Source organism: Juglans microcarpa x Juglans regia, chromosome 4D (genome assembly GCF_004785595.1).
Source record: "Juglans microcarpa x Juglans regia isolate MS1-56 chromosome 4D, Jm3101_v1.0, whole genome shotgun sequence".
NCBI lineage: Eukaryota > Viridiplantae > Streptophyta > Magnoliopsida > Fagales > Juglandaceae > Juglans > Juglans microcarpa x Juglans regia.
The window spans coordinates 20726072-20777700 of NC_054600.1; the positions used below are offsets into that span (position 1 = coordinate 20726072).

Sequence of the window (51629 nt, forward strand, 5' to 3'; positions counted from 1 at the left end):
ACTACATTGCATGGAGTCGATCTATTTCCATTCCTTCACTGTGAAAAACAAGATGGCTTTCATTGATGGAAGCTTGACTCAACCTAATCTTGATGATCCTAGGTTTCAAGTTGCTTGGCTGAGAGCAAATAATTTGGTGTTATCCTGCTTGATCAATTCTATTGCCAAAGAAATTCGTGGCAATCTCCTCTATTTTATAAGTGCATTTGACATCTGGGAAGAGCTTAAAACCCGATATCTTGGAAGTGGTGGTCCAAGGGCTTTTACTTTGGAAAAGTTTCTTAGTTCAATTTCTCAAGGAACAAAATCTGTCACTGAATATTTCAATGAATTCAAGACTTTGTAGGATGAATACATTAGTTATCGTCCTATTCCAAGCTACAGATGTGGAAATCTTGATAGATGTTCTTGTGACATTCTAAATAACCTCATTGATCGTCAACAATCTGACTATGTAATGAAGTTCTTATTCGGCTTGCATGATTCTTATTTAGTCATGAGAAATCAATTATTGCTTCGGTCCCCATTACCCTCCATGAGCAAAGTTTTCTCTTTGCTACAGCAGGAAGAAAGCCAAAGATCTTTGACTAATGCAGTTGGAATTCCTCTTGATTCACATGCTATGATTGCTACACAATCATCAAGAATAGCACCAACAAATGGGGTTTGATTCACAAAGCCAAAAGGAAAAACAGATGTGATATGCTCTCATTATGGATATTCTGGTCATCTTGCAGACAAGTGTTTTTAACTCATTGGCTATCCACCTGGATGGAAGGGTCCACGAGGCAAAAATATCCCTTTCTACATCATCTAGAGGTGCAAATGCTCCAAGATTGCCCATTGCAAACAATGCTTCTTCTTTGGAGCAGAATTCAAGTATTCCCAACATGATTTTCTCTCAAGAGTAAATTCAAAATCTTCTTACACTTGCTAATAGCCTATCCAATTCAAATATTAATCCTAGTGCTACAGCTAATGTTGCCTCTACCTCAGGTAATTTCTCCTCTTGCAACACAGTTTCATTATCAAAGAATCATTTCACTTGGATTCTTGATATTGGGGTAACAGATCATATGATCTGTTCTCCTCAATTTTTTGATTCCATCAATTTACCTAGTACACCTTCTAAAGTTTATCTACCAAATGGCCAATATGTCCCATTGTCTTTGCTAGAAATGTTAAATTTTCACCAGATATAACTCTCATAATTCTCTTTATGTTCCTTCCTTTAATATTAATCTTATTTCTGCTTGAAGATTGACTAAAGATAATTCAATTGGATTGTTCTTTCTCCAATCCAAATGCATTCGGCAGGATCTTAGCAAATGGAAGATGATTGGGCTTACTGAAATGAAATCTAGTCTATACCATCTACAAAATTCTTTACTAAAGCAAACAATGAAATGACTTATTCAATCATTTCGTCTTCTACTTCTTTAGCTGAAACTTGTAATATCAATTTTGATATATGGAATTTTCGATTAGGACATCTTCCACCTGCAAGAATACAAATTAGCAGTACATTTGATTATTCTGTAAAAGCTACTCACAATCATGTCTATGAGATTTGCCCTTTAGCTAGACAAAAGAAACTATATTTTCATGTATCAAACAGTTATTCAAATAAAGCCTTTCAATTGGTTCATTGTGATATTTGGGGTTCATTTTCTACTCAATCATATTCTGGTTATAAATACTTCCTAACAATTGTAGATGATTACACAAGGTTCGCTTGGTTATTTCTTATGAAAGCAAAATCAGACACTTAATTTCTACTCACTAATTTCCTTGTTTATGTTCATACTCAATTCAACACAAATATTCAAACTCTTAGAACAAATAATGGTCAAGAGTTTAATGTGTCTTTTTTTTATCAAGAGCATGGCATTATTCATTAATTATCATGTGTTGAAATATCTCAACAAAATGGTAGGGTTGAAAGAAAACATCAACACCTATTGAATGTAGTTAGAGCTCTTTTATTTCAGTCAAAGCTACCCTGTCTTGCTGGACTAATTGTGTATTAACTGCCACACATCTCATCAATTGTACTCCTTCATCCATACTTAATAACCAGACATCATATTACATTCTATTTCAAAAATCACCAAATTATAATTATCTCAAAGTCTTTGGCTGCTTGTGTTTTGCAAGTACAATCACGAGTAATCGAGGCAAGTTCCAACCTAGAGCTTCAAAGTGTCTATTTATTGGCTATCCACCCAACATAAAAGGATACAAAGTCCTTGATCTACTCACTCTCAAAACCTTTGTATCCAGAAATGTGGTCTTCCATGAATCAGTTTTTCCTTCTATTCCAAACACCATCCATACCCCCTTTGTTTTTCCTGATTTTCCTCAAGTCTATGACTCAACAGTTCCAAACGATTCTTCTCCATCATTTTCTGCAAATCCTAAGACTAAGAATCTTAGAAGGTCTGAAAGAAGTAAGCATTTACCTACATATTTGTAGAATTATTATTGTGGTAATATGACTAAGATAGCTTTAGAATCTCAAGCATATCTCAGTTGCTCTTCTTCTGGTAAGCTTCATTCTATTCTCTCTTTCCTTTCTAATTCCAAATTATCTCCTAAACGCAAAGCTTTTGTTTCTACCATTTCATCTACTTTTGAACCCAAAACTTTCAAACAAGCCATTTCACACCCTCAATGGCAGACTGCTATGGCAGATGAGATAAAAGCTCTTAAACTCAATAAAACTTGGGATCTTTCTATTTTGCCTCCAAATAAAATTGCAATAAGTTGCAAATGGGTTTATCGTTTTAAATTCAAAGCTAATGGTACAGTTGAGAGGTATAAAGCTAGATTGGTAGCAAAGGAGTATACTCAACAAGAAGGCATTATTTTTTTTGACACTCTTTTGTTGCAAAAATGACAACTGTAAGTGTCTTACTTGTTGTTGCTGCTATAAAACAATGGCATTTACATCAACTGATGTAAATAATGCTTTTTTGCATGGAGACTTGAATGAAGAAGTGAACATGCAATTACTACCAGGATTTTCAATTCCTAATGATCCTCAAGTTTGTAAACTCAAAAAGAGTTTATATGGTCTGAAACAGGCCTTAAGACAGTGGTTGTCAAAACTGTCTTCATCCTTACTTCAGGTTGGTTTTATTCAAGGCAAGTCAAATTCAAGCATTTTCATAAAACAAACTTCAACTAGTTTTATGGATTTACTAATATATGTTGATGATGTTATAATTGCTTCTGATAGTATTGAGCACATAGCAACTATAAAGAAATTTCTACATGATTCCTTTACCATCAAAGACCTAGTGAGTTGAAATATTTCTTGGGTATTGAATTGGCTAGATCAGCCAAGGGCATTACTTTATGTCAAAGAAAGTATGCTCTCGACATTCTACAAGATAGTGGCTTCTCTCTGGTTGCAAACCAGTGGCTTTTCCTATGGAGTCAACTCTAAAGCTCACTGCAAATGATTCTTCTCCACCTTTATCTGACCATGCTGTTGGCAGACTACTCTACCTCACAATCACAAGACTTGATCTGGCTTATTCAGTACAAGCACTCAGTCAGTTTATGTCTAATCCTAGCACCATGCATCTTCAAGCTATTGAAAGAGTTCTTCGATACATAAAGGCTACACCAGGTCAAGGAATTTTTCTAGCTGTAGCATCTTCCTTGCACCTAAAGGCTTACTTAGACAGTGATTGGGGGGGGGGGGGGGGGCTGTCTTGACACTAGAAGAAGTGTCACTGGATTTACAATTTTCATAGGAGACTCTCTTATATCTTGGAAGTTAAAGAAGCAACCTACTATTAGTAGATCATCTGTAGAATCCGAATATAGAGCCCTAGCTTCTACAACTTTTGAACTTCAATGGCTGGTTTATCTCTTGGTTGACTTAAATATAATTCATTCTCAAGCTGCACTGCTTTATACTGACAACAAACCTACATATGAAATTGCCTCAAATTGTTTCAAACCTTGTTCATCATGAAAGAACAAAACATATCCAACTAGATTGTCATCTTGTTCGAGAAAAATTGTAAGAAGGCCTCATCAAGATCATTCATATTCCTTCCAAGTACCAGTTGGCAGACATCTTAACCAAACCTCTCGGATTTCTCAACTTTCATCATCTTATTCACAAGATGAAAATGATCAATATCCATTCTCTTCTTTAGGGGGTGTTGGTATATACAAAATCATATAGAAGAATTGGAACTAAAATCTCGAGAAGCCAAACAAAGGGCTTCATCTACTAGTGATTTGTTAGTTGACAGTTAAGTTAGTTAAAGTGCAAATAAGTTAAGTTGGCCAAATGTCAAGCATTGTATGGTCATGTTAATCAATCACAAGTGTATAAATAGATTCATTTGTAATAGCTATGAGCTTCACAAAGTTAATGAGAAGTAATTTAGATTTCTTTTCTCAAGCTCTCTGTTTTCTTATGTTTTTAACAATTTTATAAATTATCTCAACTCATCTCATTTCATTTCTGAATTCAAACGGACTGTATCTACTACAAAAACCAGAACTAGGCTTCAACTCTAATTCTGTTTTTGTTCTTACTATTTCACGACACGCTCGACATTCTAACCAAGAGCTGAATGGGCTTAAATGAGAGTATTCAATGCAATAGGACAAATACAGAGCATCCAATGCGATGAGACATAATATAACAATTAATGCCACAATATCCGATTAGATCAATCAACATGCATTTCGATTAAGCCTGATAGTTCTTTCCAGTAATATCCTTGGATTTTTATATTTGTACCTATCATTACATTACGAAAATCCAATAATACAAATATAAATAGGGAAATTTTATTTTTTTGCTAAAAATAAAATGATTTTTATAATTCTGGTGTTGGTTAGATTAAGGCCTGGTCTGGTTTTACAAACATTTCAAATCATATTATATCATCTTAACATCAAAATATCATTCAACTACAAATATTTTTCAATTTCAAGTTTTTAAATTTTCAACTTTTTCATCTAATTATTACTTAATCATTACAATTTTTCGAAACTTCCAAACAAAACATAAAAATCCCTCTTTTAATTTTATAATTTTTTATTCAATTTTTTCTCTCCCATTTTCCAAAACTCCATAAAATATCTCAACTCAAACTATTTCACTACTATTCACAAATTATCTCACTACTATTCAAAGATTTTTTATTTCATCTCATCTCATCTATATAACCAAATGATGCATAATTCAATAAAACTTTTCACAGAGCAATTATAATTCTAATTAGGGGTGTAAAAAATAAAATCTAAAAACCGGTTAAGCCAACCGAACCTTGATTGGGTCGGTTCGGTAACGCTTTGCATATTTTGAAAACCGATTTGAACCAAACCAGACATGTATATATATATATATGTATTTTTTAATTTTTTAGATTATATATAAAATATTTTTTATATTATATTATATATTATATGCTAAACTGCAAATTAATATAATATGAAATTTTAATATGATTATTCATATCTATTAATCTTATAACATAAATTAATATAACATTTAATATAACATAAAATTAATCTTATAATTTTTAACATAATATTTTATTTAACATATAATTTTTAATCTTATAACATAAAATTAATATAACATAAAATTTTAATCTTAAAGATGAATATTAATATTAAATTATTAATATAAACTTACTTTTGAGGAGAACAAATATTAGAAGAACCGGTTCTCAAGTCTCAACTTATGTAATGCTACACGCGTAAACTGTAAATAGGAAAAATCAGACTGGACTGGACTAAAACTGGAAAAATCAAAAGTTTTGGTTTCGGTGATGAATCGGTCTGTATAGGTTCTTAAATTTTCAACATTGTGTATATTGGTTTGGTTATAAAATTTATCCAAAACTAGACCAAACGGACCGGTTACACCCCTCAATAAAAATTTTTGCAGTTTATTCAGAATGTACAAGTCTTTCTTAAACCCAAATTTGAGGAGCAACTATTTCAGTTTATGTTACAAGAATGTAGGGTGCTATGACTATTTCAGTTTATCTAAATTCTATTTTAGATAATCGCACATTCTTTGTATACTCAGCACATGCATGATTATAATACTCAGCACATGTTCTCTTCATTCCTTCTTAACTTTTTATACAATCGCACATTCTTAAGGTAGTTTTTCTGGTTTCATTCCCAGATTTACAATTTCATTAAGAAATGAGGAATAACTTCAAATGAGAGAAGAAGAGATTGGGAAGAGAGAGTTGGCACTCCACAACGATCAAGCCTAGCGTTTTAGTTAATAAGCCAACATGCGGCATGCATGCACACTTCTTCGTGCCTATTTTCTAATTTCCATAGTTATTAACTTGTATTTGATACGCTCGAAGTGAAGACGACTTTGTTTTTGTATCTGATAGGAACTTAGCGTTTGTAAGTCAAGACTTTGTTGTTATGTACTGGAAACTTTATTTGCAATTAGTGATCTTCAATCTTGAGACTTTAATGTGCCACCATCTTTTTAACAAAGTATGTACCTGCGTGAAATGAACTTGCCAATAAATTACAGGTTTGTGGATTGCCAATAAATTACAGGTTTATGGAACCAGATTCTAAACTTCCCAGCATTGTGTGGTAGGCAGACATGTTGCATGCCTGCCTGCCATTTTTATGACAGAGAAAGAAATACTTCCATTTTAGCCATTTTGGCCATCCAGATGTATATATATATAATTTATACTCAATACATTAATGCAGTGATAAAAATAAATAAAACAAATATCATTCCCATAAATTAAGCACTTGGATACAAAATGCAGGCTCAAATACTATGATACAAAATGTGAGCTTAATTTTTATATCTATATGCACAAGGGAATCGTCTTGTGCTCCAGTAAAATGCCGTCGTGACACCGAAAACAATATTCTTTTGTTGTACCTGATACGATAAATAAAACTAGAGTTAGATGTTTGCATAACAATTTGGACATATTAATTAATGAGTAAATTATAGAAAACAAGAAAAATCATCCCCAACACAAATTTCAACAAACCATCAACAATACAGGTTTACTCAAATAAACTACCAACACATAACATACTCCAACAAACCACCAACAATACATGATTGTATACTCCAACAAATAGCCAACACACAATATACTCCAACAAACCACAACCAACACACAGCATACTCCAATAATGGATCGGAAATTCTTGCTAAGAGAATATATTTGGCTACGTTCCATCTGCCATCTCTAGTTGTGTTCCATCTGTTCTTAGTTGCATCTGTGACTGTAATAGTAGATAAAGTAAGACCCACATAAAAAAACATACAAATACAATGAACTCTTCAAAGTGATAATTGTACACTTTCTTGTGTCTTCATCACTGAAGTTTGTACACTTTCTTGTGTCTCCATCACTTGTTGTTGTACACTTTCTTGAGTCAATAATTCGGTGTCCAATCCACGCCTTTGAAAACATAAAAAAAAAATTATAATTTTTAAATACTTCTTGAGCCAATGGTACGTTATTATCAAATATTTTTTTTAAGGATAAAAAGGTACGTTATTGTCAAATACTCAAAGAAAAACATCAGGTCAAGTAATAACAACAATAACTTAAAAATTAATAAGCACTCACAAGTCTACTTTTTCCCATATGTTTTTTCTTTTTAGCCGCTTTAGTTTTTATCTTTTTCACGTGTTCCTCCATCATCGACATTCTCATCTTACACAGGGGTCTTCCCTTGCCTCTAACAACATGGGGACTTAGCACTTTTTTAGAACTTCCTTCGGTGGCTGCATTCACATTACTAACTCCAACATTGGAATCCATATGGTGGGTCTTCGAGGTGAAGTATACCTTATTCATCGCATACAACTTCGATACCATGTCCTTTGTATGCCCATTGCATGACGCTTCATTGCGCAATCGTGATCTGTAATAATAGTATTCGACGCTTTTCCACCCATGCAATCAAACCAATTTTTAAATAACCATATAAATGATTTTGTATCTTCACTTGAAATAAGGCCTGCACCCAAAATGATTGATTGTCTATGGTGATTTACACCCACGAAATGTGCAAATGGCATTCCATACCTATTTGTCAGGTATGTGATTTCGAATGTTACAATATCTCCAAAGTAGATATATGCCTCTCTACTACTAGCGTCTGCCCAAAATACATTTATCATCCTATCATCATCATCCAAATCCTTGAGGCCAAAAAAACTATCATTCTTCAATTGCATCCTTCCAAAATACTCAAATAGTGCTTGAGCACCACCTTTACCAAGGTGTAGGTGTCGTGCCTTATCAATATAGTTACGACAATCTTTTTCTCCAAACGGTAGGTTCTCAAACCCACCGGCTTCAGTCACAAAGCATAGAAACTCTTATTCAACCGTATATCAGCTTGATCATTTGTATCCAGCATCCTTATAATAAACTCATTAACTTCTCTACTACATCTAAATAACCTAGATTTTTTTGGACTGAGTACATGATTGTGTTAAAACCTGATGTGACATACAGCTTCCCATCCTTCAACAACACATTCATCATTGCCTTACAATCTGTCTTGCTTGTGGGTCGAGGCTTGGAGATGTTTGACGTCCTATTTCGTGCCTTGCCACCAGGAGCACATCCCAGAGTGACATATTTGATAGTCTCATCATTCTCATTTCTACTCCTTTGTGTCATTACTCCAAAACCACTTCGTTTTCCGTAATGTTTATAGTAAGTCATCAACTCATTCTCTGATTCAAAGCACATTCCTACATTTGGCTTCTCAGTGATATCGCTCCCATCAGTAGGATCCACATGAAGTGATCCAGAGCTCTGCTAGCTTCTTTGGTATCAATAATATTACTCAAAGAGGCAGTACACTGTGCTTCAACTTCTATAGAGTCTAGTGTGGTCTCACTAGTTTCTTCAACAGAATTATTTTGTTATACTTTTTTTCCTGCAAATTAGAAGAAAAATTATTGTATGACAATATATCTTCTGATAATTTAAAAGACACAGCATGTGAAACTGCCATCACATCACCTTGCCAACACATGGATCCGATTTGGCATTCTTCAGAGGAACAACTGCTACACTAGAATTGGCAGCTACACTACAACTGGCAGCTACACTAGAACTAACAACTACACTAGAGTTCACGCTATTTGTCGAACTACGCATGGGGGCAGAAGTAGACATGACAGCAAAAGTATCCATTGCAGCAAAAGTAGAGTATGGGTGTTGCTGCAGTTTTTCAAAAACAAAAATTTTAAAATAAATAATTAGACCAAATATTCAAGTTCATAAAATTAAAATACATGAACTACTTTACCATCCAACGATTACCTTGTTGCTCTATGGATATGGGTATGCAATTGGAGCAGGTCTCATAATTGGTATAGCGGAACTATACAAGGTAGTAGAACTACTCAAAGGAGCAGTACTTGAAGTGATAGCAGAAGTAGAGTTCCATGGATGAGGGTTGGCACTTGGAGGAGGCACAAAAGGTGGTAACCACGCATGAGGCATTGGATTGTAGTAACTTAGCATGTAATTTGAAAAGTCTGGATAAAGTGGTCTTGATCCGTCTTAACACATAGGAGCATAATGTTAATCAACCCAAATGGACAATGATTACATATATAATAAACACATGCCAATTGTGTGTATTGTGTATAATAGCTGGGCTGATGGATTAGTGAGAGCAGGTGTTATGGGGGATGCATCTTCTTTCTTTTTCTCCATCTTCACAGTTCCAAATAGAAGCTGAAATATTTATTGAAATGTGTGAAATGTCTATTGTCGTGTCTCTTAAGAAAAAGATCATTTTAATTACATTTGAAATAGATAGGCGATCTAAAATATATGAAAAAAAAAAGTTTAACAGTATTTCAAGCTATATAAGAGAGAAAATGTCATATACAACATAAAAGTTGAATGTGTTAATATTATGAACTTCCAAAGGTTAGAGTCAAAAACATTCAACAACTTTTTGATTGTTTTCTCCACCCACCCTCATGTTTTGCTCCCCACTCTCCAAAGCGGGCCCTAGCTTATTACTTTTTTAATATTTTGGAATTAGATCTTTGACTTAAAGTCCCCCACACTCACACACATACGAATATATTTAATTACAATAATATTTAATTTATAATAATTTTAATTTTAGTAGAGGCCCGATGTTCTCTAAAAACTGCGCCATAAAGCTATTCAGTGGCGCACAAATTTAAAAAATATTGCTAGCCTTTCGAAACCATCACCATTGACTCAAGAAAGTATTGAGTTGTACATAGTTGTCCCCATCAAATTTTTAAATACTTTCTGGAAACCAATCACCATAGGATACAGAAAATTCAGAATTTTACGGGTGAAATAACAAGCTCAAACAGCCAAAAAAATAAATTAAGCCTCACCTTAGAAGAGACTATCTAGTCGAAGAGTGAGATTGCGAGCCCTTTCGTTCTTTGAAATTTCGGAACAACCCTATACGGTCGGTCACCATTTTTTCTCTTTAACTGTCTTTTACGTTTTTTTATTTTATTTTTTATTTTAATATAAAATAATAAAATGGCCATGTCAGCAAGGTGCACAGGGCTACGCGTCCGTACGCCTGTACGTAGCAGTATTAAAGATGAATAGAGCATGCCCACCTGTACGTATAAGATGACATAACTGCCCCTTTCTCCCCCTCGAAAATCCACTCCTACGACCGTACCGCTTCAGTTGGTTATCGAAAGTAGGAAACAGATATACTTGTGTTAGGGTAGTGACATTATTCTATTACTTTCTATTTATTACTTACATATATTTAAAATTTTTTTATATTTTTATTTTTTAAAAAAATATTTTTTTAATATTTTTAATAATTAAAAAAAATTTTAAAAATATATAATTTTATTAATAATCACTTCTCAAACTATTAAGTAAAATAAAAATATTTTTAAAAAATTAAATATAAAAAGAATAATAAATAAGTAATAGAAAAGTTATAACCTACCTTGTGTTATATTGTACTTACATTTTTATATTAATTTTATTAATTTTTTTAAAATTTAAAATTTCATGATTTTTTTTTTTTAAATTTTATTTAGCATTTTCCATGTATAAATACTCTGCTTCGTGCGGGTTTATCTCGGAGACGGAGAGAAAGGAGAATGGGTAGGAAACCCAAAGCTGCAAAGAATCAAGAAAAGGAACCCATGGTATGAAACCACTTTCTGTTCTTTATAATCATATTTGATATTTCTGTGTTGCTTATAAACGATCTTTAGAAAAAAAAGGTAGGTGTTCACGATTGCGTTGGTGATATGCATGACAGCGGGCATGTTTTGGCAAAACCAAACTAGTTTTTTTTTTTTTTTTTTTGTTCATTGTTTTTTATATTTCATCTTATGTATGGATTGTAGTTTTGGGGTATAATTTTTGTTTGGTTCCCTCCCAACAACAAAAGCTGTGTTGTTTGGTGGGTTTTTTTCTTTTTTTAACAATGTAAGCTCAGGTTTGATCTTTTATCTTTCTGGAAAGCATGGTAACATTTTAAACATGTCTTTGACCATCCAAGGAGAAGTACCTCTCAAAGGATTATTCTTTTTGCTGAAAAAGGATGCATCCTCGCTCATCTCACTACTATTCACAAATTTTAACTCACAAATCTTAATATTATTCATAAACCATCTCCTCACTACTATTCACTATTATTCACAAATTTTAACTCACAAATTTTACTACTATTCACAAACTATCTCATCTCATCTCTCAATCCAAACGGAGCCCAGACTAACAAGGCTTTTTCTATGTTTGGGTTTGCAGAAGAATACTTCCACACCTTATTTATATACCCAGAAAAGATTTCTGTTCTACTTGCCAATTCCTTGGTTTTTTTTTTTTTTTTTTGAATAAGAAGATTTTATTAAGACAAGTAACAAGGCAAATCCAAGTACACAGGAAGTCTACAAATACTGAACCTAGTTACAAGTCAGGAACTAGAAAAAGAAACAAGAAACTCATGGATGCTAGTTCCTTTAAAAACAATGGCCGAAACCCACAGAAATCAGGTATTAAAGAAAAAACATCTAAGCCCGTCCACTGAGCATTCCTTATCTTCAAAGTATCAACCATTCCTCTCAACCCAAATACACCACACAAGACATAAAGGGATCATCTTTCAAACAGCGGCAATCTGCGTGTTACCCCTTAAACTTCTCCAACTAGCCAAGATCTACCACCTTCCTAGGCATCGCCCAAGCCGCTCCAATCCTATTAAATACCTCATACCATAACTCCCTCACCACCTCACAATGTAGTAACAAATGATCCACCGATTCACCCGATTTTTTACCTAAGAAACACTAATCCATAACTAATATCCACGCTTCTTGAGATTGTCCATAGTCAGAATTTTCCCCTAGGAAGCAGACCAGCCAAAGAATGCAACCTAGGCACCTTGCTCTTCCAAATACTCTTCCAAGGAAAAGAGTGAACCACATTTGGACTAGACAGCATCTTGTACAAGGAACGAACTGAAAACTTCTTATTACCAGTATGAATCCAGACCATCTTATCCCTCTCATCCTACCCAAGCTGTGTAGCATACAATAAGCCAAACAAATCAGAAACTACATCCATTTCCCAATCATTCACAGCTCTAGTAAAGTGAATATTTCAATGGGGTGAACCACTAGCACAATCCAAAATCTCGGCCACAGAAGCATCCAGATTCTGAGTAATACGAAAGAGGCCTGGAAAAACAGCACTAAGAACCCTACCACCACACCATGGGTTGTGCCAAAAATAAATTGTGGAGCCACCACCTACCACAAAATTATATATTTTTTAAAAGCATCCCAGCTACTCCTAATATTTTTCCACACCCCCTCGTTAGAACACCATCCCCCAAGCACTCCCATATTTAGAATCAATCACAGCCCTCCGCAAGGATTCACAATCCTGATGATATCTACCCAACCACTTCCCTAAAAGGGCTTTATTAAAAATACTTAACTTTCGAACCCCCAACCGACCACACGACAAAGAATCTTTTACCAACTAAGGGAACTTGGCTTCCTCCCCAATACCTCCTCACAAGAAGTCTCGAAATAGCTTCTCCAGCCGATTTGCCACTCCAGTTGGAATGTGAAACAAAGATAGAAAGTAGGTAGGAAGGTTAGACAAAGTACTTTTGATGTGGGTGATTTTTCCCCCTTTTGACATTCTTTCTAATATCAGTTCTTGTGAAATATAAAGGCCTCAATTGTGAATGGATGGTTGTGTCTGAAGGATAAGTACTTGGGCTTCAACAAATGTGTTCATCCTCTAATTTGGCATGGTATATAAGACCGTTTTTTATTACAGCTACATTTTCTGGTTTTGTTTATGGGTAATGCTAGACACAAACCTAGGGCATGCAAGTGGTTAGCTTTGAGTTTTATTTGCACTTACCCCATTAACCTTCCATCATGTTAGGATTTTGTTAGTGGTTAAAACTCGCCACTTCCCTTGAACTTGGGTTTTTGGAACCAGTGGTAGTTTATGATCCTGCAGTGATACCATTACGGATCACTTGTCCCAAAAACCTAAGACAATGGTAATCGATGACTTTCATCACTTAAACATTATTCTAATATATCACTGTTGCTGTCACCTGTCATATAAACAGCTGTTTTTATCTGGGAAGTTTGAGAACATGGATTGTGGAATTTTTCTTCATCTGCTAATTAGTGTTTATGCTAGTGTAAGCCTGAACGTACAAGTCCACCTCAGGAGAGAGTGACTTCGCAGCCTGGAAAAATAAATCCTTCCCCAGAGAGAGTGGGATCACAGCTTAAAAAAGGAAATCCTTCCCCAGCCAGTATGGAAACACGGTCTGAAAGCAGCATCCCTTCCTTGGGGAGGGTGAAGACACAGCCTAAACAGCAAGCAGAGTCTTCCAAACCATCAAATCCAAATAAAAGAGTGAAATTCTATGCTCGTGTTGTCAGGCGATCTGAACGTATCCAAAATGCAGTTATGCCTTCTCAAAACCTGGACATTGAGCCTATTGTTGAAGAGATAGTTCTAAGTGAAAGTGATAAAGAAGATGACCCACCTACTCAGACTCAGAGGGAGCAAAATCGGCCTGAGCCAACAACCTTTGGTGAAAAGAACTTGGAAGAAAAGGTTGAATATATCATACAACAATTGGAAGCACAAGAAAAGGCCATGGAAGCATTGAAGTCTGAGTCATCTAAGACAGATGTCTCATACAAAAAATTGTATATAGACAGCCAAAAAAAGGTTGAATCCTTGAGCGAAGAAAATAAACAACTTTCCATGAAGCTGGAAATTGCTCTTGGAAAACTTGAAACAGTAAGTCTCACCGATCCTCTTAAATATCATTTGTTTTTCAATGATTTATACAATTATGCTGCTCTATCTTCAGTCATTGCTATAAAACTTGTTCTACAATTGCTGAAATTGGTGTACACAGTTACTTTTATGTGGATATAAACCTGAAAGAGTGGCCAGTTACCATCACCAGATAATGCATTTAATTTCTTTACAGGGTTAAAAGGAGAACTCTGTACTTTTTGTTTTTTTTTTTCCTTGCTTGAACCTTTTTTATTGTTATGATTGTGAGTGAGCACTATTAGAGTGATCCTGTAGAACGAGTTAATGTAAATCTTGCATGCAGACATCTATAAAAATGTATTGTTAGTAGTATATTGTTCATTCATTCTTTTCTACACATGTTGCTATGGGCTGTGCCTGTCAGACCCACAGATTTTTAGGGATGTAGATTGCCTTGAGATCTAATAACTCCACTTGTGGGAAGTTAGGGTATACAGAAGGGAGGACCAATTAGCTTAGAATATGGGTTCGTGAGTATTAATTTAGATCATTCAGTGTTAGTAACGCTTTTGATGAAAGATCTATTTTCTAAATAAAATCTTCAGGTGCTCTTTAATTTTGGGTTTTTAAGAACCTTGGATAATTGACAATTGACAAAAGATTTACATTTCCCACTTTAGAGATGTTCTGTTTCTTTATGTAAGGGATGAGAATTTGTCTCGGCTGTTTCTTTATGTAATGGATGAGAATTTGTTAAGTTCATCGTCATGGTGAATGGTACTTATATCAGCTTTAAAAGGTTTCGTATATGCTAATGATTTGACCCCTTTTCATCTTTCCTCGTCTTTGTTTTCTTCTATTCTAGTATGAGAACGGAAATCGAGTTTTCTCTGAAGTGTTGGAGAAATTGAAGGATTTCATCTTGGTTGCGAATCTGACAAAAGCTACCGAGACTGCGTTTAATGCATCATCTCAAGCATTACGCAATACCTTCCGTGCAGGTGATGATGCTCTTGGATCCGGAAGTCGTGCAGTAAAGAGAAATAAAACTACCTCCCAAAATGAAAAGAACTGAAACTCGTCACATAGTCTAGGTGGTTTGCCAAATATTTTGAGAGTACATTTGTCTGAATCTAGGGCGGTTTTGTTTGGTTAAAGTAGAGATGATGACTGGGGTGGTGGTACTAGATTGCTTTGAGGTTGACCCGCAGGCGCTTTTGATGTTTAACTTCCTTGGAGAACATTTTGTTTGGTACTTCCAGATACAGAGGACAATGTCATTCCAAGATACGATGTGCTTTTGATGTTTACTAATTTGTTTCACTGTAACTCTCCAGCACTCTCATTGGATTAGCTAAAAGTTAAATTCAACGAGTATTTAGCTATTAGAGAGTAAAATATACTCACATTGGATTAGCCAAATTCTCAATTTTTGAAATTTACCTACAGTGACTTTCAAAAGTTTTTTCAAATTTGAAAGTTACTGTACATACATTAAATACATATTTTATTAATTATTTTTCTCTCATTTTCTTTCTATCACATTTTATTACAATTGATATATTAATTTGAATTAATGATATATTAATTTAATAAGAATATGATTATTATGATAAAATAGGTAGAATAGTAAAATATGATAAAATAAAATAAATTATTAATTAAAAAAATTAAATATTTTTGAAATTATTAGTTATTCATTACTATATAATGAATAAATGTATAATCTAATGTGGAGATTTAATGTGAATAATTAAAATTAAATTCATCATATATTATTTTATTATATAATGAAAAAATAGCTATTTTAATGTGGAGATTTATGTGAATGGAATAGTTAAAAGTCAAATTTCTCTTGAGAAATGATACTTGCAGTCGTGAGTGTGCAAGCATCGTGCAATCACTTTGAAAAAAAATAAATATGGAACTTACATGCATTCCACGACTGTATGTAGCATTACTCATTTCTCTTATATTCATAAAAAATGTCATTTAACTTCAACTAATCCAATGAGAGTGTTCTAATTAGCTACACAAAAACTACACCCAGCAGTTACTGTTGGGCGTACCGCTAATGCATTTCAATTTTTTTTTAACGTCTTTAATCATTAAGAAAAAAAAAATACACAACTCCATTAATAATTACTTTTTTAATTATTAAGTAAAAAAAAAATTAAAATACTCAAACGGTAACTTGAGTGTTAACTTTGAGGGGACTTCACTAACATTTTCCTATTTGTTTGGAGGATTTGACCAAATTAGCAGTTTTGAGGGTTTCTCTGATGCTATGGTGGGAGAAGAACACAACTGATACTGTAAACAAATCATTGTTTTATTACGTGAATGAAAAACCCTATAAGAATAAATATTTTGTCTCATTAGGAATCCAAAATGTACATTTGAAATAAAACACAATTCCAAATGCAGATGACATGATGAGTTATATATGGCACACTTGCTTCTCAAAACTACTCTTCGTGATAGCGCTCATTGAGAGAGGTGCAGAAGCTAAAAGGATGAGCTTGAGGTGTTTGAAAAACTTCACAATTAGCATCATCTGCCTCCTCTGGTATGGGTGGTGGTGGAGACGAGAAGTCTAAGCACATTCCCTGTATAAATTGTTCATATGATGCTGAGAGATCTTGGGAGGTGATTTGGTGGTACTCCACAAGTTGGTGAAGGCACTGATTTTCTCTCACTAAATTGGCATTTTCATTAGCTAATCTGGATTTCTCCGCCAGCAATGCCTCCAATTGAAGCCTCACCTGTGTGCAGGCCACATTTTACAAGATTAACAACACCCGCATGGCTTCTCAACTTATTTCTAGCACAGTAAATATACAAGTGCTGAGGGAGAAAATGAAAGTATAAGAAGACCCCATTACCAGATCATCTTCATCTGGTCTTATCCCTTTAGCAAATCCATCACGGAGCCTCCTGTTCTCTTCCTCGAGCAGCGCGCATCGCTCTTGCATAAAACATAAGTCTGACTTTATTGACTTGAGTTCTCTTGCAAGCGAAGCCGCTTTTGTTGCCATTGAAACTGCGAGCTGTTAACGACAAATAATTACATATCGAACAATATTGATAAGCTTGATTGTTTTGCTCAGAGAAGGAAAAAAAGATAAGAGATGAGCTTAGTAGCTTTAAGAATGGCACTTTAAGAGGAGAAGAGACTGTGTGAGCTTACATTTTTGGCTCTGTTCAGCTTCCCATCTTTTAGGGTTTGCTCATCATTTGCCTTCTGAGATTCATCTTCTTTATCCTCTGAAGCATGACTTTGGTCAAACTTCCTTTTCAATCCTTTCTTGAGCTCTGCTTCCTTTTGTTCCTTTTCTGAATCGTCTTCTTTACCATCTGAGTTATTCAGATTGCTTTGAAATATTTCAGTCAATGTGGGTGGTTTAGCTAGATCTCTTGCTCCCTGTAAATAGTAAATAGAGAGAGCTGAATTTGTTAGTTAAGCCCAAGACAAGTTTTGTCCATATAATTAGTTTCAAACTTACAGAATTCTGCCCGTTTACGACACTGATCTAAATACCTTTTCACAGTGTATAACCATGCCAAAAGGGACAAACATCCCTTTCACTTGTATCTTTGTACTAGGAACTTTTGATCATTGATTTCTATGCGATATCAAACAATTGAACCAAAATTCCAGAACCCAAAGATCCTTGTTTATTTATAAATCCTTAGAGATTTGATATACCTGAAGTGCATTGTCTATATTGTTAGATAGCAGGGAGAGAGTGTTGGCAACGGAATCAAACCCTCTCATCAGAAGCAAAGAGTCTTCCTTCATTCGCTTAGCTCGGTCCGATCCTCTGGAAATCTACAAAAATAAAAAGGAGTAATAGAGAAAACACCATAATCCATCAATGCAATTCTCAACCGGCATAGAAGTCAATCGAAGTGCTGAATAGAAGCACTCACCAATTGGGTGGATACAGAGGGTTCGCCTGGGATTCTGCTTTGACGATGCTCAAGAAGGGTGTCGATCCTGCTGCGTAATGCGCTCCAGAAGCGCTTATCCGAGGAGGGGCTGAACGCAGGAGACGAACCCATGAAGCTTGTGCCCTCCTGTAATCAAATTCAAGAAATTTGTATCAGGTAGAACAGGGGAAGAATTCTTCAAATAGAGAGAGAAACAATAAAACCCACCACGGAAAGATGAGGAGACAGAGAGAAAAAGTAGGAGACAAGAAGAAAAAGACCTGGTTGAGATGAGCAGGTGATGGAGTATCATCCACTGAGGCTGCCATGAGAGCGAGAGAGAGAGAGAGAGATACAGAGGAATAACGGCTAGTTGGTAAAGGAGCTTTCGGGGGAAGATGGAATTTTAAAAGAAAGAGTGACGCGCTGTTTGGGCCAACGTTCAAAAATCTGAGTGCAATTAAATAATGTGAGTAGGAGACGGGAGTAGGATGTATCTGCTACCGCTCTTTTATGAGCAGTAAAGTTGGTTTGCTTTTGAAGGCGCCGAGTGGGGACGCATCCCCACTTTTCCATATATCTACAACTTTTCTTTCAGGTCATTTTTTTTAACTTGCTTCATATTTAAAATGAAAATTATGCCTAATAAATATCTTGACATATTTATTAACGCTGTATTTAGTCATAAGACTCAATTAAATTTAATTTAATTTTAAACTGAATATAATATTTAAACACTAAATTCTTAAATTATTAAATTCATTTCAATTCAAAACTTTCTTATACGTGAGACCCACAACCTTTTTCAATTTCTCATAAAAAGTAATAAATTTATTAATATCTAAATACACTTTAAACTCAGTTTAGATAAGCTTCACATAACTCCATTCAATATTCAATTCATTACTATTCATATAGAATTGAACTTAACTGATCTCAACTCAATATCTAAATACAGCCTAAATTTGTCGCAAAAAAATAAAAATGTTAAATATACTTTAAAAAATTTACTTTTTCACATGTCAATACTTATTGATGTATTGTAAATTATGAAATTCAAAATTTAAAATATAAATTTTAAAAAAGCATATGGTAGTACTATTCTAAAAAAGCATCGATGATTTTGTTTGAAACCGAGAAGAAGAGTTAGGATTTAATGAATTATAAGCGATAAAATATTATGATTTTTTTTTTTACATAAAAAATCGCTATTGGGTTTGGTTTCGGTGGTGTGGGACATAACACGTCAATTGATGCAATTCAAATAATGAGTATGACTCGAGCAAAATGTCAGGTTCCGCAAGCTTAGGAATTGGGGTATTGACCAAAGGCTATCTCCAGCTGCATTTTAGCTGAGCTTAAAGTAGCACTCACGTTTGTCTTCGAATCTGGAAATCATGACAAATGGAGGAGTTACCCAAGTCAACAGACCATCACAGTACTGATGATCTGTGCAGCAGTACTGAGAGATCGTTATAAACAGGCGCTGCACTTGAAAACCATGAGAACCACGTGTATGTTGAATAATATCTTTCGTAATGTTGTCTAGCTAATTGACCTTGTCGTCGGTTCGAATATGGCATTTATCAATTAAAAATATATTTACAGTTTTAGAAAGTATAAGTGTTGTAGATTTTTTTTGAAAAAAATAAATAAATTTGAGATCCGCATGAAAAAATTATTTTTTTTAATAGTAGAAGTAACTTTTTTTTAAGTGCACAGAACTCACACACTCTAAGATTGTATTTAGCATTAATAGAAAAAAAAAGATAAAGTATTCATAAAGATGACCAGTGAGTTAGTAAACTAAATAGAAGGATGATGTTGCTTATAGTCTTTTTTTCCAAAAAAAAATACACAATTTCCATTGATCAACAGAGACACAGACAGAATAGATTTGAGGGGTTTCCTCCATGTCCACAATACAGTCTAAGATGTTTAATGCATTCTTGCCTAGTGAATGTGCAACTATATTTCCTTCTGTATTGATGTGTCTGATGGAACAGTTGAATCTTGGACCTTATGTCTGAAATTAGCATGCCAAAATGATTCACATATTGCACTTGACCCTGAACAGCCATCACTACTTTTTTGGAATCTCCCTCTAGGATAGTTTTCCTCAATCCCAACTCAATACCAAATATCTTTAAAAGACAAAGTCTGCCATCTCGTTGTATCACAATTCAATAATATATTCATGAGCCAGCTTTGACCTTTTCTAATATTGTGTAAGTTAATTATTTTGAGAAATGGTATAGCCATAAATAGATTAGATTGTACAAAAGCAAACTCATGAATTGATATGAGCTGATGTAGTACCGGTATGTTAAATTATAAAGTTATTTATCGTAAAATAAACCTAACGTATTATATTTTTTATTATCAATTTATGAATTTACTTTTGTAAAATCTTTTTGTGATTACGAGACTCGTTAATTATTTTTATACACGTATTGTAATATAACTAATCCTAGAGGCATTTAAACTCTGTCCCAACTTTAAATTTACATTTATTAGTAGCATCCCTTGTATTAATGGCCTTTACCATAATCCATGCCAATCTACAAGAGATTTGGTATGCTGCGATTCAATGGATATTCTAACTTCTCACATGGCTTTAATGCACCCATTCTTGCAATCATGGAAGTTTCTCTTTTTGCAAATTAGAATTAAATCTATCTTTCCTGTCATTTAATAAATGTCCTAGCATGAATTAAGGAGTTCATCAACGCATAAAATTATTAGGGACTCTCAAAGTATAGATTAAATTATATATTTAAAATTATTTATATAAATACCAATTTTAATTGACAAAACCCAATTTTCCTGTTTCTGTTCCATTCTCTTGATGTTTTGTATTGTAATATTCTGTTTTCAAACCTTTCATGTGAGTCCTGCAGGTTTGCATCAGTAATTGTTGCAATTTTCTTAACCGTAATCTGTCACGATGTTTAGAAAAAATGCATTTTTAAGAGAAGTGTTATATGTTTTATAAAAGTAAACTCATAAATTGACATAACTTCATGTGATCTGTTAGATTTACTTTACAATAAAAATAATTTTATAATCCGAAGTTTATAAGTTTATTTTTATAAAATCTCATCATCCCTAAAGTATTTTTCTTTAATTAATCCATGAAACTGGTACTTATTTATCCTTTCCAATCTTAAATTAAAAAAATAGTTCTAAACTATCAATAGATTTTACTTTCCACTTTTGTGTTCGATCATTAAATTTGGAGTGAAAAATGATAATTATCCACAAATTTTTTAAGTTACTTTTTTGCATGTTCAAAAGCAAGATTGAACTTGTTCGGTAGGCCGGCCGTTACCTTTATCTTGTACCAACAGAACCGCTGGTTATCATACAACCAAAGCGCTCACAAAAAAACAGTCAATGGCCACTCTTGCTTCCTCATCCTCTCTGCTCCTCTCCTGTCCACCCTCCAACTTTTCTCCACCTTCTCTTTCTTCTGCTCCACGCCTCTCTCTCCCTTCTTTCTCTCACTCCAATGCTCTCTCTTCCTCCCTCTCCATTTCTCTTCCTTTTCTCACGTACCCCACAAGTTCTAAACGCTTTGCTCCCTCTGCCTTGAGTGTCAGGGCCAGTGCTACAGAGAAGAAAAAGGTCCTCATAGTTAATACGAATAGTGGTGGGCATGCGATTATAGGGTTCTATTTTGCAAAAGAGCTTCTGGGTTCTGGCCATGAGGTCACGATATTGACTGTTGGTGAAGAGAGCTCGGACAAGATGAAGAAGCCTCCATTTAACAGATTCTCAGTTAAGATACACTCTAAATTAATCACTAATATCTGTGTGTGTGTCTCTCTCTGTTCTTTGAATATGGATTTTTAGTGATATGTAATGGATATAATGATTCTCTATTATATACAACTCTTAACTTATTTTTGTGTTATCCGTAAATTTCCAGGAAATTGTGAGTGCTGGAGGCCGGACCGTGTGGGGGGACCCGGCAGAAGTGGGGAAGGTTGTTGGAGGGGTAGCATTTGATGTGGTTCTGGACAACAATGGCAAGGACCTGGATACTGTAAGGTTTGTTGAGTTAATTATTGAAAATCAATCTTCAATCACGTTGTTTTTGGTCTAGCTATGACTATATAGTTGAAGTCTGTCAGCTATCCTGCTTGATAGAACTGGAAAATATTGATGGGTTGCCTTCTAGAAGTTCATGGACCCAAGGAAATAAAGATCATATTGTGTGTTTGCCCCCTAAATATAGTAGATGGTATGACAGATTTCCCATACTTTGAGTTCTAGTTTTGAAAAAAACCAATGATTTTTCAACCATTTTACATTAATGTTGGTTGTAGGACTTTATTCCTTGAATGAGCTCTGGGTTATGAGATTATACCCAGCTATATTATGATTGACAAAGCTATAGAATTTTATACCAGACGTGGAGGTTCTGAATGCAGGGAACATGGAGTCATTGAGTGAGCATAATTCGAGTAACTGGAGCATAAATCCACTTGTTTCTACAAGTGAAAAAAATACGAATCCCTATTTTAGGTTATAAATATTACTTAAGTATCGATTGTTAAACAATCACACTTGCAGGAATATACGCTCTAGATTCCTACACTGCAGACTAAGCTCCAATGCCTCACCATTTATGCCTCTTTTTAAGCCCAATATGCCAAAGGGCAAGTTAGTATGTGGTAGTTCATTAACATCTATTCTTAGTAATATGCAGAAATGCACCAAGTAATTGGAACTAAACACGCTATTGAAAATGGAACAAAAGAAAAGAAATCTATATTTATTCCATCCGTAAGCTTTTATTCTAACATCAATCTGCACATGTAGGCCTGTGATAGATTGGGCAAAGAGTTCTGGCGTCAAGCAATTTCTGTTCATAAGCAGTGCTGGGATTTATAAGCCAACAGAGGAGCCTCCTCATGTTGAAGGAGTATGTTGTATATATATAATCCAAATAGTATACAAGATATGCTGGCTTTTCTCTATTGAATGGGAATCTTTACCTTCAACAGGATGTCGTTAAAGCTGATGCTGGTCATGTTGGAGTGGAGAAATACATTTCGGATGTTTTTGGTGTTTGGTCAATATTCCGTCCGCAGTACATGATCGGATCTGGCAACAACAAAGATTGTGAGGAATGGTTCTTTGATCGTAAGTGTATAATCTCAAGTGCCCAAAAGAAGTTTAGAATCTCACACACCTTTTCGATTACTCATTTTTCATGGCGTTGCTGTAAGATAGCAATTTTATTTTGAGCCAACAGTGGCCCAATATTACTCCACAAAACCTTCACTCATTTATTCTGAGGTTTGTTTCATTCATACCTGGATTGTGTTTGCATTCTTTATCTGATTTTACTCATTCTTGGAATGGTTTTAACTGAATATGCCATGTCAATCTATCCTTGGCTTAGTGATCACAACATTCTTGAAAACTATGCACTCATATATACCAACTTACCAATTGCAGGAATTGTTCGGGACAGACCAGTTCCAATCCCTGGCTCTGGAATGCAACTCACAAACATCTCTCATACTAGGGACTTGTCCTCTATGCTTACTCTAGCCGTTGAGAAACCAGACGCTGCATCTGCTAACATTTTCAACTGTGTAAGTGACCGTGCAGTGACACTGGATGGAATGGCCAAACTATGCGCTCAAGCTGCTGGTCGCCCTGTTAACATCATTCATTATGATCCAAAAGCAGTTGGAATTGATGCAAAGAAAGCTTTTCCTTTCCGGAACATGGTAATAACTTGTCTTTCTACTTGCCACTAAATGGTTTGGAAGATAGTCTGTAATGAATCAAAAAAAGTCAGTCAGAATAGGAGACATTTAGGGCATCAGATAACCATAGTGATGTAAAAACTTTTGACAGTATCAGAGATAATTTACGTTATTCATGCACTGTGCAGCACTTCTATGCGGAACCAAGAGCTGCCAAGGACATTTTGGGCTGGCGCAGCACCACAAACCTTCCTGAAGACTTGAAGGAGCGGTTTGATGAGTACGTAAGGATTGGAAGAGACAAGAAGTCCTTGAAATTTGAGATAGATGACAAGATCTTACAGTCGCTTAAAGTACCAGTGGCTGTATGATCATTCAAACATTCAGTGAGATATCTATCCATTCCACAAGGCTGCTATATATATATTTAGTCCCCTTATCTTGTCAAAAATCAATGTATTCGATATTATCATTTCAATACATAAAATGATATGATTGAAGTTCTTATCTAAATTGTTGCAAACAAAATAAGGTCTCGTTTGTTTTCACAACTATTATCATATCATTTTATTTAGTCATTATAACTTTTTAAAATTTTCTAAATAAAATAAACAATTCAACTTTTTCAAATCTTAAAACAAAAATAATATTAAAAAAATATATTCTAATAATAATAATATTTTATTCAACTTTCAACTTTTATCTCAACTCATCTCATCTTATTTCATCTACGAAAACAAACGTGGCTAATTCTGCAATCTTGAGGGAAAGAAATTGTAGCTCGGAAATTTTGAATTGTATTAATATTGGATGTTGCTCGACCTAATTTCCCATTACATGTTTTCAGAGAACTGGTTTTATCATACCAATCGTATTTGTAGATATTTCCATCATATAAGAAACCCATTTAAGCTAATGTTAGCAAACAGCAAATGAATAACTGAATAAGTGCCTCTCGGCACCCCAAAAAGGAACATCATTTTTTTTCTTAAGGAAAAAAAAAAAGAACAAGAAATTGAAAAGAAAAGTTCAATGGGATAATCGCAGAGCAAAGATTCTGAAGTTAACCAGCCAGTAAGCAGTATTACGTGACTCATTCAGAAACTGAAATCAAAGTCCCATCAGAGATACTTATCTTTTTCTGAGAATCACTTCAAATTTCAAAGTAATAATCTTCATGCTGATTAAATATATTAAGAATTCAGAAAAATAAAAAATCTTGAAAATAAAAATTACTTCCTACTCCGTCTAAACATAAAATTGTCCACAGATGCAAATACTAAAAACCAAGTTGTAAGCTAGGGAAAGTTCTTAAACTGTTATGGTTTCCAACCTAAACTACCACAAATAGATCCATTAGGACCATTACACTCAGCTAAATGCAGCAGAACTTGCTAATACAACAGCATACTTGTTAACCCAAAAATCAGGTCTGGACAAGATTCAAATCAGATCAGCGCAAGGCAGCGGACTACTGCCTTGGAGTTTGAAACTCTTATCACTCTTGCTTAATCTCAAGGTTCTTGAGTCGTGATTCCAATTCATCCTCGTTACCAGATCCATCCTCTTCTATTGTCTCATCAAGATCTTCTCCTTCAGGGTCATTCTCATCCAAAGGCCCCAGCAAAGCGGGAGAATTCTTGAATATAAGCTTAACCTCATCAATCCCTTCATCAGATATGAAATTAGAGTTGATATTTAGCAACTTAAATCCAGGTTTGTGCACAACAGCCTGAGCCAAGAGCCTAGCCCCAACCCTTCGAATTGAGTTTGTGCTCAGATCAACTTCATTTAAATGACCCAGGCCCACTTCCAATGCCTTACTCATTACACTTGCACCTTCATCCTTCAGTTCATTCTCAGACAAGTTTAACTTGGTAAGATATTGTTTTGCTGCTATACAGGCTGCTAAAGAAGAGGCAGCTTTGGCCGTAATGTCATTTCCAGCCATTTCCAGAACTTCAAGTGAAGGTGCAGAATCCTTGAGGGCATTGGCCAGGGCTACTGCCCCCTCATCCTCTAAGTTCAGGTAACTGAGGTAAACCTCAGTGAGATCTGTGAAGACAGATACAGATTTACTCAGAGCAATTCCAGCTTCCACACCAAACATGTTGTCACGCAAATCAAGTTTCTTTAGATGGGGGCAAGACCCTAGTGCTTCAGATAAGGATACTCCCCCTTCAGAACCAACCCTCGTGGAAGAACACCGGAAATCCTCCAATGCAGGAGAATGCTTCACAATCTCAGATATTGCAAATGCCCCTTCATCTCCTGTCATGTTGTTGTGAAACTGAAGAATCCTCAGCTTCTCAGTGGAAGGAATAAGCTCACAAACTGCTCTTGCAGCTTCCTCTGAGATACCATCATTCATCAGATAAAGTTCCTCCAAATTCTTCTGAGACCTTAGCAGGGAACCAAATGCCCTGACACCCTTTTCACCCATGGCATTGTTGGAAAGGTCCAGATATCTCAAAACACAACCTTCCAAGGCTGAAGAAAAGATATTCATAACCTCAAGAGCTTCTTCCTCTGGCCTTCCAGCAATAAAATCTGATAGGTCTACTTCTGTCAATTGATCCTTAATGGATAATAGAATGGGTTCAGCAACACGAGCAGCACCCAAGCCAAAACTTCTATTGCTGAAACAAATCTTAGTGTATGAGTTTTGTTCCCTAAGTGGTTTTAAAAGCTCTTCAGCCTCCTCTGCTTCAATAAAAGCCCTACGACCTCCAGATATATCAAAGACTGTTTCATTAGCAGCAGTAACTTTCTCAGGTATCATAACCTCTCCATCCTCTTTTGTTCTGGGGCCTCTTTTAAGAACTTCCAGCATAAGCTTACTTGATTCTTTGGCATAAATTTGCACAGCAGAACTCCCATCACCATCTGGCTCCTTCACAAATTGTTGGTTTGCAGTACCAAAAGAAATATCTTCTATATATTTGGCATCTTCCTCAGCATCTTCTTTACTCAGCAGGCCATACTTCCTTGAGAAAATGGATGGAGTTGTAAGGTTCTTGATCATTCGATCTACAAGCATTAGCCTCGTGCTCTGGCTAGGGGGCCACAATTTGATTGGCAATGTTCGGTGTTGAAAAGTTTGTGTTGAAGAATCCATGCCAAAGAAACCTGCAACCCAAGTAAATTTTTTTTTTTTTTTATAAGTAAAATAACATTTTATTGAGTAAATATGCATAGCCCAAGTACAAGAAGTATACAAACAGAAACACCTCATTACAAAGTATACAAAAACCAGGATATAATTATACTCAGGGGAGAACATTCATTGAACCAACCTAATCCAATAAAAGCCAAACAGATAGCTCAAATTATCCAAAAACACTTCTGGCTCAACAACATAATTACTTAGTATTTAGAGCAATCAAGTTAAATTATTTCATAAAGTTCTCAACTACTGGAATTGAAATTTTTTTAATAGGTAAACAAACTACTCGAATTGAAATTACAATTTCTTCAACACACAGATAACCCCTTTTTTTTGTGCCTATGCCTCAACCACTAGTGTGCACAGGTGCACACAAAAGAAAAAAGAAATAAACAACCGAAGACCAGTCCTTATAAGATAAACAAGCCAAAAAGTAGAAAGGAGCATGGTGCACTACGAAAAAAAAAAATTAAAAAGAATTACAATGCGGTTACAAGAAATCTACATTCTGAGGTGAAAGTTCATAAAAAAATGAAATAATACAAAAGCAAAACTCAACATCACACAATGATTAATTTAGTATGCACTCTACTGGAATTGAAATTTTTTTAATCGGTAAACAATCTACTGGAATTGAATTACAATTTCTTCAACACATAGATAACCCCTTTTTTTGTGCCTATGCCTAAACCACTAGGGTGCACAAGTGCACACAAAAGAAAAAAAAAAAAAAAACAACCGGAGACCACTCCTTATAAGATAAACAAACCAAAAAGTAGAAAGGATCATGGTGCACTAGGAAAAAAAATAAAAATTAAAAAGAATTACAATGCGGTTAGAAGAAACATACATTCTGAGGTGAAAGTTCATAAAAAAATGAAATAACACAATAAGCAAAACTCGACATCACATAATGATTAATTTAGCATGCACTCTACAAGAAGCAGTGGCGGAACAGGTAATTGTGTTGAGGGGGCCAACTTTTTTTTATTGTGCGACACATTTATGTAAAGAGTAATAATAGATACAGTTGCAGGGTGTGCAAGTACTATACACTCCCTTCGAAAAAAGAGTGAGGTTCATCATTAAAAAATAATTTTTTCATGTGAGTCATAGATTTACCTACTTTTTTCAAAGCGAGTGGGCGGGGCTTGCACATCCTAGGACTGCCAACATCATTTCTCTTATGTAAATTAAAAAGAGATTGAAAAATCATAAAAACATAACTACATATAAAAGTATATCTCGATAATTTGCTACGTACATGTAGAAATAAAATTATAAAAACACAACTTAATATATGTTTCAGATTCTGACGATAATGTTTCATGGAATAATATTCATCCATTGTTATTTTTGTAATAAAATATTTATAATTTATTTTCTTCATATAAACTATCAAGAGATCTTTTAGAATGTCATCTTTTATTTTAGTATGTAAATTACTTTATCAGATTTCATGCAAAATCTAGATATTTTCGTATCACATTAAACATATAATGCTATAATTGAAAGTTTAAATAAATTCTTTTCTTTCTCAATGAAGTCTAGAGGATAAAATCTCGCAACTATTTTTCATATAGATCATTGACCTTAAATCATTTTTCTTATATTTTCACTTTGGATTCCATATTAAGAAGCCCAATATTGTATAACAAAAAACTTTGGAATCCATATTAATAAGCTTATTATTTCTCCTAAACTTAGTTTTAAGTTTAATTTTGAAGAGGTCACATCCTTGAAAATAAATAATATATAGAAATTAAACAGAATTTTGGGACTATAAGAAAAAAAACTAAAGAGAAGCATTTTTAGGTATATTGAAATTTTAGAAAATTTTAGAGAGTATATGGAGATTATAATTTTTTTTTTTTTTTTTTTTTTTTTTGAGGGGGGTGGGCGGGGGGCATTTTCTATATTTATAGAATTATGTATAAAATCTAAGGGGTATATTGTGTTTTCAAAAAGTTTTGGGGGGGGGCCATGGTCCAACGTGGGTCCGCCACTGACAAGAAGAGAACCACTAGCATTGTGCCAAGAGTGATGGTGAAGTGGTGCTGGCGCAGTAAAAGTAGCAACAACAGTTGCAGCAATGGCAACGGTGGTGGTGTGCCCCTCACAGTATTGGCCCTAGTGTTCATAGTACCAGCAGCAGTGATGATGGTAGCACTGATGTCAACAATATAAGAGTCAAGTACTTTCAGTGAAGGAAACAACATCTTGCAATATATACCAATGTACAGGGGTGGCGATAGCAGCAAGGCAACATTTGATGTCATTAAAGGAAATGATATCAATTATTCCTATAATATATACCAATGTGCAGTTCTGTGAAAGCATCCAAGCAAAAAGGTTGTGGAGTGATAAGAATTTTAGCTTGCCTATCAACCAAAAGTATATCCATTATTAAAATTATCAATCACATGACTTTGCTTACAGATTTATAATCTCCAAATACTTTTTTTTTATTGGCACCAGGTGTCCAACAACAGAATATATATATATATATATAATCTCCAAATACTATAAAACAAGAATATATTTGGAAGAGAAGAAGTTCTAACACACTCGATGATCCAAAACTGATGGCTCACGCAAGAGTTTTTGAACATAGTATTGCATAAACAATGGAATTTGACACAAGAAACAGAGAAACTAACAACTAAACAGTTTAACTTATTCATATTTAGAAAACTTGATACAACAGATGAGTTTTTCTGTCCAAAATCTACTACCATTAATTCAAAAAACTCAAGAAGCAAATCACAAGATCATAACTACCTACATAACAGCAAACTTTCAAACAAAACCTGTACATCTCTTCGGTGTTCTTACAGAAAGGGTACTGATAATATTCCTTGTTATAGCTTTGATTTTTATTTTGCATTAGGTTAATCTGTTGTATGATGAAAATCAAAGATCTTAATCCTCTCGTACCCCAGAACGAAAGGTACAAACTCAACTTGCTTTCTTCTCTAAACATTTCCTAAGCATCATTATAGGTCAAGGTTTCTGATCTAAGCAGCATCTTAGAACTTCAATTCAACACTTTTGTAAAATCAATTAACAGATCTAGATATTGAAAATGGAACATTCACTAATCATAGAGGAAATGACAGATGTAGAAAAGTATAAAAGGCTTTTATGGTTAGAAGACTTATCTAAGAATGATGGGGAAACGAAACCTTATAAGGAATTAGGATACCGATGTAATCCAAGACTTTCTTTTCAAGTTATTAAACTTCTCCACGACCAATCAAAGCAAAAAGGCCAGGAACAAAGCACAGAGAAAGCAGCAAACATTTCAACTAGTCAAGCATTGCACCAAACCCTACGAGAAAGACCGCGTGAAAATTCAGAATCATTCGCTAGAAAATTTCTCCTCAGTTTCATATACGCTAAATTGAAAAGAAAATCTAAGGAAAAGTCGGAGTTTACAAGGGCCGAGTCAACCCTTTTTTTATAAGTAAGGGCCGAGTCAACCCTTAATCTATAGGTGCCACAAGTTAACATTCCAAGCATCCAGTTATTTTCCGAAGTATTGCAAGCAACCAAACAAACAGTAAAGCGGAAAAATGAAACAGTGTAAAGAGAATCCGATGCGGCACCAGGAACGAACAGAGAAAAATAAACTATAAGCCCAAGAAATTTAAGGGTAACTGAGAAGATAAAAATACACCTGTTGTTTTCCTTCCTCCTCTTGTTTCTCTTGAAAACTTCCGAGGATTGTCAGGCGAGTGGTGTGGTGGGCAAAGAAAAATCCAAAAGAGACTGGGAGTGAAGGAATTGGAGGGAAATGATGAAAACCTAATCCTAGATTTCTAACTTCAAAAAAGATATTATTGAGGGAGGAGCAAGGTATAGCTGTATAGGCTTTCGAAACGAAATGATTAAAATGTCCCCTCGAGTTTCTTTTTATTACGTTCTAAAAACTTGGGCTCTGACCTGGATTGAGTTCAGCCTTAAACTTGGGCTTTGATTTTTTCTCATCTTCACCTCTTTTAGGAGAAAAATTAATACAGAGAGTTTTCTCATTACTTACTATAAAATAAAAATTATTCTCATCAGTTACTTTTATTATTAATATATTATATTTTATAAAAAAAATTATAAATATAAGATATAAAAATAAATAATAGTTGATACATAAAATTCTTTTAAAAATATTAAAATATAACCTCCAAGACATGTATATTGAAATAACAATATCTGTTAAATATTATTTTTTTAAAAATGATTGTATGAATAAATCTATTTACAAGCTTTTTTTTATTGACGTTTACATTAAAATATATATATATATTGATGTTTTGACTTTTTTTTAATATAATTAGAATTGTGTTTTACACTAGATTTGTATACAGAATAACTCAAGATTTTATTGTATAATATGAAGTTAAAATTTGAAATAAAATGAGTTGAGATTAAATTTAAAAGTTGAATAAAATATTATTAGAATATATATTTTTTTAATATTATTTTTATTTTTGAATTTGAAAAAGTTGAATTATTTATTTTATTTTGTGTGAGAATTTAAAAAAATTATAATGATTAGATGAGTTGAGTTGAGATAAATTGTAAAAACAAACGAGTCCGAAATATACTTTCTTTGGATTCATGGTTATGGAGTTTAAGGCTACTTTCATTTCAAGCTGCTATTGGAGATCCTCTTTCATTTCTCATTCAATTTGTATACTTCAAGTCGTTTCAGTTCTGTGGGGGAGTATTTGAATATTAGTTGTAGTTCTGTTAATTGTTTACAAATTAGTTGTAGTTAGTTGGAGAATTAACAAAAGGCTATAAAATACATAGACAGATTGACCAATAAAATCTAAACCATAATTGCCCTCTCATTTATATCATTCATCATTTTCAATCATTTCTTTTTTGAGTTTATCTTAAAACAAGATGTGATGTAAATGATGTTTTTCACCCTCAAGCAAGGTGGCCAGCCCCACTCCGACATGGATGGTCGGTCGGTCACCGCCCCACGCCAGAGTGATTTTCAAGCCATCAACCCAAGAGCTTGATAATGATTGTTAAAAAATGTTTGGTTTGAGAATTTAAAGTTTGAGGTTTATATTTTAGAATTTGAGAATTTGAGAACTATCTTCTATGTTTAGCTTTTTAAAAAAAGTTAAAATTCCCACTTGGTACTTATAGATCGGAGGATTTTGCACCACTCAGAATGACATGACTCTTGTCTTTTATCTTCCAATTCCATTTTTGATAGCACAGATATAATATAGGTTTCGTTTATTTTTACAATTCAACTCATCTTATTATTATAATTTTTTAAAATTTTTACACAAAATAAAATAAACAATTCAACTTTTTCTAATATCAAAACAAAAATAATATTAAAAAAATATATTCTAACAATATTTTATTCAACTTTTAACTTTCATCTCATCACATCTCATCTCATCAATACTATTTATCAGACAAAATAAATTGACATATGACTTATTATATTGGAAGAAGAAATGATACTTACAGTCATGAGTCTACAAGCACTGCACAATCATTTTGAAAAAGTGAATAAATACCAGACCTATATGAAAAGAAATTAATTTATTAATAATAGACTATATTCTTATTCAAAACGACTGCATGACACTTACGTACTCCATAATTATACATAACATTACTCTATTAAAAGAAGATATTTTCTATTTAACCCTGATAAAAGAAGAGATTCAAGAGGAGGAGGATGTTTGTCTAGTCTTTCGGTTTGGTTTTGTTCTCATCAGCAATGATTACAAGGCTGTGAGTGGTGAGAATTGAACCCTTTTTTAAGCATTATGTAAGCTCACTATCTTTCCTAATTCAGAGCAAATCGAACCATCGAAAGATAATCATCCTTATTAAGCATGAACAAGATGTTCCAATAAATGATAAAAATTGAATATTAATCGTTTTTAGTTGTCTGGTTATATTGGATTGATTTAACTTTAGACAGAGATAAATATATCATATTGAGTCCTATAACATTTAATATTATTCGAATAGAATTTTTAGAAAACTTAAACTCTACATCAGCATCTATTTCTTTATATATTTGAACATCTAATTGATTCGGAGTAGATATGGAGAAAACCCAACTGTACATGCTAAAATATTTCCAGTTGTTTCTCAATCTTTTTGTCAAAACCCCATCACTTTATTTTATGGTATCGTATTAAAATTCTACAATTCTTATGCCGTGTTAGGTAGGCTCTTCGTTTGTTTTCAGAAATGAGATGAGATGAATTGAGATTAAAATTAAAAAGTTGAATAAAATATTATTAGAATATTATTTTTATTTTGAGATTTGAAAAAGTTAAATAGTAATACTATGTAAAGTCCTTATTTGCGAATTACAATGCAAGCCTAACCTAAAATGATATTTTTTCTCATTTAATAAAAGATCTGTATATACAATCCTCAATTAGGGACTGTAAATAAAATTTCTCTTTTAAGTTTTAGTTTTTAAAACAAACCAGGCCTAGCTTTTGTCAAGTTAATCTTTTCAACCTAATTAGACATGTGATGGATGCATTAAGATTAATCAGTCTATGGCCTAATCGCATGTTGCCACCCGCAACCACCGACATGGTATCAATTTTATATTTTAACACATTATTTACAGAGAAAAAAAAAAGTAATGCTAGATACAGTTTTAAAATATACAAATATTGTGTAAAAAAGAATGGAATCTATAATTAAAAAAGTAAATTTTTTTATATAAATCTCATATTTATCAACTCTTTTAAAAAAAAAATGCTTAAAATTTATCCAGGTTAAAACGGTATCTAATATTACTTTTAAAAAATCAAATATATTGATAATATATTGAATTATTGAATAAAAAAACTTGCATAGATTCTTCTGAATATTAAACTTGTGGGTTCACTTGTCCCTCTCTTCCATCTCAAAGTTTCAACCAACAAACGAACTTAAATATAATGCTTAAAACTGTGTGATAAGATGTCAGATGTGACATATCAAATCCTGCAACCCCAAGACTTAAAAAATTTTGATTTTAATTTATTGGATGTAAAATATTATTTAGTTGTGTTCTTCACTCCACAACGCACTTTCTGAGAGCCTCATTGAATTGGCAGCATTTGGTTGTGGTGGGTGCTGCAGCTACAATCCACTCGAGAACTTTGTCTTCTTTCGTTAAATTATAAATTCATCTCTTTCTCGTCTCCTGGCGGTGGTCCATCTCACAGCAAACGCGTCTCTATCATTCCATTAGGTGCAAGAGAGGTTAGGTCATATTTCTTTTCTTTAACCTTCCAATGACAATTTTTCTCATAAAATATTTCTTTTTTTATATAAAAAAAATACAAAAATGAAAAATGTTTAACCACAAATAATTAGAAAAATATTTATATAATTAAGATGTCTTGATGTGGTATGTCAAATTTACGATCACTTTTATTATAAAATAAATTTAATATATCATATAAAATCATATTAATTTATAAATTTATTTTTATAAAATTTCTATACCAGATTAACACTTCCCGTTTAAGAAAAATCAATACATAAATTGAAAAACTGTTTGCCTGATTCCACTTTACAATTGAGAATAGACGAGCTTAGAGTGGTAACCTTTCAACAGTTTCTGGCTATCAATCATTGTTGCTAAAAAATAAGACCCCACCATTTTGTTAATGATTAGTGTTTTTTTTTTTTTTTTTTTTTTTCCTTCTGTTTATGTTTTCTTCCATTTCGATCTATTGTGAAATGATGGTCCATAATTATATCTTATAATTTGAAAAAGATTGTAGTGATAGACTATAAGATAGATTGTGAGTTCTAATTGATTTGAATAGTGAGATGATATTAGATAGTTTTATATGAATTAAATAAAATATTATTTTATTATTATTATTATTTTAAATTTTTAAAAAATTAAATTGTTTATTATATTTTATTTGAGAATTTAAAAAAATTATAACGATGAAATGAAATGAAATGATCTCTTAATCCAAACAGGACCTTAATTATTTTATTTGCATTTTGCCATCATTCATCAATTTTTTGTAAGAAAAATCCATCGAATACAATAAAAAAAAATAAAAAATAAAAAAAGAAAAAAGAAAAAAGGTGTTAAAAATAGCTCTCACTTGAATAAGATTACCTTCTTACAGCCGAAAAAAAAAAGAAAAAAAAAAAAAGAGAAAAAAGATTACCTTCTTACAAAGTGGAGGGTAAAAATAGGAAAGTAACCAGTAGGTCCCAGTTCATCACGAGGAGGAGGAACTGAGGAAGGTAAGAATTAACAATTTCCCCGCTTATTACTCAACAAAGGAGGAGTGCACTGCCGACACAATCTTCCATGTGAAGCCAGTTTAGCGGGTGTGTGTGTGTGTGAGAGAGAGAGAGAGACTTGTGGGAATAAATAAAGAAGCAATCTTCGATTACTTTTTTTCTTGTGACAAAAAGTGTGCAGAAACGTGCTGTGGCAGAGAGAAGAAAGAAGGGTAAACTCCATGAGACAAGCTAATGCCTCTATGTGCAGTGTATCTTCTTCGTGCCTCCCGCTCAGGTAGAAGAAGCTACTTGGTATACCATTGTTGAGACATCCCTCTTGGCCCGTACACTCTGTAAGTTTTATATATTAAGTTGTCCTTTTCTTCTGGTATGTGTTCCTTTCCAGATTTAGGCTCGACATTGTGGTTACTGAGTTGGGATTTGATGGCACAATGTATATTCTGTTTGAGGGTTTGATTGGAACTGGTGGGGTTTGCTTATTTTGTTGGATTTCTTTGTTTCTCTTCTGGGTTTCCCTGTTTTGTCCGAATCGCTTTTGAGGATGACTTTGAATAAATTGGAAACGTGTGTTGGTTTCCTAATTCGGACGCCCTACTAATTGTTAGGGTTATCTTTAGCATTTTTTCAGTTGGTTAAAAGTTGACATCTTGCCGGGAAGTTCGGGAACAAGGGTCACTGAGATCTGTCCGTAATGGCGGGGAGAAAGATTAATCTGGTGTAAAGTAAAAGGAACTAGGCTTCGATATGCAATTGGGGTCTGTTAAACTTTTATCGAATACGCAATTCGTCACCGGATTTGCCTCCTAACCAACTTCGAATACTGCATTATTAGATTGAAACAGGATTGAAGCTTATTGAATCAATTGCACGGTGTGTATAATAGTGACAACTTCTGGAAGTTGGTTCATGCTGTTGTACACCCATGTGAAGGAGAGATTGAATACTTTCAATCTTAGATTTTGTTGTTTTTATTCATGATAAATCCCCAAATTTGGAAATCAGCTTGATCTGGTGAAAGCTTAGACTGATTTGCTACTGGGTGAAACAATATAAAAAGGTAGCTCTCAGAATTATATTTAAGTCACAAACATCAAACCAAGTCTACATTCAGATGTTTCTTGGTAGGGGGAGCTATACGCTTATGGGAATCCTTTGTAGGGAGAAAGGATGTTGTCAAAATCAAGAAACACAGGCAGAACCTATTTCGAGAAAGTCAATGGAAAGGAATTCAAGTGAAAGTAGTGTATATCATGGCCAGTGGAAGAAACGGAAGGATGCATGTTATTCTGGATGACTTCTGAAAATTTGTGATTTTTGTGAAATGAAACACTAGAGTACTTTACATGCATTTTGAGAAATGATTCTTCTGTAATGATGTCGATGTGCAACTAATGCATTTATGCCCTATAGCAGAGCTTGTTGGTTGCCTATCGACTTTGGCTTTTCTGTGTCCCAAAATACTTCTCAGGAAGCACTTGCATAGTCACATCTAAAGTAGCGCCTGCAAAATCATCCTTGTTCATAGCTTTAAAATCGCTAGTTGCAATGACAAGTTTTTGAAATGCTAAAAAGAGCATTCAAATGATAGTGCTTTCATGAGTGTCAAAAGAATTGTTTCAAACAGTTATTTGAGTAACTCTCACCTTGGAGTAACTGAAAAAAAAAAGGTTCATTTGAGTAACTCCTAGGGGAGAGTCAGGTGGCATGCTGATCTTAGATAAGCACCTGGCATAGTCTATATCCAGCCTTGAAATCAATGTCACATATTTTCATGGATTTCAAGACTGATACTCTCTCATGTTTTCCAGCAAGAATGTTGCTTTGAGTACTTCTTGACTATGAATTAGCTTATTGATTTTTAATATTGTTGTGCAGATTGGAGATGGGTACATTGGCATTTCATGCTCAGAATGTAGACTCGGATATTTACCTTTCATTGGGGCTTACAGAATTGAGAAAAGGCTTTCTGGGAAGTCCACGGGTTTTATCACTTCTCTCCTCACTGCTTGAGAGATCTGTTCAAAAAAATGAGTTGCTACTGGAGATGTCACAAATTAAAGATGTTGTTACAATATTCCATGGTCTGAGAGCACCCACTCTGAGCATCCGGCACTATATTGATCGAATCTTCAAGTACTCTGCCTGCAGCCCTTCCTGCTTTGTTGTTGCGCATATCTATATCGATAGATTCCTCCAGTGTACAGAGGTTCATTTAACGTCCCTAAATGTTCACCGGCTTCTGATAATAAGTATTATGCTCGCAGCGAAGTTTATTGATGATGCGTAAGTACTGATAAAACAGAGTTGTCTTGAATTATCGTATTGCTTGGTTTTTCTTATCAAAGAAAAAAAATCTTTTTACTTGGTTTTCAAATTTTCTAGTTATTATACTTCTTATCAGCAAAGCTGGATCATGTGAGGAAATTTATTTAAGGAAACAGTATGATTTCGATAGCTCTCATTGATGAAGTTCAGAGGATCATGGTCCTCAAATATTTATTTCATGATAATAATGTGCAGACTTAATAGAATCCTGAAACTTCCTAGGGATCCTGACATGCATATATCCATAAGCCAATCAGAATGACCAAATATATCGAGCTTAGGTGTCGATATTGTGTTGTTTTCGCTTTACTTTCGGTATGCTCTGAAATGAACGTATTACCTCATTTTGCAGATTCTTCAACAATGCCTATTATGCCAAAGTGGAGGAGTAAGCACTACAGAGTTGAACAGGTTGGAGATGAAGTTTTTGTTCAGTATAGATTTTAGACTCCAAGTGACATCGGAGACTTTTGGAAGATATTGTGCGCTATTGGAAAGGGAAACTGCAGAAGGGCTCCAAATTGAACGGCCTTTTCAAGCCTGTAGAATTAAAGAGAGTTGGTCAAACAAAGATGATTCAAATTGTGCTCCCACAGTTGCACGGTGAAAATATGGAATTATGCACCATGTCTGAGTATAAACCAAATTTCAGAAACACAATCAAATTAGAAAGCATGCTTGTTGAACATGACCAATCGTGTTAGGGACACCATGTTTGTTTGATTACTGTCTTTCAAATGTTGTAATTGGGTACAGATTGAAATAGGTATTTTCATAGTTCTTTTCATCCTGTGCTTTTTCTCAAAGCACCAACTTCTTGTGGTTTATCCCTTGGGTCCGGGTCTTCATCAATGCAGGTGTAACCATAGATTTAAGCAATTCTATGGTTGAAAGAAGAGATTGATTGCATTTCTGCTGGAAGCAGCTACTGGTGAGTAAAATGGAAGCAGCAAACCTTTTACATCAATGGTTACAAGAACTGTAGATGGAATAATACCTTAGCCTAGATATATCCTCAAAGCCGGAAGCGAGGGCAAGTCTAAACACTCCATTAATTAATATTATATATATATATTGGTGGCATATGCATAAACTTGGGGTAAGTTGGCGTTGATTCAGAGCTGTCTTCGGAATTAGGAGTGTTCATCCGGGTTCCAACCCAAAATCCGGGTATACCCGGACTGGAACTTGGGTTTCAAACTTGGGCCGGAACCCAGATTGGGTTGGTCTAGGTCAGACTCGGGTGGATTCGGGTTCCGGGTTGTAATGGTTTTTTTTTTTTTCTTTTTCTTCTTCTTTCTTTTTTCTTTTTTTTTTTTTAAGTAAAAAAGTCTTTATTTTATTAAATTTTTTTTTCTAAAAAGTCAAGTTCAAAACGTTCTAAAAATACTAAATGCATGTAAAACAACAAAAACAAATCCAACATTCATCACAATGCAGTCCACTACATATTACAGTATTTATAAATTACATTACCAAATACGAAATTACAAGAAATGAATTACAAAATCAGCAGTACAGTCTTTCCATCAATGATTTATGAGTGGTTTGGATTCAGAGATAAGTTGAGATGGTTTGTGAATAGTAGAATAAAAGTTGAATTATTTATTATATTTTGTGTGGAAATTTGAAAAAATTGTTTTAAGATTTGAAAAAGTTGAATTGTTTATTATATTTTGTGTGGAAATTTGAGAAAGTTATAATGATGAGTTGAGATGAGTTGATGTGGGTTTTAAATGCAAACAAGGCTTAATCTCATACCAAATAATAGTCCATTGTCAATTCCTGAAGCCAAGAAATCAAAAAGCTTATTAACTAGTTTTGCATATTATGTTCAAATAGAATATTAAAAAGAGGGTAAAGAAAATGAGTATAAAAATTGATGGTTTTATGGCCATGAGATCTGACACTGTTTTAAAAGCTTCAATTGGATTAATTATGATTTTCTTTCTTGAAGGATAGAAAATGGCACACACAAGTTTCAAGAATTTTGTGCACAAACTGGAATAGATTTGAAAAAGCAGAAGGCAAAAGTAACTGCACTGGAAACAAAACAAAAAGAAGAGTTTCACAATAAAAACGATATTTTTTAGAAAATGCAGGCACAGACTCGAATCAGCAGCATACAAATAAGTATAAAAATTAAACATAACCAAAACATAAATGATAAAGAAAAAAATGAAAAAAACAGAGTTCTTGAACAAAAATCGTTGAACCCTTGAATCTACACATAACTCATAAGTATCATAAACAAAATGTGGCAACACAGAACAAAATAGACCCAAATAAACAAAGTATTGAAGAAATAAGTTTTTCTTCCATTGTTCTCAAAACTTCTATCATTCTTTTTCCTCCAAATCACCAAACCAAGTAGAGAGGCACAGTTCTAAAAGCTCCAAAACTAAATACTCTCTTCACTACCTTATTAATATGATCTACGCCATCTCCAAAAATCCAGACTTTAAGCTTAAAAGCAACTTATAAGAACCATATGCAGTCTGGGCACAGAGAATGAGAAGCAAGCACACAAAATCCATCTAAACAAACATTGAATGTCACCAATATCTCTCGTGTGTAGGTATAATTTTCTCCAGAAACGCTCAATCCACACCGAGAAATAAAAATAACAAGACACACATGTGCTATAGTGCAAGGATAAAAACTAACTGATTCAATCATAGAGCAAGCAAAATAACACGCAATAATATGAGGGCAGAAAATGGGGAGTACCCTTTCTTTGCATGCGGCTTTCTTTTGCTCCAACTCTTTGAGGGCGAGGGCGAGGGCACGGCGGGCTTCGAGGGCCTTTGGCTTCAGTTTTGCTTAAGGGAAAGCTTCTTGGCTTCCTTGGCCCTCTTCTTGTGGTGCTCCTTCACCTTCCTTACAATATTGTATTTAGCGGTACCATTTTTTTCTTGCTCTCTCTGACAAACAAAAATAAAACCATCTCTATGGATGATAGCGGTACCATTTTACCAAGTCTAGAAGGCTCGGATGGATGTCGGTGAGAGATGGGTTTGAGAGCTTGATGGGTATGAGTATATTGGTGGGCGAAGAGGTGTACTGTGATCTTGGGTTGGCTAGTTTGGCCGAGGAAGAGATGATTCTCAAAGCTGAGCAGCTGAGCTTCCGCAAGCCATCGGTGAGAGAGTGTACTCGAATCAACTACTCCTCTCCATCAAGTAACCATCGAGATCATCACAACGGCGGCTAGGGTTTCGTAGAATCGTTCTAGGGTTGAGAGAGGAGGGGGAGAGGGGGGGTCTGGAGTCACAAGCCGAAGGAACGAGAATTTTTTTTGCCTTTTATACAAATCTAGTTATACCGGGTTATAAATACGGAACCCGGGTTTCATACCTGAGTCCGGACCGGATATATCCGGTTTTTATAATACGGGTTCCAGCCGGAACCCATAACTGGAACCCGGTTATCCAGGTTTTGGATCGGGCCGAGAAAAAATTCGGCCCGGATGAACAGTCCTATTCAGAATATGTATTTTCTCCCTTGGGACCTTTGTTTTTCGTTACACAGACTTTAGTTCAAGGCATGAATGGTTGGTTGGTTATAAGGAAGCTATGCCAATTCCATTATATCATATTAAGATAAAATAAAAACTACAAGAGATGGGAAATGGATGTCAATGACAATAAAAAACCAAAATACATAATAAATCACTTTAGTTGCCCAATCAAAGAGTTATGTTTTTTTTTTTTTTTTTTTTTTTTTCAGTATGGATCAAAGGTCTAAGTTGAATAGCATTCACGGTAATGAGTGGAAAACACATGAGACAATCTTGGTGTGGAAGGACGGGATTGGTGGGGGATGGAGAATGCCAAAGAGGGAATAGGAGCTCTACCGAGCAAAAAGCCTTACAAAAGAGAGGAGTCTTGCCATGGAGGGAGAAGAAACCAAATGGAGGAATGGGAAAAAAGAGTAAATATTAGATAGTCCTGATAATCCCATCATATCATAAGATGTCATGTCAATTAAAATTTATATTTATGTGCGAATTTTAATTATATAGCATGTTGGGATAGAGGGGAAGTACCACATCATCAATACTTTGGGAATACCTAATAATTTTTCAGAGAGAATATATGCATTTGCTGGACAAAAAAGTACAAGAAAAATCCGAATCTTGAAAGGGAAGGAAGCCTTGGATGGGGTAGAGGGCTCATTCAAGAGACATTAGAAGAGGAAAGAGTTTCCAATTCGGCAGGTGAGAGCAAAAACAAAGCTTTTTCTTACCAAAGACTTAAATAGCATATGGATCGAAGAGGGAGTCATTCAAACGGTCCTTGAAAGCCATTGAGGTCAAACTTGGTTGAGTTCTTATCCCAGTTACAACAAATCGTGAGAAGACTCTAGGAACCGAAGGGTGACTGTCACATTCCAAGAATGAGTACATGACTTGAGTAACTAATTTGGGTTTATATGTTTGTTGGGCCATGGGCTATTCCATTTTATTTAGTTATTTCCATTATAAGTTAGGTTCATTGTTGTTTAATCAGACTATCCTTGTAGTGAGTTATGGGCTTGAGCCCTTTAGAGTACTTTTCCTTTTATTTACTGTTTTAATGTTCAGTAGTTAGGCCCATATATGAACAACTTTGTTAGACACCAGGTTATATGTACTGGCCTTGGGGGCTCTACAAAATTATCCAGAAGCTGAATACAACATAATTTCCAGTATCTCTCTTCTTCTCTTAGAGGTGAGGTCAATCTCGAATCTCACCCATTTTCTTGCATTTTCTATTTACCCAAACACCTACCATCGGGTGTGTTACAAATTGATATCAAAGAGATACCGATCTCTGTGCTACCAATATATGGAAATGGAAGAAATTCTCTCATCATTACTCAAAATCAAGGAGCTAGTCGAACAATCACAACAACGTTACCAAGTTATCTTGTAGACATTCAAAGATGTCAGGAACAACTTCAATGAAGATTTAACCTATCTAGAACACCAACTTTATGTGTTGCAGGAAGAAGAAAACACACAACAACGGTGGAAGAAAAAGAGGAAGTCAATCCCTATGAGATTCCTTTTTCTCCTGTTCCCATTAATCCCTTTAGAAATTGAAAACTATTTTCTCAATTCTTAGATCTCCCTCTTCGACTCTCGTTTCCTTCATTTCCTCTAAGAAATTATTTTCTCTTTCCTTCCTTTATGTTGGTCGTCCCTAACACTAACTATACATTGACTGTAAAGAGGAAAGGCCTAGCCATCTGATGGAAGCTTGACCCTGGTGGAATCAATTTTCAATTTCTCAACTCCTCACCCTCACCGCAAAAAACTAGCCATACTATGTTCCAACCCGCAGATCTCTAAAAAAACTAGTCATACCCTGTTCCAACCCATAGATCTCTCTTACTCCCATTTCTTTGTGGACCCAACAAACGTTACTTGGTCCTCCCTCACATATAATCGGAAATTAACCGAGCTTGATAGAATTGTTGAAGATAGAGTAAGGTTCCTAAAGATAATGAAATATGTTCCAAAGGATTGGTGGGTTAAAGATATATGCTAGTTGGACATTGATCTTTACAAGCGAGTAATCGTTGCTATAAAATCCAAGGGAAGAATGGATGCTACTATGATTGGAAAAGTACTAAAAATGTACGCAGTTAGGTGGTTGCCAGATTTTGTTGATGCTTTGGTTTTTTATGCTCATGCCCAGAGGAACAAATCTTTGGTAGAAACCGTCATTTGCTTATTGCCATCTAACAAAGGTGTGAGTTGTTCTTGTAGTTTCTTGTTGAAACTATTGAAAGTTGCAAATTTGGTTAGAGCAAAGAAGTTGTTTGATGAAATGCTTGATAAAGGGTCATGATAATGTCACATCCTCAATCTTACTTGGGTTTCAGTTATTTGGTGGAAATGAACTGAGCGACAGCCAAAACCAAATAAAGTTTGAAAAAAATGTAGAGAAGGCTATCATTTGTTCCCTTGATCTTGATGAAGCAATGGCTAACCCGTTCAAGGATGCAATTGAAAGTAATTATTGGCTTAAATTCTTTGTGAATGATCTATCCTTATGGGGTTTTGTTGGTGCGTTGGATCCGGATAAGAATAGTGCGAAGCATGCCCTTTTCACACATAAGAACCTTTTTGCTCCTCATTTGTTTGATATATTGCCACCTTATTGGCCATTTGATAGAGGAAAAGAAAATGAAATGGCCTTGAGATTCCCTCCTCGACTACTATCTATCGTGTTCTACATTTACTCTTCCCAATTCACTTCATTTGTTGAAATTGATTCCTAACTTAGTCTCCTCAACCTCGATCAAATGGTGAAAGAACCAGTTTGCGTTCTCGTAACTAGAGCTGTAGGACAAATCATATATGCTCTCGTCCCTATGATTGTTAGGGGAGTGATGTTAGGCCCCAACCAACCTACGATCCTGCACATGCTTGATATCCCATATGCTGCAAAGGCATTGAATGGGGTGAAAATGGAGTTGGTGGATGCTACATTTCCTCTATTTAAAGGTGTCGTTGCTAAAACTTATGTTGAGAAATGCACAAGGAAAGAAGACACGGAGAGGAAAGATGTGATGTCAATCAATGTATCAATTACAAGTCTCAAGTTTTTGCCCTTGAGAAGCATGCAACTGCAACCTACAAGGTTTTGGTTTTTGCCAACCCAAAAGACACCAATGTACTAATATTGAAGGGAGAATTCATAATTATCGTTCAACAACGTGGTGCTACAATTATCAAGGCTGGGATTGTGACTGCAAGCAAATCATTTAAGATAGTAACTCGTCCAACGATGATGTTATTGGACCACAATAGTGAGTGATGATGCAATACGGGCACCTTGTGGGCAAGGTGCTTCTAAGGGGGAGGGTTTGTCACATTCCAAGAATGAGTACAAGGCCTGAGTAACTAATTTGGGTTTATATATTTGTTGGGACATGTCCTATTCCATGTTATTTTGTTATTTGCATTATAAGTTAGGTCCATTATTGTTTAATCAAACTATCCTTGTAGTGAGTTATGGGCTTGGACCCTCTAGAGTATTTTTCCTTTCATTTACTATTTTAATGTTTAGTAGTTAGGGCCCATATATGGGACAACTTTGTTAGACACTAGGTTATATGCACTGACCTTGGGGGCTCTACGAAAATATTTAGAAGCTAAATACAACTTAATTTTTAGTATCTCTCTTCTTCTCTTGGAGGTAAGGTCAACCTCGAATCTAACCCATTTTCTTGCATTTTCCCAAATTTTATATTTACCCAAACACCTACCATCGAGTGTGTTACAGTGAAAAATCAAAACAACCTCCTTTTTTGAACCAGAAAATTTCAATAAATTGGAGAGTAAAATGAAAGACAAATTTACACGTGATGTCTGTAAGGGCAATTAGAAATAAAAGGTTGTAACGGGTGATGAAGTCAAGGAGGCTATAGACCAAAGAGGAAGAGGGAGGAGGTGTTTTAGTTGGTTGAGTCTCTCTTGGTTGGAAGAGAGAGACAAAAGATTGAAGAGAAACACTAACCTACCTCTTATGCGTCAAGAAGGTGATGGAGTGGATGAATGCATACTACTGGGCAGAAGGAGGAAGAATAGGAGTTTGACAGTTTCGTTCATTATGTTCTTAGAGGTTGGAACAATGTCGTGTTGTAATAGAAAGTGTTAATAATGAATACGTCGTCGCTTAGTTTAGTAAAGGATTGGGCGAATAAGTAGAATGCAGTCGTTTTGTAACTTTTTTTTTTCATATGATTGTAAATACGATGCCATATTGGAGGAGATGAAAGAAATATAAAACATACGAGCTGGAGGGAAAATGCTCACTCGAAAATTCATTCAACATATATATATATATATATCTCTCCTCTCTTCTCTCTCTACTTTTTGGTTTTCTTGGAGATTGACTATCTCGAATTAGTCATCAACTAGGTCCATTACAGTTGGTATTCAAAGCCATGGCAGAAGGAACACGTTCTTATGCTCAGATTGTCAATTCAGTGAATCATCTTAGCCAACAATAAGAACGTTAGCAAAAGTAGATAGAGGATGCAATTGCATTGTTGTTATAGCAACAAAAGGCTGCGAAGGTTGATAGGGAGACCCGAGATAAAAGATTTTATAATGTGTTGCAACAAATTTCAAGAATTTCTTGTAATGATTCGAAGGGAAATGAGACAACAAATAGGATCTTTTAGGACTTCATCAAGAATTTTTGGGATGCATAAAACCATTTGAGTCAGCTGGGGGAAGATTGGTTTCGCACTTAATGTACGCTGATGATCTACTATTATTTTCGAATGGAGGTAAGAAGTCCATCCAATCGATTATGCGAATATTAGGTGTGTATGGAAGAATGTCTGGGCAGGAGGTAGATCTGAGTAAGTCATCTATTTTCTTCTCGTCGAATTTTACGTTGGCTCGAAAGGATGATTTGAAAAATCTAACTGGGTTTATGGAAGGATATTGGCCTTGTACTTATTTGGGTGTTCCGTTGTATGTGGGAAGATTGATGCTTCGTATGTTTGAACCATTGATGTTAAAGGTGCAAAAGAAAACTAGCGGGATAGAAAGGAAAGCTATTATCGTTTGGGGGCAAAATTGTGCTACTGAAGCATGTTTTATATAGTTTGCCGATACACATGCTATCTGTCATGAACTTGCCGAAATGAGTTATGAAGGGTCTGAAGATAATGTTTTCTAATTTCTTATGGGGTTCGAGTGTGGAATCTAAAAAGAGAAAATGTGTGTCTTGGAAGAAAATCTGTTTTGCCAATGGAGGAAGGGGGTTTGGGAATTCGAGATCTTTTCGGATATTCAAACTTCGCTATTAATGAAGTTTGCATGGAAGCTTTTGAAAGGAGACTCGATGTGGGCAGAATTTTTCTTAACCAAATATGTTGGTAATGCTCATTTGGCTTCGTTGGTTCCTCCAAGTAAGGGCTCGAGAATTTGGCGAGGTGTTTTAAGGGTCCTGTGATATAGAATTCTAAATGTCTGGTGCGAAGGGGGAACCGAGCTTCTAGTTTGATAACTGGTTGGGTGATAGATCAGTTGTTGAATCTGTAGTGGTGGGCGGTGATCCAAATCTGCGCATATGTGATCTCATTGTGAATAATGATTGGGACCCGGATCGAGTTCGGCAAATAGTTGAAGTGAGGTTGAGGGATTCAAATGATTTTTATGTATGGCAACTTGCGAAGGATGGTGAGTTCTCGACAAAATCTGCTTGGGAGGTAGTTAGGCATAGGGGTCCTATTTGTTTATGGAAGAAATGGTTGTGGCAGAATAAAATTCCAAAGAAAATGTCATTTGTATGTTGGAGAGCTCGACAACAAGCTTTACCGGTGGATGAGGCCATTAAGCAGCTTGGTGTACCTGTGGTTTCCAAATGTAACTATTGTGATTTACCGAAAATGGAGTCCTTAGATCATGTGCTATGTGACAGGGAAGGGGCTAGAAAGGCTTGGGAATTTTTTGTTGGTATTTTTGAAGTTAGACTGCCCGAGAACCATATGTGGAAAGGTGTGGTGAATGTTTGGTGGCTGAGGGCGTCGACGGCATCGCAAGTGGGATGGCTTTGTGGGGTTGCTCCTATTATTATTACATCGTCTATTTGGAGAGCTAGATGCGCAACCCGTATGGAGGGGATGATCTTTGATTGGAGAAGGATTGTTCGGGTGGTCAAAGGTTTCTTTGTGGAGCTGTCGTCTTCATTGAGGAGTTTGACCAGATTTGATAAGAGGGATGCATTGGTCTTGCGGGAGTTGGGATGTCCGGAAGTACCAAAGAAATTTAGCCCAATAAGGTTGATTGCGTGGTTTAAACCGGTAGTGGGAGAAGTGAAATTAAATGTAGATGGAGGATCGTCTGGTAACCCGGGGTTGTCTGGAGGTGGGGGTGTGATTCAAGACTATCATGGTAAAGTTATTGCTGGTTTTTCGCATTTCTATGGCCATGCCACCAACACGGTTGCGGAGTATAAAGCCTTTCTTGATGGCTTAAAGTTGTGTCATCAACTTGGTTTAAGGGATTTCCTGGTGGAATCGGATTCATCGGTGGTTGTCGGCTGGTTTCAATCTGGTTTGTTTAAGTTTTGGTATTTATGAGATTTTTGGAAAGAGGTTTTCTATTTAGTTCGCTTGTTAAATGTCCGAGTTCGTCATATTTATAGAGAAGCTAACATGGTGGTTGATTTTTTGGCGAAGGAAGGGGCAAAGGGTATGAGTATAGATTTTCAGGATTAGAATTTTGGAGGGAGACGTTTTCGTGGCCTTGTACATACAGATAAATGGGGTCTTCCCTATATTAGGCACTAATATATCTCTTGTTGTATTGATGACTTTCCTCCACCTTAGAGAGATTATTAAAAAAAAAAAAAATAGAAACTTTTAGGAGGCACAGGCTTTTGTTAGAAAAACTTATCTCAATGAAGGTATGAGTGAGGTGCATCATAGGGAAAACTATGATAGAAGCTTTATTAAAGAAATTAAATTGGAGTTTCCATGATTCTTTGGTAATAACCCATATGCATGGGGTATATAGGGCCAATCAATACTTCCTGTATCACCAAGTTCCTCCTGGCCAGCGAATATTTATAGCTTCTTTTTACATGGATAAAGAAGCATTGATATGGTTTCAAGATGCAAGCGAAGCAGGGGCATTTCACTCTTGGGAGGAATTTGTACAGGTTGTGCAAATCAGATTTGGATCATCCCTATATGATGGTCCCATTGAGGCTCTTACACATTTGAAACAGGTCAGTACAGTTACTACATATGAAGCTGAATTTGAAGTTCTTTTAATAGAATCAAAGGAATATATGAGAAAAACAAACTTAGTTTTTTTTAGTGGCCTACAGGATGAGGTTAGATTGCATGTTAGGATCTTAAATCCTATTACTTTAAATGATGCATTTGCACTGGCTAAGATCCAAGAACAATATGTCTTGAGTACTAGAAGATTTTGGAGGAATGGATCAACATATTTTAGTTAGTTGGATCCAAGGTCGAGTGTGTTAAAATCTGGACAAATTGGTTATATTTTGGGAACACCTAAAACTCCACCTATAGCAAAGATGCCTTATCAGAAAGTGTTTGAGGCTCAGATGCAAGATAGGCGAAAGAATGGTCGTTGCTACTTTTGTGATGAGAAGTGGTATCAAGGCCATAGGTGTCTTGAGCCAAAATTGTTTTTGTTAGAAGGTATGGAGTTATCAAATAATACTAATGGTGTTATTGGTTTGGAGCAAGACAAAATGGCTAAAGATGAGATTGAGCAGCTTGAAGTTTGTGGGGAGATAGCCTCAATTTCGCTTCAAACAATTATGGGGGCTCTAGGTCCAACAATGAGACTTATTGGCCAGTTGGGTAAAAGGAAAGTGATCATTTTAATAGATACTGGTAGTACCCACAATTTTGTGGATACTTCAATAGTTTCAAGGTGCAATTTGTTCATACAACAGAATCAGTCCATTCAAGTGAGAGTAACTAATGGACAGATGATTCAAAGCAAGGGTAGGTGTACTTCAGTGGGTGTGCAGATACAAGGTACAACTTTTACCATTGATTTTTTTACACTGTCCTTGGGTGGATGTGATGCAGTTTTGGGTGTGAAGTGTCTTTTGTCACTGGGCCCTATTTTGTGGGACTTTGTGGAGTTGAAGATGCAGTTTACTTATAGAGGGAGAGCCACCTGTCTTAAGGGTATTACAGCTTCACAGAATGAGTTGGTTGATGATAGGGAATTTTCAAGTATATCCAAGCTTGGGAAGAAGGGTCTGCTACTGCAATTGATTACTTGTGATGTTACATAATCTGTAGCTATAGAATCCAATGGTGTTTTGGAGTACTGGAGTAGTTAGAAAATATATTTGAGGAACCCAAGGGTTTACCTCCCCATAGGTCTCATGATCATCAAATTAATCTAAAGCAAGAAACATCACCAGTGAATGTCAAGCCTTAAAGATACCCTTATTACTAAAAAAATAGAAATTGAGAAGATTGTTAAGGAGTTGTTGGATTCAGGGGTAATTTGACCAAGTCAATCCCCATTCTCCTATCTTGTTTTGCTGGTCAGGAACTCTGATGGCACATGAAGAATGTGTATTGACTATAGGGCCCTAAATGAAGCTACTATCAAGGATAAGTTCCCAATTCCTATGGTAGGTGAGATGTTGGATGAACTTGCTGGTTCCACCATTTTCTCCAAGCTGGATCTTAGGGCAAGCTATCATCAAATTCATATGAGAAGTGAGGATATTCACAAAACTACTTTCAGAACACATAAAGGGCATTATGGTTCCATGTCATGCATTTTGGACTCACTAATACTCTTTTAACATTTCAAGGATCATGAATGAAGTGTTCAAGCCTTTCCTTAGGAAGTTTTTCATAGTACTTTTTTGATGATATCATTGTTTACAACAAGGATTTACAATCCCATTTAATGCATCTGACTTCAGCCTTGTAGACACTACAACAACATAAATTGTATGCCAAAAAGTCCAAGAGCAAGTTTGCTTGTGATGAAATTAAGTATTTGGGCCACCTGATTTCTAAGAAAGGAGTAAGGGCAGATCCTAAGAAGCTGGACTCTATGGTTACTTGGCCAATTCCAAAAAATCTAAACTCACTAAGGGGTTTTTTGGGTTTAACAGGTTACTATAGGAAGTTTATAAATGGGTATGGACAAATTGTTGCCCCTTTGACTACATTGTTAAAAAAAGATGCATTCCTTTGGACCTAGAGTGCTACACAATCCTTCAATGACCTCGAGACAACAATGACAAACCCTCATGTGCTTTCCTTGCCAAACTTTTCAAAAGTGTTTGTCATTGAGTGTGATGTGTGTGGACCTGGTATTAGTGTTGTCTTGATGTAGGAGCAAAGGCCTTTCTTTCCTCAGCCAAGCTCTCAAGGGCAAGAATTTATCACTTTTTACTCATGAGAAAGAATTGTTACCTTGGTGTTAGCAGTGAAGAAGTGGCGACCATATCTCTTGGGGAGTTCATTTGTGGTCAGAACTGATCATCACAGTCTGAAATACCTATTGGAGTAGAAAATAGGTACATCCTCACAGTAGAAGTGGCTTTCTAAGTTGCTTGGATATGAGTTTTGCCTTGAATATAAAAAAAAGGGGTGGAGAACAAAGTAGCTGATACCTTGTCTAGAAGAAATCAAGATGATGAATCTGGAGTCTTGGCTACTATATCATTTCCCACCCCAATATGGCTAGCAGATTTAAAGGTTGCTTATAAAGAAAATCAAACCATACAATAGTTAATTACTTCTTTACAACATGATGCTTCTTCGCATCCTTCTTTCAGTTTAAAACATGAAGTTTTGTTTAAAAATGAAGGATCTATGTGCCTAACTACCCTCAATTGAAGTTCAGAATTTTAAACTATATTCATGCTAGTCCTTCCGCAAGTCACTCTGGTTTTCGCAAGTCCTTGCACAGGGCTAGAGTTGATTTTATTGGCCTGGTTTGACGTCTGGGGTTAAGAAGTTCATTCGTGAATGTGAGGTGTGCCAAAGAGAAACAAAGTGGAGAATGTGTTTCCAGTTGGTTTATTACAACCTTTGCCCATACCAAAACAAGTGTGAACTGATATTTCAATGGATTTTGTGGAAGGGCTGCCTATTTCCAAGGGATATTCAGTGGTTATGGTTGTGGTGGATAGGTTGTCAAAGTATGCCCATTTTACAGTTGCTAAGGCAACATTACTCTTTTTTAATAATATTTTTAAGTTACATGGTATGCCTAAAACCATTGTTTCAGATAGAGGTTCCACTTTTATAAGCTCATTTTGGAGGAAACCATTTAAGTTGCAAGGGTCAATTTATCTTACTCATTTGCCTATCACCCTCAAAGTGATGGCCAAGTAGAAGCTATTAATAAATGCTTGG

General features: G+C 35.0%; 5 protein-coding genes across 10 annotated transcripts; 3 read left to right on the forward strand and 2 right to left on the reverse strand.

The window, feature by feature from the left end:
- Positions 1-11039: 11039 nt before the first annotated feature.
- LOC121259416 lies at positions 11040-15628 on the forward strand. 4 transcript variants are annotated; one of them, XM_041161005.1, is made up of 3 exons: positions 11040-11194; positions 13728-14336; positions 15184-15628. In XM_041161005.1, exons 1-3 carry the CDS (start codon positions 11147-11149, stop codon positions 15391-15393), a joined length of 867 nt encoding a protein of 288 aa, XP_041016939.1. In that variant the 5' UTR covers positions 11040-11146; the 3' UTR covers positions 15394-15628. The 4 variants fall into 4 exon arrangements, with proteins under 4 accessions (XP_041016939.1, XP_041016940.1, XP_041016938.1 ...); XM_041161006.1 differs by having other exon boundaries at positions 11042-11194; positions 13752-14336; XM_041161004.1 differs by having other exon boundaries at positions 11043-11194; positions 13722-14336.
- Positions 15629-16632: 1004 nt separating this feature from the next.
- Positions 16633-18759, reverse strand: LOC121259415. Its single transcript, XM_041161003.1, has 6 exons — positions 18533-18759; positions 18252-18398; positions 18028-18150; positions 17509-17742; positions 17204-17368; positions 16633-17083 (listed from the first exon to the last, which is right to left on the reverse strand). Exons 1-6 carry the CDS (start codon positions 18578-18580, stop codon positions 16787-16789), a joined length of 1014 nt encoding a protein of 337 aa, XP_041016937.1. The 5' UTR covers positions 18581-18759; the 3' UTR covers positions 16633-16786.
- A 2809-nt stretch (positions 18760-21568) lies between these two features.
- LOC121259414 (chloroplast stem-loop binding protein of 41 kDa a, chloroplastic) lies at positions 21569-24484 on the forward strand. The gene is made up of 6 exons (XM_041161001.1): positions 21569-22031; positions 22183-22304; positions 23079-23181; positions 23264-23402; positions 23721-23998; positions 24166-24484. The coding sequence occupies exons 1-6, from the start codon at positions 21648-21650 to the stop codon at positions 24346-24348; spliced, it is 1209 nt and encodes a 402-aa protein (XP_041016935.1). The 5' UTR covers positions 21569-21647; the 3' UTR covers positions 24349-24484.
- A 651-nt stretch (positions 24485-25135) lies between these two features.
- LOC121259412 (RAN GTPase-activating protein 1) lies at positions 25136-30978 on the reverse strand. 3 transcript variants are annotated; one of them, XM_041161000.1, is made up of 3 exons: positions 30823-30977; positions 30329-30474; positions 25136-27106 (listed from the first exon to the last, which is right to left on the reverse strand). In XM_041161000.1, exon 3 carries the CDS (start codon positions 27093-27095, stop codon positions 25476-25478), a length of 1620 nt encoding a protein of 539 aa, XP_041016934.1. In that variant the 5' UTR covers positions 27096-27106; positions 30329-30474; positions 30823-30977; the 3' UTR covers positions 25136-25475. The 3 variants fall into 3 exon arrangements, with proteins under 3 accessions (XP_041016934.1, XP_041016933.1, XP_041016932.1); XM_041160999.1 differs by having other exon boundaries at positions 30305-30474; XM_041160998.1 differs by lacking the exon at positions 30329-30474 and having other exon boundaries at positions 30823-30978.
- Positions 30979-35444: 4466 nt separating this feature from the next.
- Positions 35445-38630, forward strand: LOC121259417 (cyclin-U3-1). The gene is given in 4 exon segments (XM_041161008.1): positions 35445-35685; positions 37287-37694; positions 38089-38114; positions 38117-38630. Coding segments are annotated over 4 exon segments (717 nt in total). The 5' UTR covers positions 35445-35629; the 3' UTR covers positions 38344-38630.
- Positions 38631-51629: the final 12999 nt, after the last annotated feature.

Bases quoted from the DNA above. Each gene is read 5' to 3' on its own strand.
- LOC121259416 (XM_041161004.1), top strand. From the start codon at position 11,147: ATGGGTAGGAAACCCAAAGCTGCAAAGAATCAAGAAAAGGAACCCATG. The intron at 11,195-13,721 runs GTATGAAACCAC...TGTTTATGCTAG, and splicing joins ATCAAGAAAAGGAACCCATG to TGTAAGCCTGAACGTACAAG. The intron at 14,337-15,183 runs GTAAGTCTCACC...CTTCTATTCTAG, and splicing joins CTCTTGGAAAACTTGAAACA to TATGAGAACGGAAATCGAGT.
- LOC121259415 (XM_041161003.1), bottom strand. From the start codon at position 18,580: ATGGCAGCCTCAGTGGATGATACTCCATCACCTGCTCATCTCAACCAG. The intron at 18,399-18,532 runs GTCTTTTTCTTC...ATTTGATTACAG, and splicing joins CACCTGCTCATCTCAACCAG to GAGGGCACAAGCTTCATGGG. The intron at 17,369-17,508 runs GTAAGCTCACAC...TGTCGTTAACAG, and splicing joins AGCTGAACAGAGCCAAAAAT to CTCGCAGTTTCAATGGCAAC.
- LOC121259414 (XM_041161001.1), top strand. From the start codon at position 21,648: ATGGCCACTCTTGCTTCCTCATCCTCTCTGCTCCTCTCCTGTCCACCC. The intron at 22,305-23,078 runs GTTTGTTGAGTT...CTGCACATGTAG, and splicing joins AAGGACCTGGATACTGTAAG to GCCTGTGATAGATTGGGCAA. The intron at 23,999-24,165 runs GTAATAACTTGT...TGCACTGTGCAG, and splicing joins CTTTTCCTTTCCGGAACATG to CACTTCTATGCGGAACCAAG.
- LOC121259412 (XM_041160998.1), bottom strand. From the start codon at position 27,095: ATGGATTCTTCAACACAAACTTTTCAACACCGAACATTGCCAATCAAA.